Here is a 60,948-nt window from a genome sequence, read left to right as displayed (position 1 = left end):
AATGTGAATGTGCTGCCATCCCCAGATTTATTCATATAATCATTTCCCCAGCCATGCTTCCCTGTGGAGCTATAGTGAGCTCGAACCACGATTAAAGTGCTGGAGGCTGGGTTGCAATCATTTCCGCATAAATAACGGACTTGGTGCTGACCAAATTAACAAACACAAGTCAGGCATCATTTTGCATTGATGTTCATCTAGCGTTTACACCCATGGGCCCAATGGCCCATGTCCTTGCTAAATGTTCTTATTTTCTCATTCCGAATCTAATGATTAAACGAACCTGATTATATCCACAGTAGCAAATTTCAAATTTTAATATAAATGTATTTGTATATTTTTTTCACAATGCTTCAAAAGGATGACATGTGAGAGCATTTTTTTCAGGGCAGTAAATGTTGCGGTTAGACCACAGTGTACTTAGACTGAATTCAAACCAACATGTACGATTACAGCCCTCCAGTAATACCAAGCTGTTACACTGCGTCTCTGCTTGACCAGTTCTGCAATCAACGACAATGTACACAAATACCTGTGTCTTTTCTGAGTAGGTGACATGCATGCGCCATTGTCAAATTCAATAAGTTGGAGTAAAAAGTTAGCACCAAAGTACATTTATCATCTTTATTTTCAAACTACCACTGAACAAAAATATAAACGCAACATGTTTATATGTGTTGGTCCCATGTTTCATGAGCTGAAATTAAAGATCCCAGAAATGTTCCACATGCGCAAAAGGCTTATTTCTCTCAGATTTTGTGGTATATCAAGAAGCTGATTAAACAGCAGGATCATTACACAGGTGCTGGGGACATTAAAAGGCCACAAACAACTGCCACAAAGTGTGCAGTTTTGTCACACAACAGAATGCCACAGATGTCTCAAGTTCTAAGGGAGCGTGCAATTGGCATGCTGACTGCAGGAATGTCCACCAGAGCTGTTGCCAGAGAATGTTATGTTCATTTCTCTACCATAAGTTGCCTCCAACGTCGTTGTAGAGAATTTGTGGGTATCTTTAGCAGGAACCGGGAATCTGTTTGATCACCCCCTCATAACTCTGATAACTATTTACTAAATTACATTTCTATGATACAAGGGTGAACACAATCTTGCATACAGTAACTCCAGATAGAAGAGATCTATCAAAATGATGTTTTTATAGCTGTACAGTGTACATAGTAGGACATGCGTACTCGTGTGTCCATATTATGTAAACTGTATAGTTGTAACAACGTTGCAACCTGTGCAGAAAACAGTTTCTCCTACAGCAGACTTTAATGATAGCAATGCCACAGATGGTGTTGTGAGCCAATAGACACAACTAATTGAAAATACGAATATCCAGTTGGCATCCTTGCTATCTTATTAGATAAAACATGTTAGTTGTTATAATTGCAACCAGGGTAAAGATACTTTTTGTGGTTTGGACCTCTCTAAAACCTTCAGTGGTGTTTTGACCAGACAGCGTTAAGCTTTGTCCTGATATCCACTCGGAATGGTTGAATGCGCAGTACGTGCCCCATTATGTGCCACACTATGATCGCCCAGTGAACTACATCCAATGTACTCACTAAGTCAAGTCATAATGTGTTACCGATTTAACAGATGGAACCCAGCAGAGAAAGCAGTGTTTGAATCCCATCTGTGAAAATGATTTATTTCAATATTTTTCTGATATCATCATTATAATACAAACTGCTGCAACGTTCCAGTACAGAAGCTTCACACAGTACCAAATCAAATGAAAATTACAGGTCATAACATTTTTGACAGCTCAACAAACAGACTGCATTGAGATGAAGAGTAATAAGGAAACAATTCATCTATGTGGAGCTGAAACAATGGACATCGGCGTCATAAACTAAACATAACTGCTGTGTTGTTGTTTTTGAAACAATATCCATGGATTTGAGTTGCTCAAATGTCATAATATAGTATCTTGTTTGATGGACTGAGACTTCGTTGCTTGTTAGCCACCACAATTGTCAGACGTTGCAATTCCCTTATCAGACGACTGTTGTCGATCCTTTAAATGATATATCCACTTTGCTTGACCTTGTACTCTGTAGTGATTCCATTTCGTGTTGAAGTAGTAGGCCTTGCAACAGGTGTGCATTGCCATGGCAAGTGGTCCTCCTTAACAGACTGTCAATACAATTGTTTTTAAATTCCATTTCCTGTTGTTAGTGCTTCAAAACGAATATATGACAACATTGTTACAAATACAGAACATAACTTGTCTCTGCTTTTAAACATTTGGATAAAAAAGGTTACATGCTGATTACTTTACAAGTTTTACAGATTTTTTATTTTATTTTTAAAATTTTATACAGGGATTTGATAAACTGAAGGCATTCTTTTACTGTGCACACAGATATGCTATCCATTTTACCTGCTTGGAGAAGTATGTGATAAACATTCTACTAGCAGATGTCAACTTCTCAAAATCTTCTTCCTCAAAACTGAACAGTTAGGATTTGTGATAATAGTCATTAAATAACTTTTACTCAATGGACAATAGCCTAATATTGATTTGAGGTTAAGCAGCATGACACAGCTCTGCTAGATTAACTGTTCTCATCCCGGGAACCAGCGCAGATTAAATACTGTATATAGCCCACACATTTTGTACCCTGACCAGACTTGCTGATCAGGATATGTCTCTAGCTGGATTCCTCTGTATTATTTGCTCTGTCAGCTAACTCCAACTGCTGTATCAACAGGTTAAGATCCCTCACTGAGTTCAGCAGCGCTGTCTACAGAAGACTGGAGACTGTTTACGGTGGAAACCTTAAGCAAAATCCTGCTTCTTAGTGGCCCCAGGAATTTTGTTGCACTGCCAATACATATAATTATTCCTTCCAAAGTGCTGTTATTTTAAATACGATTTGAAGAAATGGACAGATGGTGCTTTGTGAATCTGGGCAGATTGTCCGCCTCGTTCTGAGATTGTAAAAAGATAGGGAATAAAGGGGCACAATATGTGAGAACACTAGGCTACAGTATAAGCAATGTGCAAAGAGATCGATGTTGGTGAACGTCAATATTGTATGGCCATAGCCACGGTCTTTGGTCACATGATACATTTTAAAATGGAGACTCTCTTCAGTCTATGGATACCCTCTTCAACTCAACTGAAAGGCAGATCTGAAGCACTGTTGCTGCCCGATTACCAATACCACCTACCACCTTTTCATACAGTAGCTATGGTGGCATAATATGTCCAGTGGTCATTGCACTTAACAATGACGCTACATAAAATAGGTGCACCCATATAGTGAATCGAAATGATTCCAAGTGGTGAATGTCTATGGAACATTGCAGATAGACATTTAGAAAGATTCTATATATATATGAACAGTTTAGTATAACAGTAGAATCCATGACTTCTGCTAACGGGTTCTGAAACAAGAGGTCAGATTGTCAAAGCGTTGTGTCGATGAACATTGAGAATGGACAAGAGCGAGAACAATTTAAAACCATTTTCTTAATCACAAGACCTTTAAACTGTTTCCTCGTATACTATAGATACCGTTGGGGCATCATTGCACCATCAAATGGCATAAGAACTCTTCTTGGCTAATGTGAGATTCTTTACACAAAGACAATGCCCCTGAGCATTAGGCTACAGCAGTACCTAGATTCTTCTTTTCAGTAATGGAGCATATTTGAATATTAGAGCTGTGCTCTAAGTGAAGCATTCCATTTCTTAATGGCTTTTTACAATATTAGTGCAGCCAAATTTTAAACGAATGGTCTGCTGGCACAGTCACATATAAACATTGACATTATTATGCTTCATAACATGTGAAGCTGTTGCACATCAGGAAATTACAAGAGATGGAAGTTTTGTTTTTGTATACCAAAGGAAATACCGTACAAAAGTAAAGAATGTGAGAATGAATAAGAACAGATCCATAATAACAAAGTTCAAGAATTGTAGTTGCAGATTATACATATGCAGATTTTAAAATAATACAATGTCGAGTTGCCCTAATTTAGCAATCCAACTAGGCCTATACATCATTTTGTTGTATTTTAGTAGTTATTTTGTTTTGGGTGGGGCATGAATACCCTTGTACAATGTAGTTACATGATCAACAAAGTGAATGTAAGCTATAAACAGTTCAAGGAGTTTGAAATAAAACAATTATATACTCATATATTACACAAATATAGATCCTTTTGTTTTCTACTTTGACACAATAAATGTATTGCAGGAAACCAAAATAAAAGTATTTGTGAAAGATATTCCAAGTAGACACTGTCGGTTTCCATTTTGTTTCAATTGTTGGGAGTGCTGAAGAAACATTGGCACAACAGGTAATCCCGCAGCTGGCCTTTGAGAAGGTGCCTCTTGTGTACAATGGGTAATAAGAATTCATTGGGTGCAGAGTAGTGGTGAGGGGAAAAAAGGGCCAACTGTGCTGTCTGCTTGGTGGTAATAATAGGCCATACATAGTGATACTGGGAGGAAAAGTCCGTTCTTGAAACTATAGCAAGGTATCCCTCATAAAGCCACAGCCAAGAATCAGTATGGCAAGTCCGTAGCTTGTAGCTATCCTAGTACCTGTGAATGAAGGCATACAGTCAGGACATACACAGTGCTCATCTTCACACAAGGTATGTGCACAGTTCTTATCTTTAACATGTACTGTTGCGGAGAAATATATGCAAAAGGTATCATGGCACTAGTCTGAAACATTTTATACATTGTGCACATATGGAATGATCTTATTCTTAAATGAAATATGAATATGGAATACAAAAAAACATTATATATGTTTGTGCATCACCATCTGACAACTGATACTGAAAAGCCTGGCAGTCTTATGCGCATTTGGTTCATTTGCTTCTCAGGGACATTGTCCTTGAATTGATAAGATCAAAACTACAGGAAAAAGGCATCGATACATTTCTGTCCAAAGGATAATGATACAGAACTTAAAGTACAGTAGGGAGAGATAGGGAGATATTCTGAATGGCAATGCTCTACTGTATATCGACGCAAGATTTTCTTCTGTTTAATCTCCCTGTAACACACAAGCTAAAATAGAATTCAAGGTCCAAAAGAATCAAAAGAAACCAGATTCCCTAATTAACTTTTTCTGGTACCTGCCCGGGACTGAAAAAGAGGCACAAAAAAAAGTCATCCTACGAAACAATGGCAGCATTAAGGAAATGGAAAATGAAATATTCCCTAAATCATGGTGACATTTACTGGATTTTTCCGTCAGACCAAGCACAGCAATGTTCTAAGAGGAGAATTGTCTGGGGACACTATGGTTCGGCCAAGCTCAATATCGGGAGGAGGAAAAAGACGGAGGCCTGTAACCCGCTGTTCCTCCCTGCCAGATTTAATTTGGCCCGAGGTGATCAAGTGAACAGTATTGCCATAGAGGAGCAGCAATCACGCTAGGCCAAAACATCCTCTACATGGAGAATAATGAATCAGCTCGCAGCCTGATAAGCTGGACTAGGTTTACATGCCGATAGACACAGCTCTGATGCCTTGCAGTGAATCTCTCACACCATCCATGAGAGCCCCACCTTAAAACATACTCAAACCCCTGAATATAGCTTAAATGCAATTCTTAGATAAATACTGAAAAAGTAATGTCGCAGGAAACGCTTTTTAAAAAACCTATCATTTGCCACAACCAAACTAAATAATTAGGTTACAACATGAGTACTACACTACTAAATACCAAACCAAATACTGTTGCTGTACAAGTACTGACTCAAATCGCTTCACATTGCACAGAGTAAAGTCACCTGATCCACCACCAATAGTATACAGCCTGAGTCTCCAGTTTACTCCTTATTTTGTCTAATGGAATACAGATTTGAAATATAGGGTAGAGTGACCTCCCTGCTGAGGGTGGGTGCGTCACCCAGGCATATGCCGCTGCCATAGGGAAAGAGCTGGCCTGGCGCCATCTATCTGCCTACATGATGGAGCTAGTGGTGGGCTACTGAAAAAAATGTGATAACACAGTCTGACTTGTGTAGCAAATCCCAGCTGGGATTTAGTGATATCAGAATGTACAGAAGCTAGGTTCGATGTCATACACCCGTGTTTCACAAATTCTCCCTGTTCTCGGTGTCATTCACCACTCAGCCATGTCTGATAGGACAGGGGTATTCCTTCTTCTGTGTTTGAAGTTGTATGAGCACATTGGGAAGATGGTATGAAAGCAGTTATTTTCCAGAACCGGTTGGCGACTTGCCACATGGTTTAAACAAAGTTGAAGGCCTTTTGGTACAGTACATATCACTTCTGGGACATTTGTTGTATTTCATTTCAGTGACCCAAAGCGTTGAAAAACCAACAGTGACAAAACCAATATATGCAGACTGTGAGGTAACTAGACCTGACACATTGGTCTTCTCTGCACAGGCAAGTAACGCAGGCAAACCACCATGCACTTAATTCCGACTCGGCTAACAGTTGCCACCGTTTACAGGTAAGGCAACGTGGAAAATCGTTTTACTCTCACAGGTCTAATTTCATCCAATTGTTTGACAATTGTTGTTCATCGACCAAAAAACCTGCATTTGCAGCAATGTAACTGTCCTCCAGTCATAACAGTGCCCAGTAAAGGTAAGACCGCAGGGGGAGCAATAGAGGAACATGTATCAGTGTCATACACTGCACAGAGCATTCAGCGCCACACAGTTGTCAGCATAATTTGGGGCGCCTCTGCCTCATAATCACAAACTGCAGTCTGGGCTTTTATTTCTGCTGTATTTCCACATTCAATTGTAATGTTCACTCACTACAGTGTCCTTCAGTGTCTTTTTGATTAACTACATGGGTGAATTGCTTTAAAGTGGAACAAACTGACAAGCGGACAGCAGACTGAAGGAAGACAGACAAGAAACATGCAGATGGACAAGCAGACTGACATTTTTTTTTTTTTTTTTACAAATAGTTAGACGATTTACCCTACTGAAGGGAAGAAAAATTATATGAAAAACCAAAGCAGAATCTCTGGCTCCGTTATCTCACCTGAACTGTGTTTGACTGTCTTGGCTGATGAAGTCGGAGAGCTGGAGGTAGAGCGGACCCTCTGGTCGGCGCTCATGCCGTCTTGTGCTGCTGTGGAGCCTGTCTTGCGGGGCTTCTTATCTGCTGTCAGGTGGGACAGGGGGGACGTCTTCTTGACCGGTCTGATGCGGGGCCTGGTGCTGTTCACATTCAGGTAGGCCTGGACCTTGTACTCCAGCAGCTCTCCGTAGTTGGCGTTGGTGACTCTGCACTCATACAGGCCCTCGTCACTCTTCCCCACCCGGGAGATCTGCAGTTTGTGGGATATGTCGTTTCCCTGTACCTTCACCGTCTGTAGAGATAAAGAGATGTTCAATGAACGATGCAGGAGCAACTACATCCCATCCACATGACTGGTTGATCAGTACAAAGAACCATGTAATGACACAACAGAAACATCAAACAAATGTTTTTGGTCACATACACCTGTTTAGCAGATGTTAATGCAGGTGTAGCAAAATAGTTGTAATGGTGATGGTTTTATGTGTCCATACTTATGGTGTCCATATTAGGAAATGTGATGTTGCCCTAATATGGACACTGTAAAAGCTCTGTACATACAATAACTTACACTTATTTTAGTCCCTTCGTCGTCTGGATCAGGCTCTGGTATCATTTCCATCTAAGAAAACAGAGAAAATAAAAATACACTTTAAAAAGCTGAAGATACGTTTGAAAGGGAGACATCAATGCATTACGAGACTCTAACATGCTGGCCACACTGCTCGGGTTGTGTGCGTGAGTGTGGCAAAATAAATACATACATGTTATTCAATCATTGCACCCACACTGCTTGCGCGCGCCAATGAGCGTCTTTGAAGCCTGGTTCTATTGGTGACGCTTGACGCACTGCAAGTCTTGGAGGATATACCCACGTGCCATCTCCTCATTGGTTTTTAGGAGCATATACCCATGTGGGTGATTGGAAGATGAACTGAGGTCCACACTCCAGTCGGTGGTGGTAATGCACCTTAAAGTTGGTTTCCAACCTCAATATAAAGTCCAAAGAAGATGACGCCTGAAGGAGGGGAGATTACTAGAAACAAACCCGGTTTACCATTTTATTTGTAGATTAATTGTCGGAGTAGATAACCTTGCGCATTTCAGGTAAAATAACAATCCAATGTTTATATCCCAGGACAAATTAGCTAGAAACAACAAGCTAGCTAGCTAAATTGCCATAAATGTTTATGTCCCCAAAATAATATAGTTGGTTCAAAGTTTGTTTTGATATTTCAACCTGCGTGTCCTGATCGTGTCGGATGTGGGTGGACAAAATCAACATGCACACGATGGCGGTCTGGTCAGCATGTAAGAGTGTGGCACTCTAAAAAAATTATAAAATAGATATATTTTTATACCAGTCTAGTCTTCACAGTCACTGAAGCAAAAATGGTCAAAAAGCCTCTGGCATTCCTCAAAAGTACATTTCAGGTGTAAATGCGGCATCATTCATCGATGGCTATAAATGTTTGATAGCTACATCAATAAACAGTTTATCCCAGATGGAAGAAGCAAAAACATACCAATTGAACGAAAGATCGACTAAAATGAAAGAAAATGAAATCCCATATTCTTCCCCATTCTGTACATTTAGAATGAATGAAAAGCTTTGTGAAGAGAATCAATAAAATAAAGGGATTTTGATAGTCAGTAAAAGGAGGCAATTCGAAAACAGAATGATTATACTCTTTGACAAATTGACAAATGTTTCCTCATAAATGAGACTGAACAAGCAATAATTATAAATCATAATCATCTTAAAAAAAATTCTCTCTATAGGCATATGAAACATAATTAACTACCAGGAGGCTTTACCCAAAACCAACATTCAAATAAGAGACTCTCAAAGAAGTTAAAACACAAAGCCATCAAAAAGTGACCCAGCTTTAGGTTGAGCAGCAGGTTAACAGAGGTAACCTAGAGGTTAACAATTTGTTGGTGTTCCCTTGAGCAAGGCACTTGATCCCAATTGCTCTGGATAAGAGTGTCTGCTAAAAATGTAAAACATGCCCACATTCTTGCTCTGGTGGCAGTACTCTGGCACTATAGCAAACACTCAGTCCAAAGCCTATATCATGGAATTGGCATTGCATTTCAAATGGACTTATTCCTGGGAAAGTCTGTTAAATGCAGAGCCTCTTTTAAACCAGTCCATGAAAGATACAGCAACAGAGGGGATAAACGCTGTCGGCTCCACGGGAGACTTAAAATAAGGCTGGAAAAGTACAGGAGCTACTTAAGAAAAACGGAACGAGAGTGTTTTGTGTCAAGTATATAATTACTTCAGAGATGCCAATACTTACAATATAATACATATTTCCAATTCTGATCAATGCTAATAACAGACAGATTGACTGTTTGTTATTTTTCTGCCGTCATCAATCTTAACAGATGTCAGCCACAAAAGTTAACATTTTACCCTCACCGTCTCAGACAGACCATTCTCTTTTGAATTGCCAAGACAAAGTTGATGGTGATGCAGTGGTCATTTTGCCACTCTTTTTAGATGTAATTCTAATCAGAGAGAGTGAGAGAGAGAGAGTGAGAGAGTGAGAGAGAGAGAGCGAGAGAGAGCGCGAGAAAGAGCGCGAGAAAGAGTGAAAGAGAGAGAACAATCAAATCAAATTGTATTTGTCACATACACATGGTTAGCAGATGTTAATGCGAGTGTAGCGAAATGCTTGTGCTTCTAGTTCTGACAATGCAGTAATAACCATGAGTAATCTAACCTAACAATTTCACAACTACTACCTTATACACACAAGTGTAAAGGGATAAAGAATATGTACATAAAGATATATGAATGAATGATGGTACAGAACGGCATAGGCAAGATGCAGTAGATGGTATCGAGTACAGTATATACATATGAGATGAGTAATGTAGGGTATGTAAACAAAGTGGCATAGTTTAAAGTGGCTAGTGACACATGTATTACATAAAGATGCATTAGATTATATAGAGTACAGTATATACATATGAGATGAGTAATGTAGGGTATGTAAACATTATATTAAGTGGCATTGTTTAAAGTGGCTAGAGATACATTTTTTTACATCAATTTCCATTATTAAAGTGGCTGGAGTTGAGTCAGTATGTTGGCAGCAGCCACTCAATGTTAGTGGTGGCTGTTTAACAGTCTGATGGCCTTGAGATAGAAGCTGCTTTTTAGTCTCTCTGTCCCTGCCTTGATGCACCTGTACTGACCTCGCCTTCTGGATGATAGCGGGGTGAACAGGCAGTGGCTCGGGTGGTTGTTGTCCTTAATGATTTTTATAGCCTTCCTGTGACATCGGGTGGTGTAGGTGTCCTGGAGGTCAGGTAGTTTGCCCCCGGTGATGAGTTGTGCAGACCTCACTACCCTCTGAAGTAGAGGTCGACTGATTATGATTTTTCAACACCGATACCGATTATTGGAGGACCAAAAAAGCCGATTAATCGGCTGATTTGTATTTTATTTATTTGTAATAATGACAATTACAACAATACTGAATTAACACTTATTTTAACTTAATATAATACATCAATAAAATTAATTTAGCCTCAAGTAAATAATGAAACATGTTCCATTTGGTTTAAATAATGCAAAAACAAATTGTTGGAGAAGAAAGTAAAAGCGCAATATGTGCTATGTAAGAAAGCTAACGTTTCAGTTCCTTGCTCAGAACATGAGAACATATGAAAGCTGGTGGTTCCTTTTAGCATGAGCCTTCAATATTCCCAGGTAAGAAGTTTTAGGTTGTAGTTATTATAGGAATTATAGGACTATTTTCCTCTATACCATTTGTATTTCATTAACCTTTAACTATTTGATGTTCTTATAGGCACTTCAGTATTGCCAGTGTAACAGTATAGCTTCCGTCCCTCTCCTCGCATCTCCCTGGGCTCGAACCAGCAACACAATGACAACAGCCACCATCGAAGCAGCATTACCGATGCAGAGCAAGGGGAACAACTACTAGAAGGCTCAGAGTGAGTGACGTTTGAAACGCTATTAGCGCGCGCTAACTAACTAGCCATTTCACTTCGGTTACACCAGCCTCATCTCGGTAGTTGATAGGTTTGAAGTCATAAACAGCGCAATGCTTGAAGCACAACGAAGAGCTGCTGGCAAAACACACAAAAGTGCTGTTTGAATGAATGTTTACTCGCCCGCTTCTGCCTTCTGCCTACCTGCTAAGTCAGATTATATGCAACGCAGGACACGCTAGATAATATCTAGAAATATCATCAACCATGTGTAGTTAACTTGTGATTATGATTGATTGTTTTAAGATAAATGTAATGCTGGCTAGCAACTTACCTTGGCTTACTGCATTCGCGTAACAGGCAGTCTCCTTGTGGAGTGCAACGAGAGAGAGGCAGGTCCTTATTGCGCTGGACTAGTTAACTGTAAGATGGCAAGATTGTATCCCCCCAGTTTCAATACCATATTTACAATGTGCAGGGATACTGGATTGATGGAGGGATGGTACTGTATGTATATGGGTAAGGTGACTAGGCAATAGGGTATAAGATAAACAGAGTAGGATAAAGACTTTAGAAAAGCAAGCAATTACTAAATGTATCGAATAAGACTCACATTCCTTTCAATAGTTCCTTTCAATAGAAGCATATTTAGTTTCTTTAAAAAATAAAAAACAACTGTCAGGATACAGGCAGTTCAAGATGTATGCTTAGATATGCGGGAAAAGTAACATATTTTTGACATAGAATTAAGCATTAAGGATTATATCTTTAGATTGCAGAAAAATCTGGTCCGCAAGTAGCATACTTTTAGAACAGCCCGCGATATGCTTAATGAATGTAATGCACGATAGAAAGAAAAAAAACGGAGAAAAAACTTATATTTTGAACGGTAATGGCTAGAATCAAGCTGTTTCCTCTGAGGAAAAGAGGGAGACTTGGCTAGTACGTTTGCTACAGAACCTGGCTATAAAATTCAGTAGGGATGAGCGAGACTACAAAATACAAAACGTTTCTATGCTCAAGGGAGCGACAAACATAGCTAGATCGTTGTATTACTGTTAAACTTAATTCTGCTATTGTTTTTAATTTCTTAAAACAGCTTGTGTTTCTTAACCAGGAAAAGGGTATCTAACTAGAAGGCTGGTGCTGACTGGTTAGCTACGGGGAAGCAAGAGAGTCCCCTGTGCAATGTGTATGATCAGAGGCGGAGCCAGTGTGGAGCCTGTCTGCACACACTCATCGCTTGCTCCCCCGCCGCTCATGACCTGATGTAGCATAGGCTGTGTGTGCCGAGTGTGGCACATCCTTCCCACTCCTACACAGAACATCTGCGCTGCTAATATTAATTGTGCTCATAAATGAAAAGCTCTCAATCTCTCCAAAAACTCTTGTCCAGTCCACTTAGTAGCCTGATTTTAGTCACAGAGACAATTTAGTCTCGACTTGTTTTAGGGAACTGAAAAATATTTTTTGTTTAGTTATAGTTTTTTTTCTGGGTCTATTTAGTCAGTTATAGTCTCGTCAATTGTCACTGAAAAATAAGTGCTTGGTGAATATTTTTGCCAATATTTTTTGTGATGAAATTAACACTGTGGTGATGTGAAGGTAATTGGTGGGGCTTCTGCATGGATTTCACCAAAGTCCTCTATCTCAATCTTTTTCTTGACAAACTGCCCCCTGATTTAAACAATATATGTCACCTGGGGTAGATCATCTTCTTAAAAGAAAGACATCCATTCACATCTGCCTACCTGGTTTCCCTCTGTGTTCAAACATCATGTATTTCTTAAAGTGGACATAGAATTTTTAATACTCTGACATTCATCTACCCTTCAATGACCAGAGAATAGGTCCAGCAGAAAGAGATTGGAGTATGCCTAGCCTGTCTCTCCAGTTCAGTTCTGGATCACAGCTTTATGGGGTGCTTTATCCCAATTGGGTCTGGTGAATTTCCATTGACTTTGCGAACCATAAAAATACTGGGCATTTAACTGTCGAACTCCATTAGTCATTTAGCCTTGTACAAACAAATGCAATTTACTTAATTGTGAAATAATGAATTTCAGATATTATTTCAGAATCCAGACATTTATCTGGAAGTGTAATAGACATTTATAGGCCACTTGCAGACTGCCGTTGTGTGTCAGACACTTAACTGTCACGGAAATGTGCTGATTTCATAATGAGAGAAATCTATACAAATGTACACAAGTGTAAGCCTATCTGTAGCTTCAGCGGAACTGAATAGCTTGGTTTTTCAAATGGGAAATAGACTTGTAGTCTTAGAATGCCCGTTTTCATCAATAAAGATGCCCCTTCGCCTCCGAATGTGTTCTGTATAATTTATAAGCATTCTTTAGATTGACTGAATGTCTTTTGACATTGATGCAAAAGTTTAAAGCGACAATAAGAAACAAAAGAGCCATTGCTTTCTCATTTGTATTTCATTTTCGACGCCTGGCTGCCTTCTGAGCTCGACACACTCTCAGCCGTTTGGAGTATCTCAATTTCAATCTCTTGTCTCTTTATAACAAAAACCCTCCACTGTGACACACTGCTGTTTCTCATGCAAACTGAAATTGACTTCATGTCAAATGAGTCCCACAATTACTGTGTAAAAAGCAAGGGGCCGCCCATTTCCCTGCAACCAAATGGTAATATCTACATTGAAATACTGTATAGACCTAATGCACTTCCACTCATCATTACGATTGTCTGGCTTATTTCATTATTTCTGTTATGATCCTTTTGTTATTGTCAATAAGGCCTTTGTGTTACATTTAATCACTGGCAGCCTTGATTTCAAAACAAATCAGGTCATAAAATCAGCAGCAACAACGTGCTGAAACGTGTCTCCATGTACTTCATGCTTTGAAATGTCTGATGTACAGTATGTATGTTGTCCTTTCGTATATAATGTTTTCGTGTTTTTATGTTCACCTGCACGGGGACTACAGATGTAAACGAGCTGTTAGCTAAATCTGTTGCAAAGCACCACTTCTCACTTTTGATAAATGCTTGTTGCACATTGTACTACACATTAATAAACAACTAGACTCGCCCTCTCATCCTTTAAAAGCTCACCTAAGCCCCTTCAGCTCAACAAGCTATTCACAATAGCGTTACTAGAGCCTGCCCAAGCCAACAACCAAACGAAAGATGATCAACTTGGATGTAGATTCACTTTCGGTAACACTTGAGTCTTTAATTGGTGGAACTGCCACGTAAGTTTTGGATATTACAACAACAAACTAGTTACTACAAACAAGTAACACTTTTCTTTTCCCCTGGCACTCAAGATAGAATAGCAGAATGTGTACTGCGTTTTCTTTTACAACACTTAAGCCCCATTCACATTACATCTAAGCAGTCCGTTGCGTTACGCCTGATGTCATTCATTTCAATGGGGACTGTCCACAACGGAATAGTATCGCAGCGCCCCCTTGCGGTTGAAGGCTCAGTTGCGAAACAACTGAGCCAGAGTCCGTCAATAGAACAGGAAGTTACCAAACCACAGAGCAAGAAAATAATATGTGGTTTTCGGCAATGGCCTTATGGGACAATTACGCATTACTATAAGTGAGTACTATTTTAGTAGCCTAATGTTCAATAATACACATTCGCTGTTAAGCCAATTATACTTTGACTGTTGCCTCCTGTTATATTTCATTGTGATGGTAATGACACTTTTTTAATGATCATTATTGGGTGGAGGTCGCTAGCTACAGTATCTTCAACCTAGTTGCTCTGTAAACTAGCTTGACTTGAGGAAAGTTGAGGGAAAAGTAACTAAATGAAACATGTTTTATTATCACCTGAAACAATGTTTCTCCTGTCTTAAATAAAGGTCATGTTTTTCAATCTTCCAAAATAAATGTGATTTCTGACAGGATACTATGCTCCTCCATTTTGTATTGTGAAACCCTATGGTCTCCGTCCAGTAGCGGGACGAGATGAAGATGTCGTACGGCGTAATGAAATTCGTCACAATGTGTGGACTACTGTGCTCCTCTCCTCCATTTCTCCTCCATTACATCAACAAATCAGAGACGATAACAAATGCGCCGGGTGAAAATGGTGTTGTTTCCCCAAATGTGGAGTCGATCTTTAAAACCTTTTACTGCAGTGAGCTAAATCAGGGTCACACAGTGTTTATTGGTAGTCTTAAACAAATCTACTTTGAAACAAAAGCATACACATCACACACATGGTTATGGGCTAAAATAAAGTAAGACACCTGTACAATGTTAGATAAGGAGTTGAAATGTATTCAATTATTTTTAGTGTGCATCCCACTATTACTTTATATACATCACAGAAGACTGAAATATAACAAAACAGTTTGACATAGAAACACCGGATTTCGAAAAAAAAAGAGTTGATTAATTATGAAATTATGAAAATGTTTAATAATGTTCCACCCATAAGGCCACTAGAGGGTGATTTGGTCATTTGACCACAGCCAACAGGCAAAGGTTTATTAGCAGCTATTTTCAATCAGTTGAAAAATTGGCACTAAGGCATACCATGACGGAAGTAAGCTTGCAAGTAAGCATTTCACTGTTTCATGTGCACGTGACGAATAAACTTTGATTTGATTCAAAAAGTAGAAGCCCTGTGTACAGCAATGTGTTTTCTTTAAGTTGCTGGTTAGTAACAAATTAGAGTCCAAAACATATGTAAAAAATGTTAAAAACAGGCACACTTAGAAAGACAACGGTCAATCTTGATTCATTGTCTGAGGCTGTCCTGATATGGACACCATTTTCAAGTGTGCTGTTTTTAACATGTGTTTTAGGAACTACAAGTGAACTTCACTTACAAAATCTCTGAACCTTTAAACAAGTCCTCTGTGATAACATCAAGTGGCCGATAATAACGTTAGAGTGTGTTAAGTTGGAGTACATAAAACACCATGCAGCCTTGTAAGTGCTCGCTAATTACAAACCTCACTAACTCTTGAGTAGGCGCTCAAGACGTTATGGCCCAAGATCTGTTGTTAATGTTAATTATAGTCACTGAAATCATGTTCTTGAGTTCTTCTCACATGAAAAAGAGCAGCAAAGGCTCCAGTGCAATTGGTCAAGTGTCAGGTGCTGCAATGGCAATTACATGTAAAATAGTTACACAGCAGTATCTTCCGATATGAGAGAGAGTGTAGGACTCATATTCAGTCATCTAAACAGCCTTCCAAATGTGCAAAGGTGTTAAAAATAGCAAATATTAAATAGACGGGACAAAACAAGTTTGGAATACTCAGTGGTGCAAAGTACTTAAGTAAAAATACTTTAAAGTACTACTTAAGTCTTTTTGGGAGCTATCTGTACTTTACTTACCTATCTATTTTTTTGACAACTTTTACTCCACTCTTTCTCGTTACATTTTTTAATGCTTAGCAAGACAGGACAATTGTCTAATTCACACACTTATCAAGAGAACACCCCTGGTCATCCCTACTGCCTCTGATCTGGCTGACTCACTTAACACAATTGCTTCATTTGTAAATTATGTAAGTAAATAAATAAAAACAAGGAAATCGTGCTGTCTGGTTTGCCTCATATAAGGAATTAGAAATTATTTATACTTTTAATTTTGATACTTTAGTATATTTTAGCAATTATATTTACTTGATATACTTAAGTATAGTATGGGGCGGCAGGGTAGCCTAGTGGTTAGAGCGTTGGACTAGTAACCGAAAGTTTCTTTTAAGGTTTCTTTACTTTTACTCAAGTATGTCATTTGGGTACTTTTTTCCCCCAACACTGGGAATACTGTACATGTAGCTCATGATTGCATTGCATATATTGTTGTGCTGTTTGCATTAAATCTGCATAATTTATCATCTTCTCAGAGGAATTGTAAAAAAGGGTTTGAGATAAATCACTCTGCAAATAGTGTAAAGTAATAATGTCTGCATTTCAGTGCTGCATTCAATTAAATAAACATTCCGTAAAAGGAAAAAGCTGAGTCGTGTGGACGAAACAACACTCCTACTCAGCCCTTGAGATGCTCCCAGTCTAGAAACAGGACACAAGATTAAGTTTCAAGAAATATGTTAAAGTAAAGCATTGGCTTTTCAAAATTGGCAGAGGCGTGTGTGTTGTGACTCACAGTGGAGAAAAAGACAGGAGATGAAACTGAGCCTTTGGGATCTCAAACATACATAGTTCAAGGAAGAACAACATCTTACAAAAATAACTTCTAGACTACCTCCGGATTTCTATGGATAGATGTTGAAGGAAGACTGCTGCTACACTTTCTATATAGATATCTTCACTGGCATTGATGTTGTTAATACGTCTGGGCAAGAAGTGGCTACGTATGGAAAGACCCTTAGTATTTTTTTATAACAAAAAAAGTTTTCAAATACATTATTCACATTCATGTTGAATAATCACTGTAATTATGAAGCTAACTTTAATATGCACAGTCTAATAACACTATAAGCTATTATCCAATTTGATGGAAGTTAATTGGCACATCAATCAACCATTAAAAACATCTTGTGGTATTTAAGTCAAAATCACCGACGGATTACAGATCTTGAGATAGCATAATATCTACAGCTTTTTGTTTTCAGAACTACCGGTCTATTCTTAACTTGTACAGTTGTGTACATCATACACTGTGACGAGTTGTACAGTAGCATAACAATCCAAGTGCTGTACACACGACCTGTTCATTGACCAATCAAAGTATTTAGCAAAGTATTGACCCATGACCTTCAGAAATTACTTAAGTCTGTAGAAACTGAGCAAAAGTCATATTTATGTGGCATTGGCACATATGCAATTCCTCAACCGCAATAATACCTGAATACCTCAAATCAATATTATTTTACACTTGCTTAAGGGTTTAAAAGTAAAGCCATGTTTTCCTTGCAATTGGCATACCAAGGGAAGGTACTCTATGTACTGCATTATTGAAAAGCTGTGCTTCACTGGATTTTTTTATTCTAAATGCAAAAGACCCCTTTTAGGCAACAGAAAGTTGAGAGAGAGAGAATATGAGTGCCCGTCTAGAAGTTTTGGGGGGAATCCATATATGCTTTGAAGTTAAAACAGTAGGCCTCACATGATGCAACATATAAATGGGCATCACACACCACTAAAAACAAAACAAAAAAATACAATAACATTGAGACTAAAATGCAGGCTTAGGTTAAATGTTGCCTCAAAAATATCAGAGCCTTAACAATAATGAGAAACAAGAAATCGAATATAATAAATGTGCACTAATTACTAGTACAGTACCTGGACTGATTTCAGTCATTTTGATGAATTATTATCAAACTCCCTTTGAGGGGATTGATACAATCCTACGGAATAGAATCAAATTAAAGAGATTCCAGCTGGAAACAAATACACATATTTCCCTCAATGATGCCAATAACACATATTGTATCATACCACTTCCACTGCTTTGTTTTATGTAAAGCCAACCTAACAGTGGGGTATATCCACATATAGAATGTGTTAACATGCGTTACACAACAACATGATATAACCTGTCACCATAGGTCAACATGAGGGTGTTGAGGCACCAGGGAGCAGTAACGTTAACACTCCTGGTAGCTGGCACGCATGGGTGATTGATACCTCTCCCCCTCAAATAGATATCTGGTCTGCTCCATGATTGACACATTGATTGAAATGACTTATTTCACTCACTGAAAATGGTTTCTCTTTTCTCCCACCTGAGAGCATGGAATCCCAAGATTATTTATCCAAAGTAGACATTGACCTTGAATTTCAAACAGCTAAGGAAACCCAAACTGTGTACAGATACAGTATTGGTTTCTGTGTACACTGTAAAAATAAATGTTGGTTCAAAGTACAATTTAAAGGCAACCAGCTACAATATGTTTGTGAGATTGCAAAGAAAAAAGGTTGTTGGGCACACACAGTCAAAAGTTTCTGTGTGGAACATTTTGTTGCGCAAACTCACAATCCTATCACAGCTGCATGCTTTACAATTGTACAGTATGTTGAATCAACATACTGTACCAGTCAAACATTTGGACACACCTACTCATTCAAGACTTTTTCTTTATTTTCTACATTGTAGATTAATAGGGAACACAACAAAACTATGAAATAACACATATGGAATCACGTAGTAACCAAACAAGTGTTAAACAAATCAAAATATATTTGACAGCTTTGCACACACTTGGCATTTTCTCAACCAGCTTCACCTGGAAAGCTTTTCCAACAGTCTTGAAGGAGTTCCCACATATGCTGAGCACTTGTTAGCTGCTTTTCCTTCACTCTGCGGTCCAACTCATCCCAAACCATATGACGTAGCACTCCATCACTCCTTCTTGGTCAAATAGCCCTTAGACAACCTGGAAGTGTGTTTGGTCATAGTCCTGTTGAAAAACAAATGAGTCTCACAAAAAAAAAAAAACTGATACCGATAACCGATACTTAAAATTTAAGCAGCCTTTTAACCATTCTAGTACAGTTAAATAGTTAGCATACACATGGATGCAGCGGTCTAAGGCACTGCATCTCAGTGCAAGAGGCATCACTACAGTCCCTGGTTTGAATTTTGAATCCAGGCTGCGTCACATCCGGACGTGATTAGGAGTCAGATAGGGGGGCCCACAATTGGCCCAGCGTCGTCCAGGTGCCGGGGTAGGCCGTCATTGTAAATAAGAATTTGTTCTTAACTGACTTGCCTAGTTAAATAAAGGTTACACACACACACACACACACCACACTGACAACATTTATTTTGTTGGCATTTACGCATTCCCCATTAACAGTAAAACATAAATCAAAACGTATTTCTTTCACTTACTTGCTGTTTCGTTGTTAATTTATTCAGTCGTTTCATTCTCAACCAGGATTTATATGGAACGCCGTTTTGGTCTTTGCGTGTCAAAAAATATACTATTTAACACTATTTGACGTGTCAAATAACACTATTTGACGTGTCAATTAAGCTTGTTGACCAATCAGGACCTGAATGTGACTGCACATCACATAATAATTTAACGCATTCATACATGTTTACATAGTTATTACACATTCATTACACTATCACTCGTATTTCATGTCACAACGATTTATCAATATGTATGCTATGATGCTGGTAAAGTTGTCTCGCACACCTACAGTGCTGGTCATAAAAAAAAGCTAGCTAGCTCATGGATGCAAACAATGTTCTTCCCCAAAAACATAGCAAAGCGACATCTGTTTCAGTAGCTATAGTTAGCTAGGTGTCATCATCTAAAATAACCCTAATTTATCGGACCCATCTATGTGAAGCTAGCCACAACAGTGGACTTTGCGGTTAGCCTTCAAAATAAAAGTATGGCATAATTCTACTATTTGTATTCATTTGCATAACTGTCAATGACATACTTTAATATTTAAAGCAAACCGCAAATTCCACTATTCTCCCTAATCTTTATTGTGGCTAGATTCACAGCACATATCCGGTCCGGTCGAGCTTCACTAGCCAGATAAAGCTAGCTGACTGCTTATAACTTTAGCTTTGGGCAAAAGGGTTAGGTAGCTGGCCAGCTATTTATTTTCATGAACTGAAGTTCAATTTCAATAGGTGAACAACAAGTGGCAACCTAGCTACTACTCACAATGATTCCTAAATCATTGCTAAGAATAATGAAAATGACTGCAGTTTCTACTGATCATTGCTAGTTGTGTTGGCGCTAGCTAGGTACTAAGCTAAAGCTAGCTACCCCAGAAGTCGCGGTCGAACAAATGATGCCAACGCGGTGTTGAAAACACATTGTTCGTGGCTGATGTTTGCATACTTGCAGACTTTTTTGTACAGCTTTGACAGTGCACTGTATCTTTTTTGACACGCAAAGACCCAAACGGCGTTCTGTAATATGTATGTCATGAAGCTAATAGCAGTGACGCTATTACTGTGTAACTCCGGCCGGGCAACATCTGATAAGTAGCGCACTTGGTAGTGTGCATCGGTGCTCGGCCAGTTGGCGAAAGCCAACATCGCCCATGACAGAGAATGGTTGATTGTCAAAAGCAATGAATTCCATTATCTTGGCTTTAATGGATTTTCCCTTCGAATTGTCTCGCTGAAATGTTCTTACTCTTGCAAATGACTGCTCGATCCACATAGCAGACATTGCGGGATAAGTTAGGAATTCTGTGTTGCACGTGTAGTGCAATATTTTACGTGGCGTCATTGCGCCATGTACCAACGTTATATAGGTATGCACGTCAGCTTTGACATCGGTTTTGCACATCGGAGTTAAACTAGACATCCAATATGTTTACCGATATATTGTGTATCCCAACTTGAAATGCTTAATATCAAAAGTGGCGGGGTGTCTTGGTCGTAGAATTTGACATTTTTATAATCTGTCAGTATATAAACCTTCACTGGGAGTCCTAATTAGGGGCTTAATTCGAAACTCTTGTTGCTCACTTATCTCCAAATGCATCATGGAAAATTATTATGCAAGAATCTCAGCTCAGCTAACTGCTGTTTCGTCCAGGTGGTTTCTGACTCCATTTACCATCAGAGACTGGTTGTCAGCATGGTTACAGGTACAGTACAGTTCGGTGTGAGTCAGTCAAAGTGCAGGGACTTTGGCGTGTCAGAGGGGATGTGGGTTGAGCTATGACCTGTGTAACCTTCCAGTCCAAGCCCAGCTAAGTGCCTGTACTCTTGGACATTTCCCATTCATCACAAAGGACACAATGATCCAGTCGATAATGGCTGTTATTTTCAGCTTTTGCCTTGTGCCCTGTCCATTTAGAGTTATGGCTGTACAGGTGTGACTCATAAACAATAACAAGGCACAGACAATTCTCTTTTTCATTCAACAAAGTCTATCATGTCAGGAAATGGGCGTTTGCTCAGACAATCAAGGGCACAACTGATATGAGGATTATTGGCACATATGACTACATATCCCGGTGTGATCAGTGCCATAACTGTTCTGCACGACCATACATTACTGTGATATCCCCAAAACCACTATCCAGTGGAAGCCATAAGCAATTAAAGACGGAATCAATGCCCTGAATCAAAACAGTGTGACAGCTCCATTATCCCAGAATATAGGAGCCTCTCTCTCTCCCTTGCTCCCCTATCTCCCTCTGGGTTCATTTGAAGCTGATCGGGCGGGTCGAGACAGAGAGAGTAGAGAGAGAGGGATCTGGGAGTGTTGCAGAGGGAGGCTAGCACAGTGCCATGGTCAATGCCATCCTACACATCAAGGGGATTGGCCACGTTTAATCTAATCAGCCACTTTTATGTGCGGACACTCATCTATTTGACACTCGCACCAGACGTCCATGAGATTCATCCGCGAAAGCTCCACAATGGGCTCTTAATTTATCCTATTACAGTAGGGGAGCAGTCAGGTTGATAACACCGGAGCACAGTGGGTCACACCTTGAAGTGGAGATGCCACTACACTACAGTATCTTAATAGGGAGACATGCTGGGCCCATATTCATGAAGCATCTCAAAGTAGAAGTGCTGATCTAGAATCAGGTCCCCCCCGTCCATGTAATCAGACTCATTGTGATCTAAAAGGCCAAACTGATCCTAGATCAGCACTCTGAGGGGCCCTTACCCCTACTTAACTCTTCACTCCAGCCTCAGACCAAACCTTATTAACGTTATTTTAGATCTCCAAGACAGGATCATGATGAATACCTTCCCCAATAATGTAATTAGAATAATGGGCTAATCCATTATGATTTTCCACTCGGCATGAAGTAACAAATACATTTAGGTAATGTGCCAACAACACTTTCCTCAAGTGGATATGAGGAAACAGTTGTAATATAGTGCACAGTGTGTAATCTACATAATTCAATTCAATATCATTCTTAGAAGTGCTCCAAAAGACTTTAAATATATAACACCAGAAATATTTGTATGTCCTAACTTAGTTTGGGGTTGTGTTTAATGCACAAGTTATTAGGTATAATGTATGGTTAAAAATGTTAAGGTCTATGCACACATATCATGCCATCAGAACAATAATAAGAAAAAGTTTCATAGACCAGCAGTTGAAAATGTGACAAAACTATTTATCAAGCGTTTGCCCTTGGGGATAGAACATATCCAAATGTATTTGTCCTATTGAAGGAGACTTCTGATTGACATCTCACATCCATATCAAAGTATTAAATAACATACAGTACATAATATCAGAAGAATCTTCAAGTATGATACATGCCTTAACAATGATCTATGCAGTGGACACAAACACATCTCCTCGCTTCTCAACAATCAACAGCCCCTTCGAAAACATATGAGCTGATTCTCATTGTGATGCTGTCGCACTGCAGTTCTGGATCCTACGTAACGTTCACACCTCCATCTCTGCCTTCTCCCTGTAATCCTTCCCTGGAACTGAGCGTCCCGGGCCTCCAATCATCCAAGTCCATGTTTCATTTCTTGTCCCTCCGCGATACATATAAGCCCTTTCCTCCCTGTGCATTCTATCACTGCGGACAATGTGGATCTGGGTAGAAATGTCGCTTGAGTGTCGCTGCTGTTTCTAAACGGTCATAGGGGTCACAAGCAGAATGCCACATACTGCAGGGTTTCTGTCTTTTTTCAGAGAAAACACATCTGGAACTTTAAAGAAAGGAGTTTTTTTTGTGTTGTCCTTGAACTATGTTTGTTCTAGTGATGTTTGCCATGTTGGGACACTTGTCATGTCAGCTCCAACTATTCATACCTTGACTCAACAACATCAGTCGGTCACCTATGAGTGCGCACATACACACAAACGCACGCGCAAACACAGCATGCACACACATGAATAGACCTTCAGCCGAACTTTCAGCTTTCTTTCGTCTCCCGTTGACTTGGTGGACGAGATCAAATGCTAGTCATTCTCTAATTGTGAGTCCAGCCACTATGCCTGATGTCTTCAAAGAAGACTGGTTCTGTTCTGATCCAGTAAATTGAATTGGAGGAAACTGCTGGTAGTGCATGCAAGACAAAGCCTCTTCTCAAGCTTATGTTTAGTCAGATGTACCTCATGCATGGAGAATTGTCTTTCTCTTTTCTCACCAAATATGGTCATAAAGCCAAGAGACATCCCACTCTGTGCTGCTCTGCAAGCCTGTTAGTCATATTCCTTCCTACAATTCACTTCTGTTTAGTGTCTTTTGACAACAAAAATAAAAAATAAATAAAAATTGGACACTGGTCAGGGTCATGCAACCATTGCATATTGCACTCAATGACCCTATCCACTGATATCACGACTGAGTTCCTGCAGGGAATTCTCTGAAGGATGTTGAAGACAAGATTGCTGTTACATCCTCTAACTTGCCCAGTGGCTCCGATCCATCTCCTGTGTGAATTTCCCCTCCAGGTGGTCTAACTAATCTGGCCTAACACATGGCAGTTTTACACCGGAGACATCCTCACACTCTTTGACTGTATCACACTAGTTAGTTACTGTGGCCACCTCAGTGGCCCCCAAGGCCCTCCCGAGGGGCCCCTAGTGAAAGCTGTAAATGTGTGATGTTGACAAAAAGCACTGAGAGACAATTATTATAGTACAAGATTTGCAGCGGAGTATTTGAAACGGATGTCCCTTCGTTAGTGCTGGTCCTTGTCATAATGATTTATAACAAGTTTTTGTTCTTAAAGCTTGCAGAGAAAGGAGATTACTCCAGAGATTCTCCATGCCATATTTGTGTTTCAGGTAGTTAGTATCATCAAAGGATTAAAGTGAAGAATTACACACAACAAAAATGAGAAAACTTGTAAAGCAAAACGGGGACCTGTATTATTAAACATATTTAACAAAGGAATTAGTTAAAATTATTAAATTAAAATCATCAATTAACTAGCACAGAAAAACCTTGTGTTGGTTCAGCTGCTGTCAGTGACAATGGACTCGATACGGCAGATGGGCTGCATACAGATGGCTCTGTTCAAATTACTACTAACTTTCTAACACCCATTGGGACCACGCTAGCCATGAGGATAAGTATCTAATAGAACTCGGTGCTGATAGCCATTTTGTAATGTGTGCCTCTGTTTTTATTCATCTTCTAGAAGCCATTTTGCTATGACGACCTGCAATGGCCTCCCATCATAGTCTGATTGTTCCAATAATTATAATACTCAGCCAGGCCCTTCAAATTGCATGTGGCGTTTGTTATTTCCCAGGAGCCTTTGCATCCTTATTGTCTCACGTGTTCTGTATGTTTTTTCTCACCCATCTCTTCATCACACTTCCCTTCAAATGAATTGACTCCAACTAAAGTCACTAATGGTCCAATAATTGAGCCATTCCAAATGAGAAATCAGTAATGTTATTGACACACTGTAATAAGGGTGAAGTAGCAGGGAAAAAGACAAATAGATGGTAAGCAGGACCTAATCTACTGTACTACCTGTTCCCCACCACCCACATCTTGATCATGTGATGCCGGAAACCTTCCACCCATTAAAGTGGTATGTCGGTCTCTTAATGAGACCGGGGTCGATGGGAGCCTCTGCATTGTATTGACTCTGAATGTTATTATCTTGGCCAGACATGGCACAAGGCTCTCGGGGCAGTAGTTGCGAGGGCCGGTGAAGGAGATAGTAGCCTAAGGTCCAGAGGCTTGAGTACAGCTATGGATTTTATGCTTCCTTCTGAAACAGGAAATATGTGCTCTCATTAAACATTGCAATGGTCTAAACTCATTCTCTCAGTATCATGCCAATTCCAGAATTATTCATATTACAATTCTTGGAATACAAAGACCTGCTATACCTTCATCCAAGACAGACGTTCTGTACATCTGTGACCTTCACACTTCAACTTTCAGACTCATGTTTTATTGAGACAGGTTAGAAGTAGAGACACGGGGATTAAACCCTGGTCTCCAGTAGGGAGGCATATGTGGTTGCAGCGGGTGTGTTACCACAAGACCACAGGCTTTGGACCACACTTCCTCTTTAACAGAGAAGAAAAGAGAGACTTATCTTATCTCGTTGAGAGAGGCTGTGGCACACAATGTCAATCAATGGTTTTAGGCTTTTCAACAACCTAGGAAGACACAACTGTTACCTTGAAGGGAAATCCCATTTGCGTTTGCTTATAGCTACCCTTAATCCCACACCAAATAGAATTACCGGCGAACAGGATTGTAAAGATTCACTCCATAAATTGATTTGATAGCAAACAGTGGACCTGTGGATTAAGCAGATAGCGATAGATCCAGACTTGAGGAGATGAATCCCCTCTTCAACATCAGAGTAGCGGGACAGACCACCATCTTAGCCCAGTCAAACAAGGCAAAGCAGAGAGCACAGAGCACCATCAACCACTACACATGATAGTGTCATTGGGACTATAGCTCACAGAGCTAGAGAACGGACATTGTGATGCCACTTTGTTATAGTCAATGTGCCCACCCATGAAGTGTGTTTCAATTGTTATGTTTTTGTCCTAAACTGGACGCTGTAGTCTATATGTGCATGTCTTTTCGACTTCAAATCATATTCCACATTCATAAATTGTCTCAGCTCTACTGTTTTCTATGGCATCTTTTATAGTTCCCCTTTATGACTCCTTAGCGTGTTTTTGTTGAACCTCATTCCCTGCGAGAGAAAACCACTGCTTGTCATTTCAAACAGATGCCATGAAAAGAATTGGATAATATGAGCTACAAAGCCGTGGTGTGCGTCGATAGCTCCTTCAGCCAACATCTAAGAGTGATGAACCAAATGGATCAAAGCCTTGGCAATGCGGGGATGATGGGTGACAACAAAGGAGCAGTAATAACTGTTTTAAAGCCATGTGGATATCCAAGAACGGGCTCTCTCTATGCATTGTGGTTTCACTGCGAGGAAGATGAGCATTTATCAAAGGAAACTCCCCTAAAATGTACCAGCCATCTGAATAGAGGGAGCATAAGAAGATGCAGACACAAAGTAACTGATCCTTATCCACAAGGAGAAGCTGTCATAGGTAGCTGTCCAATGTAGCAATACATTACAAATGCCAGTCGTGTAGGGTCTCAGAAAGTACACTGTTCAGGCTTACTGTATATAATGAGTCAATTTGCAAGAACGTGTCAGTGAAGCTCTATGCTGACTCTGAGGGTCCTACAATCATAAATGACCATACATGCACTTAACTGTGGTCGTATGGCCTTATACATACTCCAGATTACATTTCCAAGTCACTTAAATTAGCCCTGGGTTCCTGGGAAATGTACATGTTGACTTAATGTTAAATACACTTGGTAAAGAAGGCTGAGATGATTACAGACCAGTATTATTTTCCCACTGCATTTTATGTAAATCTGTTGTCAAAGGTTATTACAGTAAGTCTTAATGTAATAATTTAAAAAGTGGATAAATTTAAAAAGTGGATAAAAACACCAAATCAGTTCCAAGTCAAATACAGGTAGACAGAATCACAGATAATACATTTCATGTAGGCTATGGGAACTATGCTATTCTTGATAATGATAAGCCAATCATGCTAGAATTCACGGCGTTGTCTGTGCCTAATGGGCTTCGGTGAAACTGCGCAACTATGCAGGGATGTGATTGCAATGTGAAGGGGCATGGCGTCATATTGTAAAGAAAGTCCTCAACATTTAAACAGGTATTTGAAGCAAGTGAAATCCATACGTACTTCTTCGTCATCATCCTCCTCCTCGCTGTTGCTCGGTTCTTCTGGCGCTCTAATGAACCACCACTGAATCTCCAAGTAAACTGATGCGGTTCCACTCTGGAAGGCGCACGCCATTTCAATGTTTTGACCTTCTTTAACTGTTAGATTGGAGGGGATATCCGTAAACTTTCCTGAAAGAGAGTGAAACAGTCAGTCAATTACTGTGCGTCCCTGGTCGTAGGGCTATTGAAATGGAGGCCTTTCCCTCCGCAACTATAGCCTATTTCTAACAAACTTATGATATGAAAACGTAAAAAATGGTGATAGTGTATGGCATGCGTGTGTCTTATTCTTTCAACAAATGGCAGTATAATTAAATTGTAGGTGATCGTAATAGTGAACGAAATCCTCAGAAATGGCGTGGCTCCACTATGCGTCTAAAATGTCACTGCGATAGGTATCACATCATTATAATAAAGGGATGCCTCCTAACATATAAATAGCATTCTCAAACATTGACATATGAAAAAATTAGTGACTAAACATGAACAGATATTTGCCAGATTCACTCTCCAATAACTATAATCCAAATTCATGCGCACAGTGTAATGAAAATAAGACCAGTAACGTTATATAATATAGCCTATAGTGCATATATGTTGAATATATATTTAAGTGTTGACAAATGTTACACTGGTTTAATCCATGAAAACACTCTGAACATCACAATAACTCTCACTGTAGCCTACAGTTTTCCCCTGGAAGACTCACTGCGCTTAAAAAGTATTTGCAAGGGATACAGACTATCTTTACCGAGACAGTGGCAGACGTGCAAATGTATCATATTTCGTTTGATGAGATTCAAAGGTAGACAGAAACCACTGAGGGACAGATCAAGAATCTCACTGGTATGTCAACAGATGAACTGTCAATGGTGCTCTCTGCTTTCCAACCCTGTTTCTGCATATCCGTTACTTTAAATGCATGTCGCGCTCTGTGACTCTACAAAGTTATACAAAGACATTAACTACAATAAATACTAAATCATACCTAGATGCCATTTTATAAGCAATCAACAGTTGCGTTTTGTTCATTTAGGCAACGTTAGGTGAATGCTAGGTAAGCTACCTTTTCTGCATTTATTTTATAGCCAAGCATAATGGATTTTGCATTCGTTACTTGTTTCAATCGTAATAACCATTCTTTCATGTCTGCACTCTGCAGCTTTAATGCTGAAGTTATACGCACTCAAATGTGACCTATAGGTTGTTTTTACCTAGAACAAGCCCGGATAGGTAAGCATTTATATACTTGTTTTATGACGATATGTTTCAATTTACCTTCAAAGGTGAATCCAAATTGGATACATAAACTGGACAGGAAAACAAATCCAATAGAGTCACGAGAGGTCCACATCATTCCAAAGGGATAATGTCACATCAGCCGAGGAAAAAACGATCTTCCAAAACTGCTCAGCAAATTAAACTGTTGCCATGCGGATATGCTTGGATACAAAATGCCGAATATGTAACATGCTGGAACTATAGCAAGGCTTCTGAAGTTCTTTATGTGCGCTGCCACGGGCTTTGCGGATAGAGACTGACGACTGCGCGCTCTGCACAAGGTGTTGTGAAGTATGTAAAAGAATAGCCTCTGTTCCCAGCTCTCGGTACGTGGCTGTTGATGCAACGTCAGTGTCCAGCTCCCCTATTGCGTGCTGATTGCGTGCCTGGTGCTCTAGCGACAAGTAGAGCTAGACTCAACGGATATGTTCGTAAGTCTACACACCTCTTTACACCTCTGTAAACCACGTTGTTCACATTCCTTTCAAATGTAAATAAACGTAAAGATATTAAACATTATAGATTGAAAATTATTATCAAGTACAGCAGCAGGAGAGGCGACTTTTAAACCCAGTAATAATTTTAGCATTTAAGCCCAGATTTGTGTGAGGAGAACAAAATAGCTCCACACTTTTCTCAGCAACCAAAAAATGCCAAATCATTGAAGAGACTGAGAGAGCTGTCACTCAAAGCAACATCATAACAGTATCTGATTCTGAAGTGGTATGCGGCATGAAGCATTTACGTATGGGGTGTGGGTGTGTCCATCTCACGTTTAATAGCTACTGTTTGCAGTCAGAGGAGACTCAAGCAGGCACAGATCAGACCCACTGGTACAGAGGCTATAAAACAATATTTTTGCCATTGAGGGGAGACAGCTCAGACAGGGCTTGGACCAGCAACTCTGCAAGTATCGGTCAAGCATACAAGACCCGGACCTCTTGCCAGAGGCTGTAGTTCTCTTACATCCCAGGATGTGTTTCTGGCCAGCGCGAAACCTCAGCGCAGACAAGTGTACACTTGCAATGCAGATTTGAGAGATAATCCCATTGCTGTCACCAGTGTAGTGAAAGAGGGGGAAAAGTTGGAGTGGAGCTTTCCTTGTCACCACCAGGTCACTGGTTGAAGTCCTGCTCAGCCCATTCTGGCTTTATTGCAATAATAAACTGCAGTATTTTATATGAAATCAGACTTAGGGCTCTATTCGAACCATATCGTGGAAGTTCTGCCTTACAGTGTGATTGAATTTAAAAGGCAACGTTCCCGCATTAGCAGAGACTGCATTCATGTTAGACACCGCATATGTCGGCTCAATTTCAAATGACCTTTACATTTCTATCACACAATCTATTATCCTTCAGCGATACAGATTTAATAGAAACCTAGATCCAGCTATATACTCTATGGTTGCTGTTGTTGATGATCAGCACTCTCTCTAGCAATAGTCAGTGGGGGGCAGGCAACGCTACACAAAGGGGCTCATCCAGCTCTGGCTCCTTGCCAGTATCCATTTTCTCAACCTGAGCATTCTTCACGAGCTCCTTTGAGAGTGCATCCAGAAATAATTAAACACTTTTCTAAGGTGATGATGTTAGCAATAATTAATTACATTCACATCCAACCACGTTCATTAGTGTGCATTCCACAATAATACCTTCTCTCTCTGTCGCTCTCTCTATCTAGCTCTCTCTTCCCAGAAGTCATCATGTTAATGACAGCTGGTCATGCAGAACATGCTGATAGCATGTAGAGGTCTACAAGGCCTTGAGCGCCATACACTGGTAATGCTGGTGGGAGTCAATGACAAAGGGTTGGCTAGGTCACCATCATTATCAAGGGAAACAGACAGTCTGCCCTGAGCACTGTGTCTGCACACAAAGGACACCTCTATCCACCATGAAATATTAATAGGCTCCTTAGACATGGTTTGTCATACTGAAATAGCATGTTCCTACCCAGCAAACCGGGAACATTTCCAGAACATTAGCTAAGATTCCCATGAAGTTCTAGTTAGGTTTTTAATCTAACATTAGGGTGATAACAACCCCAAAACATTAAAAAAATGTTTTTGATAAGAAAACACTAAAAACATTCACAATAATTTGGTGCACAGCATCTGCAACAACCACCACAGAACATTCCCCAAAAGTTCACAGCTAATGTAATAACACAATGTACCAGTAATGTTTTCCCAGCAAACCAAAATTGGTTCTGTGAAAGTTCCCATAACATTCCTTAGGTTGTGGCAAATGTTCTCATAATACAAAATTTTTAAAGAGAATACCTAGTCAGTTGCACAACTTAATGCATTCTACCAAAATAGGTTGGAGTCATTAAAACTTGTTTAACAACCACAAATTTCTTGTTAACAAACTATAGTTTTGGCAAGTTGGTTAGGACATCTACTGTGCATGACACAAGTAATTTTTTCAACAATTGTTTACAGACAGATTATTTCACTTATAATTCACTGCATCACAATTCCAGTGGGTCAGAAGTTTACATACACTAAGTTAACTGTGCCTTTAAACAGCTTGGAAAATTCCAGAAAATGATGTCATGGCTTTAGAAGCTTCTGATAGGCTAATTGACATAATTTGAGTCAATTGGAGGTGTACCTGTGGATGTATTTCAAGGCCTACCTTCAACCTCAGTGCCTCTTTGCTTGACATCATGGGAAAATCAAAAGAAATCTGCCAAGACCTCAGAAAAAAACATTGTAGATCTCCACAAGTCTGGTTCATCCTTGGGAGCAATTTCGAAACGCCTGAAGGTGCCACGTTCATCTGTACAAACAATAGTATGCAACAACAATAGTATGCAAGTATAAACACCATGGGAACACGCAGTCAACATACCACTCAGGAAAGAGACACGTTCTGTCTCCTAGAGATGAACGTACTTTGGTGCGAAAAGTGCAAATCAATCCCAGAATGACAGCAAAGGACCTTGTGAAGATGCTGGAGGAAGCAAGTACAAAAGTATTTATATCCACATTAAAACGAGTTCTATATCGACATAACCTGAAAGTCCGCTCAGCAAGGAAGAAGCCACTGCTCCAAAACCGCCATAAAAAAGCCAGACTACGGTTTGCAACTGCACATGGCGACAAAGATCGCACTTTTTGGAGAAATGTCCTCTGGTCTGATGAAAAAAAAATAGAACTGTTTGGCCATAATGACTATCGTTATGTTTGGAGGAAAAAGGGGGATGCTTGCAAGCCAAAGAACATCATCCCAACCATGAAGCACAGGGGTTGCAGCATCATGTTGAGTGGGTGCTTTGCTGCAGGAGGGACTGGTGCACTTCACAAAATAGATGGTTTCATGAGGGAGAAAAATTATGTGGATATATTGAAGCAACATCTCAAGACATCAGTCAGGAAGTTAAAGCTTGGTTGCAAATGGGTCTTCCAAATGGACAAAGTTGTGGCAAAATGTCTTAAGGACAACAAAGTCAAGGTATTGGAGTGGCCATCACAAGCCCTGACCTCAATCCTATAGACAATTTGTGGGCAAAACTGAAAAGTGTGTGCGAGCAAGAAGGCCTACAAACCTGACTCAATTCCACCAGCTCTGTCAGGAGGAATGGGCCAAAGTTCACCAAACTTATTGTGGGAAGCTTGTGGAAGGCTACCCGAAACGTTTGACCCAAGTTACACTATTTAAAGACAATGCTACCAAATGCTAATTGAGGGAATGTAAACTTCTGACCCACTGGGAATGTGATGAACGAAATAAAAGCTGAAATAAATCATTCCCTCCACTATTATTCTGACAATTCACGTTATTAAAATAAAGTGGTGATCCTAACTGATCTAAAACAGGGCATTTTTACTAGGATCAAATGTCAGGAATTGTGAAAAACTGAGTTTAAATGTATTTGGCTATGGTGTATGTAAACTTCCGACTTCAACTGTACCTGTCGCCAGTCGTACATGAGATTTCAAGTACATTCCCAGAATGCATTTTGTCTGTAATGTAAAGGTTCCCATAATGTTTCATTAGGTTGTGGGAACAGTCTGGTTGGAACATTACAAAAGATACCATATGTACTCAAAACAAAACAAAACTGTCCAGTTGTGTGAAGGATTCTACAATGTTTCTTTTAGGATGCAAAAAACATTCACCTGATGTTAGAGGAATGGTCCCAGGGCCTCCCGAGTGGCTCGGCGGTCTAAGGCACTGCAGGCACATTGCAGTGCTAGAGGCATCACTACAGATCCAAAGAGGAGGCGCACAATTGGCCCAGCGATGTCCTTGTCCTATTGCGATCTAGTGACTCCTTGTGGTGGGCCGGGCGCATGCATACTGACTTTGGTCGCAGCTGTACAGTGTTTTCTCCAACATATTGGTGTGGCTGTCTTCTGCGTTAAGTGAGCAGTGTGTAAAGAAGCAGTGTGGCTTGGTGGGGTCGTGTTTTGGAAGACGCATGGCTATCGACCTTTGCCTCTCCTGAGTCCGTACAGGAGTTGCAGTGATGGGGCAAGGCTGTAGCTACCATTTGGGGAGAGAAAAAAAAGAATGTTCCCAGAACACTTTTTGTCTGTTCTTTAAAGGATCCCAGAATGTTTCAGCCCAAAAACTCTGACGTCCAAAAGTGAACACTGGGACAATATTTCTAAACATCCGGATGTGGAGAATGATGTCAGATGGTCTATGGAACATGAATGTCTATTTTGTGATGTCATTAAAAATGGTATAAAAATGTTACAACGAAACTATTGTAACTTCAAGAGCTTTCACATTGTGTATGTCAGCTTTACATCCTTTATGTTGTGTAGGAAATACCAAGGACGAAGATACGTTTTGTTAATAAGATAGATTGTGGTTTTAGTTTTCTAACAAGATCATAGTTTTGATGATACTTTTTCCATTAAGTAGCCACGCCCCAAATGAGGTCAGAGAGCTTGTCAGCGTTTTGGAACTGCCCTTTTCGACCAGAGTGCTTAAAAGGATATGGGTAAGAATGAACATATCATACCAGAAGACGTGAGACTGTGGTCCACACGTTGAAATTGTTAGAAACTCAGAAACTCTCAACCTCAACACTAGATGAGAAGATAACCTCACCTACTAGACCAGGAAATGTGGAGCATTAGCTACATGTGGGAAATGGTTGAAACAACACAGGGTGAAGAAGATAAACTCACCAGACTATAATCAAACATGAACATGCTGCAGCTGTCTGTGTAAAAGTTCTTCAAACTCTCACTATCCAAGTTCTGAACAAATCTCATTGGAGACCGGACAACTAAGAAGAAGGACATTGTGACCTCTGGTGGACAATCAGACCATGTAAAAGTGGGCCGTGGAAATGCCAACAAAACCCTCTTTCAAGAAGGTTTGGTTTCAACAGAGATAGATGACGAATGAAGGCCTTCAACACATAAATACAGTCATTAATTCTTATTTCAAAACCTGGTGGTGGTTCGTATGCACGGTATATGATTAATGTGAAGACAGTCCTAGAATGTATTCACAATAAATGTAGCTTTTTCTCTCTCTCTCTATTTCCCCACAGCCTTCTCCATCTCTGTGTAATAAGCCATCATATCTTGTCAGTCCACTAGGGACTTTCGTCTCATGTAAGTGTGTATGTGTATTCTGTGTTATTATTTAGTTAGTTAGTAAATAAATAAATAAATACATTTGTGTAGTACTGAATAATCAGCAACGCTGGGGTTCTTGCGGATCCAGAAGGTTACGACTGTTCAGAATGAGACTGATATGAGGTCATGATTAACAAGTGACTGTTATCGATATATAACATATATATTCTAGAGTTTAATTCGGGAGATGATAACTCGTTAAAAAACTTCTACCGAGGTGCCCCAAATTCCTAATGAGTTAATTGTTACATGGTTAATTTAATCGGGTAACAATTAAACATAGTTAGTGGATTAAATAAATAAAAGTAATCAGATTAATGTAAGTCACGACAGAGGGCATGTAATTTCTTTAATGGTTTTCCCTGGCCTACTCCACTCCTTCTTCCGAGCTCCTACTCCCGATAGCTAAATGTGCCTTGCCAAGTTGATAATCACCCTGATAATTGCCTCGAAACTCAACCTAAACTATACTGAAACTAATTTCAAACATATAACAGATGAAATAAATGAAGTATAGTATGGTAGGGAGGAAAGGGGAAGAATGGGTGAATTGATGAGCGAGGGGAAACGAAAGATGCATAATTATGTGATCCCCAATTGTGAATGAAGAATAGCACGGGCCATTCTATTCTATTTATCTATTCTAATTATGATCTCAAAACGGTGTACCCTATATCAGTCCACCGAATCCAAGCAGCATTATTAGTCTACTCTAGGACTACTTGGAGTAGGCTACACAGTGAGAGTGTGCGTAATTTACAATGGCAAGACTCAGACAAATGGATCATGCTACAAGATTGGAATAAAAATGACTCAGATGGCAGGGAAGAAATGGATCATGACATCGCTGATGATTATTATTCTGATTCATGCTGAACAGCTTTCCATGTCTGGGAAAGGATCCATATCGGGCAGCAATTGAACGAGTGTCTGATGAGTGTCTGATAATGTTTTCAGATCAGATGGAATGGCTGTATTAGGTGGAACGAGGAGCTCGCAGATGGCCTGTTGCTGTGTTCTACAACATGCTTGACTTGGCTTCTATCAATGCACATGTGTTGTTGCACGAACAACATCATAAGCCGGAGAGACTTCACCATGAGTCTGGCACAGGCTACATGAGAGACATACTGTATGAGGGCCAAGGTTGCTGCAAAGATTCCACACAAGCGATTGTGCGAGCCAAATTGAGCATAGATCCCAGGGAGGAGAAACTGCAAGGTGAGCAGATGCATTCGGAACAGAATCCATGCCATCCGTTTCAGGTGCAAGAAACTTGTTTGTATGAAGTGTTGTAAACAAGTGAAAGGGACAGTGGTGACTGTTAGGACAAGGGATAACAGCTAAATGAGATCCAACTGTTGCGTATAGATGCACAACTTACTGTAAGCACAAGCGAGGTCACAAATAATGCGTCCAATAACTGACAGTAATATACTATTTTTGACTACTGTCATATCGACACTTATGTTCATTATAATGCCATTATTGCTTTTGTGCTGATTTTCACTATTAACAAGCACTTATGCTTATGCTGATGTTTAGGATTCTGATATTTACATCATTTCTCTGCTGCCTGTGACTGGAACGAATTGCAAAAATCGCTGAAGTTGGAGACTCCCTCACCAACTTCAAACATCTGCTATCTGAGCAGCTAACTGATCGCTGCAGCTGTACATAGTCTATCGGTAAATAGCCCACCCATTTTTACCTACCTCATCCCCATACTGTTTTTATTTATTTACTTTTCTGCTCTTTTGCACACCAATATCTCTACCTGTACATGACCATCTGGTCATTTATCACTCCAGTGTTAATCTGCAAAATTGTAATTATTCGCCTACCTCCTCATGCCTTTTGCACACAATGTATATAGACTCTCTTTTTTTTCTACTGTGTTATTGACTTGTTAATTGTTTACTCCATGTGTTGACTTCTGTGTTGTCTGTTCACACTGCTATGCTTTATCTTGGCCAGGTCGCAGTTGCAAATGAGAACTTGTTCTCAACTAGCCTACCTGGTTAAATAAAGGTGAAATAAATAAAAAAAATTGTGTCTTGCGGTTTGGGTATTTTGCTTTGTAATAGCTTTTTTTGTATTTTATGAAATACAGTATATCTGAAAGTACTGCTAGTGTAAAATAAGCATATTTAGGAAAAGTCAGGGCAGATGGGTTCAAGGTTCTTATTTAAATAAAGTTATTGAAATTACAAAATGGTCAGGTTGACCGTCTTGGCTGTTCTAGTGTTAAAGCTTCCCAGAGCATTTAATTCAGTTATGGAAGTTGTCTGGGGTGTTGTAAGAATATTATTGTGATATTCACATAGGTTGCACAAAACATGCCTACAATATTGCAAAATGTTCCAGTTTCCAAATAAGTCAGTTATGACGTTCATAGCACAGTTGTTTAAGGTTTAACATCATTTTCCATTGATGTTCATGCAATATAAATGATACCTTGTCTTGGAGGTCCTCAGAACATTAAGAACATTTAACTTCTACCTAATATTACCACAACATAGCTCCTTAAATCGTAAGAAAGCTTTTTGGAATACATCCCCATTATGTAATGGCAATTTGCATTTAAGGACTGTATTGTAGGCCCACTACAAGGTGATATAGACCGCTGCGCCACTGCGTCACCACGTGCTGGTGGCATCACTTCAGACATCTTAGTTCGAATCCAGGCTGTATCACAACCGGCTGTGATTGGGAGTCCCATAGGGCTGCGCACAATTGGCCCAGCGTTGTCCGGGTTTGGCTGGTGTAGGCCGTCATTGTAAATAAGAGTTTGATCTTAACTGACTTGCCTTGTTAAAAAATATATATTTCAATTTCTTTAATAGGAAGTTTGAACATGCAGCATTTGAGCATACAAAAACAAATAATATTTTTACACTTCATATGTTGACAACCTGCATATGTGGGGTTTGAACCAGCAATGTTTGGTTCCCAAGCCAGGTATTTTAACCTCAAATTTTAAAGAACGCACCCAATATAATTCCCTCTTTGAGATGCTTCATATGGTCCCGTCTGTCTTATTTTTCATGATCTGAAAAGCAAAAGTGATCCTAAATCAGCGCTCATAGTCTTGGATACCTTGTAAATATGGACACAGAAGTAAGCATCATATAAAGAGGATGGGTGAGGTGACGGTGAATAACTCAGTTACCAGTATTTCCCTGGGTTGGTTATGTCTAAGAAGGCTAAAAAGGAAGCATGGAATTCCTGATTGACCATATTACCATGGCTATATACACAACTGGCCTCCCTGGTGGCGCAGATGATAAAAGACCTGGCTTAAAAAACCTAATGAAGGATTCTGTAAACCTTTAAAGAACAGATGAAATGTGTTCTAGGAACGTTCATGCAACATCAGGTGAATGTTCTCTGCACCCTAAAAGAAACGTAGAATCATCCACACAACTGGACGTCTTTTGTCTTTTGGGAACATATCTTTTGTGATTGTCCCCACAATGTTCTCACCAGACTGTTCCCACAACCTAATGAAACATTCTGGTAACCTTTAAAGAATAGATTACATGTGTTCTAGGAATGTCCTTGCAACATCGAGCAATATGTTTTTTATACAAACATTCTATAACCATCACCACGACGGGACAGTTTTCGATTATGGGAACATGCACTGCGACCTAACAAATGTTCTGGGAACATACGAAGAACCAATTTGGGTTGCTAGGTAGTCTCAATTGAATACTTTTTAATTTTTTCCTAAGAGACGACATTAAGGAAAGATATAATCTGTTTTTCCCTATATATCATTACCTAGGAGGTTGTGTCAAGAGCAACGCCAAGAAGAAATCATTTTATTTGGAAAGAAATCCTCATTAGGGGGCCCTGTAAAATTAGTATGAGTAAATAGAGGAAGAGTTCACTGGCATCCTGTATACGGCATGGCCGTATAGGATGCATTTCCAAATGCTAAGAGACAACTGAATGGCTAATGCTACCTCTGGCAAATACATTAGGGTATGTCAATAGAATACAACTAAAGACGGTGTTCCACTCTGTAGTTCAACATTTCAGACGTGATTAGAGAGACCCTGATGATCTTTCTTTCTCTGCATTGTTTAATGTGCTTTTTCTGTGCTAACAGTTAGTGTTAGTACAGGAGAGTAGGCCTAACTACACTACCATCATCCCAATGGTAACAGAACCTGTAAAACACAATGCATGCACATCATTCACAACACAAGAGAGTGCAAGAGGATCATTGGTTGTTTTGTATTATCCCTGAAGAGGTCCAGTTGTAAATTATATGAAAGAGCAGCCCCTGATATCATTAAAACATGATGTGATGAGTAAATGGGCGCCATAAAGTTAAGGGATGCCTTTATGCGTTGTTTTACTCACTTGTGGCTTGAGTGATGCAGTAATTAATGTCAAAATGGAAATGATTGCATAAATGGCTAATTAATGGTAATTACCTGATTTACAATAGGGATTAGCCCACCATGTTGTGGCTAGAGGAGAAAAATAGATTTGCACACAGATAAATGCAGTGATGAAAACCCTAGGCGCGGGCCGTGTGATTAAAACTGAATTAAATAGACTTTTTGGAAAATAGAATGCCTGATAAGACATAATTAAATCAAATGTCTCCTCTTAAATCAACATAATTAGCTTAAATTAAGCTAACTTAGTATTGCTTGCTTTGTGACTGAGGGGGCGGCTATGTAGAGGCCATGACATTGTGACTCTTTATATGAACAAGAATTGCCATTTCACCTGTGTCATTAACCCAGCTTACCGCAAGGACAGAGCTGCTATTTTGAGGCCGAGTGACTTGTATTTTGAGGTCCAGTGTTTTGCAAACAGTGTTCTCTGTAGTGATGGGGAAACTGATTAGAGGGATCACAATGGGTAATATTGTCACACTATCCACCAGCTTACCAAACTGAATAGACCTCCATGATGCTGTATCGCCATACATACAGTGTCACGTTGTATAAGGATAGGAGACAGGCGCACGAATACAAAATAGTTTTAAAAAATTTGCCTACCCAAAATAGAGTACGTCATTGAACATGACAGGGACAAAGCCCAAAACAAACACATAATACAGTATATAACAACGGGATGCAACCCAAACAAAGAGCGAGGCATAAACCTCTAATAATTACACGGGACGGGACCTGTACTACATACACAGTAACATGAAAGCAAATAGACTAGAGCACAGGTACAAGACCACCTGACATGGAACAATAACCGACAAGGACAAAGGGGAACAGAGGGCACATATATACACATACACATAGTAATCAGGGGGAATAGGAACCAGGTGTGCTTAATGAGACAAGACAGTCCGGGGTTGGTGGTAATGAATCCAGGTCACTGACTCCTAGAAGGCCGGTGACATAGACTTCCGGAGCTGGTGAACCGAATGAGCAGCAGTACTGGGGGGATCCAGACTTCCAGAGCTGGTGAACCCAATGAGCAGCAGTACTGGGGGGATCCAGACTTCCAGAGCTGGTGAACCCAATGAGCAGCAGTACTGGGGGGATCCAGACTTCCAGAGCTGGTGAACCCAATGAGCAGCAGTACTGGGGGGATCCAGACTTCTGGAGCTGGTGAACCGAATGAGCAGCAGTACTGGGGGGATCCAGACTTCCAGAGCTGGTGAACCCAATGAGCAGCAGTACTGGGGGGATCCAGACTTCTGGAGCTGGTGAACCGAATGAGCAGCAGTACTGGGGGGATCCAGACTTCTGGAGCTGGTGAACCCAATGAGCAGCAGTACTGGTGGGATCCAGACTTCCAGAGCTGGTGAACCGAATGAGCAGCAGTACTGGTGGGATCCAGACTTCCGGAGCTGGTGAACCGAATGAGCAGCAGTACCGGGCGGATCCAGACTTCCAGAGCTGGTGAACCGAATGAGCAGCAGTACCGGGGGGATCCAGACTTCCGGAGCTGGTGAACCGAATGAGCAGCAGTACTGGGGGGATCCAGACTTCCGGAGCTGGTGAACCGAATGAGCAGCAGTACTGGGGGGATCCAGACTTCCGGAGCTGGTTAACCGAATGAGCAGCAGTACTGGGGGGATCCAGACTTCCGGAGCTGGTGACCCGAATGAGCAGCAGTACTGGGGGGATCCAGACTTCCGGAGCTGGTGAACCGAATGAGCAGCAGTACTGGGGGGATCCAGACTTCCAGAGCTGGTGAACCCAATGAGCAGCAGTACTGGGGGGATCCAGACTTCCAGAGCTGGTGAACCGAATGAGCAGCAGTACCGGGGGGATCCGTGACATACAGACCATAATGATGCTGTTGTACAGTAAGATCTTCTCTTTCAAAGTGACATGCATAGTAACTGAAGTGACTGTGCTCATATGGACACTGAATAAAAAATGTATTTGCACCTTAAGAGTCAGCGATCAGGTAGTCAGCAATCAGCGAGTATAACTGTTTATGACTTTGGTGATGTCATCATTATGACAGTGAAGGCTGTGATTGATAATATGAATTACAGGTTATTACAAATGATGTCTGTGAAAGCTCTACTTGTATTCCTCATATGTTTACAGATATCTAATTCCTGGCTCCAGATTCGCTCCCCGGCTCCTATCTGATTATTATGCTGTGGCTGATAATTACCCCTGGTGAGACACTCGTAAAGCCCAACCATTTGTCACAGCTTCAAACATGGCAGATTAAGGCTTTGCTTTACGTTTGAATTCCGGCACGTCTAAAAGCAAAATGCCTGGCAAGGTAACACAATAATATGCAGATGCGGGACTAAAGTGTGGATTTGAAAAACTTGTCTCTGGTCTGAAAGGAAATGTAGATAAGCATAGGAAACAGACTTGAAAGTCCACATCAGTGGGAAAAAAAATATATATATATTCATCTCAAATGGGAGAGTTCTGCACTTCGGGATCGTCGGTCTCCACCTCGCCACTTGCCTCCCTCCTTTGGCTGTCCTGAGGCAGAGCCTGAACCCATGGAGGTGGGGGCCACGCACCTCTTCGGGGGTCCACTAGAGCCAAGGGGCGGCCCGTCCTTCCGTCTCCCAGGGTAGGCGTGAGTATTCCATCACTTTCCACCAAAACCTTTCTGGTTTCAATTTCGCTGGCTGTCCATCCTCTGTTGTCTCTACAGCTCTAGTGGACTCCAGTGCCACTGGGAACTTCATCGACCAGGCCCTCGCCTCCTCCGTAAACATAACTTCATACCCGCTCTCCTCTCCTTTTCCTGTCCAATCTCTGGATGTGCGACTGTTGGGATCCGGCACAATTACTCACGTCACAGCACCACTTACCCTCACTGTGGTACCCAAGCACCAGGAAAGCCTTCCCTTCTTCATCACCGCATCCATACACAAAGTCAAATGGCTACCTAGACCCCTCTTTTACGCTGCTGCTACGCTCTGTTTTTAATCTATGGATTGTCACTTCAATTCCACCTACATGTACATATTAACTCAATTACCTCGACTAACCTGTGCCCCCGCACATTGACTCTGTGCCGGTACCCCTTGTATATAGCCTTGCTTGTTATTTTACTGCTGCCGTTGAATTATTTGTTACTTTTATTTTATTTATTTTTTATTTAACACTGATTTAATTTTTTTCTTAACTCCTTAAAGCATTGTTGGTTAAGGGCTTGTAAGTAAGCATTTTACTGTAAGGTCTACACCTGTTGTATTCTGCGCATGTGACAAATACAATTTGATTTGATGTCCTGCACCCTGTGGTTCCACGTTGGTGGAGGGTCTTGTGAGTGTCCACAAGCCCATCAATCGGGCCTCCCGTATCATTTGCCCCGTGATTTGGGACGTAGATGTGGACATCCGCCAGGCTATGGCGATAGAACCGCTCCTGCCATCTGCCCTCCGGAGCGCATCTATAGCCCCAAGGTGATCAGAGATAAATTGCTGACCTGGGGGCACACATCCCTCGTGGCTGGATACCCAGGTATCACCCGCACCACTCAATCCCTTTCTGAGAAATACTGGTGGTTCACTTTGGCGCAGGATGTAGCACACTATGTCAACTCATGTTCAGTATGTACTCAATTGAAATCAGGCACACACACACACACACGCACGCACAATCACACGCACACACACACGACACAAACACAAATTCAAACGGCTGACACCACCCGACAGAATGGAGTTACAGTTATGTAATTGGAAATCAGGGTTTCACTCTCGAATATAGCAATTGATATGTCACTGGTAATACATATCAATACAGGTGCAGGCCAAATCTTTCATCCTTGACCACAAAGCAGACTTGTTTAATAATCAATTTTGTAATATCCATTGGCCAGAACCTGATCTGTATATCAAAAGACTAGACCAGTACAAGCATTGCAGCATTAAATACACTGTGTGAATCCCACTAGGCCATGCAGCCTTAACAGCCTTAGCTGAGATATAGTATTTTTATTGCACTTCAGTTGCAACTGCCTGAGCCCCTCCACCATCTCTGATCTGCTCTTGTTGTCATGCATTATGCACTGTTCCAGAACATATATTTATTTATTATTTGTCTTTCAAGATCAAAATGAATGCCAAACAAAGTCCCCATATAAATATTGCATCAGGACCACTCCGGATTTCGATGTGAAGTGTTTCACAAGAGGTGTGTCTTAATAGAGAATATCATGTAAATGCTGCTTTTTTTTTCCCGTCAAGTGAAGCTCAAATGGAAGCAGAGTGTTGTTTTTAAATTCATAATGCAATAAGAGTCTCCATCTGTCTACATAGGCTACATATTCTGTATGATGATAGCTATTTCAGTTTTTTGACATATAGCATTAATTAGTGAAAGGAAATGTGTCATTATTATTCTCCCTAGGGTTTTTACCGTGTGGTTTACTAATGCATGCTCATAGAGAGGGAATTAAGTACAGAATCTACACCATGAAACATACAGTAATAAGCCATCTTCCTAGCAACATAAATGACCGAGGTTTAATACAAATAAAAATACAATTACATCTTTGTGAAAGTAAAGTGTATTTTCATCAGAAAATAAAAGATCCTTCTATCTTTTGTTGAAGTTCAAGTAAGTTATTAACATGGGAGAAAACAATCGAACTCTGAATACCATGTCCATGTTAAGTGAAATTATCTTGAGTAAACTTATCTACAAGTCAACTTCCATGTCCAAGTTAAATCAATTTATCGCTGAATATGTAGGGAATGGATGATCTTTAGTATCTTTCAGTTACTGCTCTGAAAGGCCTGAGGACCATCTTGTCGTTGGCTGAAATGAAATGTTTGTTTCCTAAAGTCCCCTATGCAAGTGTACCCACATGTTCTTCCCTTCATCAAAAATAAAACGGACAACACACTCAAAGATGATCAAGGAAATTGCGTTCCCTGTACAGCACTGACATGCAGTCAGAGTAGGTAGGGTAGGCAGTGCTTAACCTGTGATTAAAACTTCTTTTTTTTTAATTAAAAAACTGTTGTGAAAAGCTAAATAAAAAGTACAATTATATTTAAAAAATATTATTGTTTTTGTTATATTGTGTTTTTATCAATGATTCTAGTGGTTTTTAGGCAAAAAATCTCTACATTTGCAAAAACTGCAACAAAACCTCGGGAACGGTGCCAGGGTATGCATGCCTTACTACACATCCATCAATTCAAATCCACTCAAATCAATGACATGGACAGCTGTTCCTGACTCCAGTCACTGTTGATGAACAGGGTCAGCATAGGCCCACATCACTGTTGTACAGTCATTAGTCCTTCAAGTTGAGTGTTGTATTATTTCATGAAACCAAAGCTCTGGAAAAGAAATTGGATTCTATTTGATTTGAAACGCACATGGTGAACTCCACATGACAGTTAAGGGGATTGAACCTGTGTTTGAGTAGCGACAAATTGGATGAGTTGTATTCGTTTGCCTCATTGATAGATAACTGGAGTGATTATCTGATTCATTGAACTACAATACCATTCCTTCATGACTGAACGACGAGTCAATACAGATGGGGGGGAAAAAAGATGCAAATTATAATCCAAATCCATGTGTATCTACTTGAGAAGGTACTGGCATTGTGTAAAGCAAGGGGAGGCAGCCACCATATTCAGGTGAGTGACGATTTCTGTCAAAGTGGATGGTCGGGGGGGTGGATGGTCGGGGGGGTGGAACATAATTATAATTTGTACCCTACAAATTGACCACAAAAAGAGATCTTATTTGAAAAAGACAATCATTTCATACCTTGATTACATTGAGACACCATCACGTCTCTTTTTTTATTCATGGGAATATTTGGGAACAGATTTCCTTTTTTTTAGCAGAATTCCTGGTGATTTTACAGTCTTTTTAGACCAATAATAAATATCCGTTAAAAAAAAAGTTTAAAAAATGTTGCTGACCCCTACTGTACTGTATTACTGCACTCCTCCGATCACACCTCACCCGCCTAAAAATGAGTCTGCTTTGTTTCAATCAAATGTTATTTGTCAAACACATTGCAGACAACAGGTGCAGACTAACAGTGAAATGCTTACTTAGAAATAGTGACACAAGGAATACATACAGAGTGAATAATGAATAAGGATACCAAGTAAAAATAACATGGCTACATACACATTCAGACCCCTTTACTTTTTCCACATTTTGTTACGTTACAGATTTATTCTAAAATGTATTAAATTGTTGTTGTTTTTCTCATCCATCTATACACAATACCCCAAAATCACAAAGCAAAAACAGTTTTATTTGTTTTTTTGTTAATGTATATTAAAAAAACGGGAAATATCACATTTACATAAGTATTCGGACCCTTTGCTCAGTACTTTGTTGAAGCACCTTTAGCAGAGAACACAGCCTCAAGTCTTCTTGGGTATGACGCTACAAACGTGGCACACCTGTATTTGGGGAGATTCTCCCATTCTTCTCTGCAGATCCTCTCAAGCACTGTCAGGTTGGATGGAGAGTGTTGCTGCAAAGCTATTTTCAGGTCTCTCCAGAGATGTTCAAGTCCAGGCTCTGGCTGGGCCACTAAAGGACATTCAGAGACGTGTCCCAAAGCCACTCCTACATTGTCTTTGCTATGTGCTTAGGGTCATTGTCCTGTTGAAAGTGAACCTTCGTCCCAGTCTGAGGTCGTGAGTGCACTTGAGCAGGTTTTCATCAAGGATCTCTCTGTACTTTCCTTCATCCATCTTTCCCTCGATCCGGACTAGTCTCCCAGTCCCTGCTACTGATAAGCAACCTCACATCATGATGCTGCCACCACCATGCTTCACCGTAGGAATGGTATTGGCCAGGTGATGACCGGTGCCTTGTTTCCTCCAGACGTGACGCCTGACATTCAGGCCAGAGTTCAATCTTGGTTTCATCAGAACAGAGAATCTTGCTTCTCATAGTCTGAGAGTCCTTTAGGTGCCTTTTGGCAAACTGCAAAAGGCTGTCGTGCCTTTTACTGAGGAGTGGCTTCTGTCTGGCCACTCTACCATAAAGGCCTGACTGGTGGAGTGCTGCAAAGACGGTTGTCCTTCTGGAAGGTTCTCCCATCTCCACAGAGGAACTCTAAAGCTCTGTCAGAGTGACCATTGGGTTCTTGGTCACCTCCCTGACCAAGGCACTTCTTCCCCGATTGCTCAGTTTGGCCGGGCGGCCAGCTCTAGGAAGAGTCTTGGTGATTCCAAATTTCTTCCATTTAAGAATGATGGAGGCCACTGTGTTCTTGGGAACCTTCAATGCTGCAGACATTTTTTGGTACCCTTCCCCAGATCTGTGCTTCGACACAATCCTGTCTCGGGGGTCTACGAACAATTCCTTCAACCTCTTGGCTTGGTTTTTGCTCTGACAGGCATTGTCAACTGTGGGAACTTATCTAGACAGGTGTGTACCTTTCCAAATCATATCCAATCAATAAAATTTACCACAGGTGGAGTCCAATCAAGTGGTAGAAACATCTCAAGGATGATCAATGGAAACAGGATGCACCTGAGCTCAATGTCGAGTCTCATAGAAAAGGGTCTGAATATTTGCACCAATTTATTTTTACTGTTTTTTCTTTGTCTTTAGTGGGTATTGTGTGTAGATGGGCGAGAACAAAAATCTATTTCATATTTTTTTTAAATTTAGGCTGTAACACAATAACATGTGGAATAAGTAAAAACATAATGTAAACTTTCACTGCTATGCGGATGACACACAGCTGTACATTTCAATGAAACATGGTGAAGCCCCAAAATTGCCCTCGCTAGAAGCATGTGTTTCAGACATAAGGAAGTGGATGGCTGCAAACTTTCTACTATTAAACTCGGACAAAACAGAGATGCTTGTTCTAGGTCCCAAGAAACAAAGAGATCTTCTGTTGAATCTGACAATTAATCTTAATGGTTGTACAGTCGTCTCAAATAAAACTGTGAAGGACCTCGGCGTTACTCTGGACCCTGATCTCTCTTTTGAAGAACATATCATTTCGAGGACAGCTTTTTTCCATCTACGTAACATTGCAAAAATCAGAAACTTTCTGTCCAAAAATGATGCAGAAAAATTAATCCATGCTTTTGTCACTTCTAGGTTAGACTACTGCAATGCTCTATTTTCTGGCTACCCGGATAAAGCACTAAATAAACTTCAGTTAGTGCTAAATACTGGCTGCTAGAATCCTGACTAGAACCAAAAAATGTGATCTTATTACTCCAGTGCTAGCCTCTCTACACTGGCTTCCTGTCAAAGCAAGGGCTGATTTCAAGGTTTTACTGCTAACCTACAAAGCATTACATGGGCTTGCTCCTACCTATCTCTCTGATTTGGTCCTGCCGTACATACCTACACGTACGCTACGGTCACAAGACGCAGGCCTCCTAATTGTCCCTAGAATTTCTAAGCAAACAGCTGGAGGCAGTGCTTTCTCCTATAGAGCTCAATTTTTATGGAACGGTCTGCCTACCCATGTCAGAGACGCAAACTCGGTCTCAACCTTTAAGTCTTTACTGAAGACTCATCTCTTCAGTGGGTCATATGATTGAGTGTAGTCTGGCCCAGGAGTGGGAAGGTGAACGGAAAGGCTCTGGAGCAACGAACCGCCCTTGCTGTCTCTGCCTGGCCGGTTCCCCTCTTTCCACTGGGATTCTCTGCCTCTATCCCTATTACAGGGGCTGAGTCACTGGCTTGCTGGGGCTCTCTCATGCCGTCCCTGGAGGGGGTGCGTCACCTGAGTAGGTTGATTCACTGTTGTGGTCATCCTGTCTGGGTTGGCGCCCCCCCCTTGGGTTGTGCCGTGGCGGAGATCTTTGTGGGCTATACTCAGCCTTGTCTCAGGATGGTAAGTTGGTGGTTGAAGATATCCCTCTAGTGGTGTGGGGGCTGTGCTTTGGCAAAGTGGGTGGGGTTATATCCTTCCTGTTTGGCCCTGTCCGGGGGTGTCCTCGGATGGGTCCACAGTGTCTCCTGACCCCTCCTGTCTCAGCCTCCAGTATTTATGCTGCAGTAGTTTATGTGTCGGGGGGGCTGGGGTCAGTTTGTTATATCTGGAGTACTTCTCCTGTCCTATTCGGTGTCCTGTGTGAATCTAAGTGTGCGTTCTCTAATTCTCTCCTTCTCTCTTTCTTTCTCTCTCTCGGAGGACCTGAGCCCTAGGACCATGCCCCAGGACTACCTGACATGATGACTCCTTGCTGTCCCCAGTCCACCTGGCCATGCTGCTGTTCCAGTTTCAACTGACCTGAGCCCTAGGACCATGCCCCAGGACTACCTGACATGATGACTCCTTGCTGTCCCCAGTCCACCTGGCCATGCTACTGCTCCAGTTTCAACTTCCACCTGACTGTGCTGCTGCTCCAGTTTCAACTGTTCTGCCTTATTATTATTCGACCATGCTGGTCATTTATGAACATTTGAACATCTTGGCCATGTTCTGTTATAATCTCCACCCGGCACAGCCAGAAGAGGACTGGCCACCCCACATAGCCTGGTTCCTCTCTAGGTTTCTTCCTAGGTTTTGGCCTTTCTAGGGAGTTTTTCCTAGCCACCGTGCTTCTACACCTGCATTGCTTGCTGTTTGGGGTTTTAGGCTGGGTTTCTGTACAGCACTTTGAGATATCAGCTGATGTACGAAGGGCTATATAAATAAATTTGATTTGATTTGATTTGACTACTTTCAGAAGGCACTGTATGTATTATACCTATACAGTACCAGTCAAAAGTTTGAACACACCTACTCATTCAAGGGTTTTTCATAATTTTTAGCATTTCCTACATTGTAGAATAATGGTGAAGACATAAAAACTATGAAAGAACACATATGGAATCATGTAGTAACCAAAAAAGTGTTAAACAAATCTAAATATATTTTAGATTATTCAAAGTAGCCACCCTTTGCACACTCTTCTCTAAACCAGCTTCATGAGGAATGCCTCCCACACCATCAAACCTCCTCCTACATGCTTCATGGTGGGAACCACACATTCAGAGATCATCTGTTAACCTACTCTGAGTCTCACAAAGACACGGCGGTTGGAACCAAACACATCAAATTTGGACTCGTAAGACCAAAGGTAGGTTTTCCAGTTTTCCAGTTTTCCGGTTTAATGTCCATTGCTCGTGTTTCTTGACCCAAGCAAGTCTCCTCTTCTTATTGTTGTCTTTCAGTAGTGGTTTCTTTGCAGCAATTCTACCATGAAGGCTTGATTCACACAGTCTACTCTGAATAGTTGATGTTGAGATGTGTCTGTTACTTGAAATATGTGAAGCATTTATTTGGGTTGCAATTTCTGAGGCTGATAACTCTAATGAACTTATCCTCTGCAGCAGAGGTAACTCTGTGTCTTCCTTTCCTGTGGCGATCCTCATGAGGGGCAGTTTCATCATAGCACTTGATTATTTTTAAGACTGCACTTGAAATGTTCCATATTGACTGACCTTCATGTCTTAAAGCATAATTTCAAAATCTGAGACGACAGGGTGATTAACAAAAGGCTAAGCTGTGTTTCGCTATATTTCGCTTGTGATTTCATGAACATTAATATTTTCTAGTAAGATTATTTGACCGTTGCGCTATGCTAATTAGTGTAGTTGCTGACAATTCTCCCGGATCCGGGATGGGTAGTTCCCAGAAGTTAAAAAGTAAAGAAATTCCACAAATTGACTTTAAACAAGGCACACCTGTTAATTGAAATGCATTCCAGGTGACTACCTCATGAATCTGGTTGAGGGAATGCCAAGAGTGTGCAGAGGTAAAGACTGGCTACTTTGAAAAATCTCAAATATTTAAAAATATCGATTTGTTTAACACTTTTTTGGTTACTACATGTTTCATATGTTATTTTATAGTTTTGATGTCTTCACTATTATTCTACAATGTAGAAAAGAGTAAAATTGAAGAAAAACCCTTGAATGAGTGGATGTGTCCAAACTTTTGACTGGGCTTTGAGCCGGTTCGTGACAATCACCACTTTATTTTAAGAATGTGAAATGTCACAATAAGAGTAGAGATTGATTTATTTGAGCTTTTATTTCTTTCATCACATTCCTAGTGGGTCAGAAGTTTACATACACTCGATTAGTATTTGGTAGCATTGCCTTTAAATAGTACTTGGCACCACACGTCCCGCTAGGGCACCTCCCCCCACTGCTCAACTGACACAGTAGCACACAGAACGCCAAAAATATTCTTAGAAATATTTAACCTCCACACATTAACAAGTCCAATAGCTCAAATGAAAGATAAACACCTTGTTCATCTAGCCACCAAGTCAGATTTCTAAAATGTTTTACGGCGAAAACATAGCACATATTTATGTCAAACCACCACCAAAGATAGGCTAATTTACATAGCCATTTTGTAGAACAATAGATGCAATCACAAAAGCAGGATTAAAAGTAAAATAATTCACTAACCTTTTGAAAATCTTCATCAGATGACAGGAATAGGACATGTTATACAGTACATTTATGTTTTTTTCAATAATATGCTAATTATATCCATAAATCACGGTTTACAAGGTCATGGCTAAAAAATGCTACAACAATGCCTGGAAAAATTATGGTAACTCTGCCAGATAACAGAAATACACATCATAAACGTTGACTAAATATACATGTTCTACATATACTTAGAAAGATACACTTCTTCTTAATAAAACAGCTGTGTTACATTTATTTTTAACTTTACAGATTTCGTTCACTAGGCTATAATGTGAGTCGGCGCTCAGGAATTAGCATTTTGGCTCCTCCACAGAAACCCAAATTTAACACATAAATGTTCCCTTACCTTTGCTGTTCTTCCATCAGAAGACCTGGAAGGGTTTATACTTACCAAAAACAGCTTTAGTTTTGAAGTCTGTGTCTTTCGGTTATCAAACACGACATATTTCGGTTGAAATGCAGCCAAAAAGTAAAGTTAGTTCGCACCAAAACGTCGAAATTACATATTATATGTCGACTAAACTTGTCAAACTTGGTTCAGAACACAGTGTTAGCATGCTATATAGCTTCACCGCAATTCTCAGGACAAAGAGAAACACACGCATCGTTTAATCAATCTTGGAAGAAAGACAGAATGCGCGTCAGAGTAACCTGTTTTCTCGCGCGACCGAAAGGTTTCGGCCCGTCATTAATCTCGTGAGCGCGATTCACGGACACCGCGCTGAAGGCATAGGAACTGTTCCCAGGACTGTAGGTGCTTGGGAAGGGTGGGGGCGATGACGTCAAAGTTGGGCCAACTTTTTGGATGACAAGAGAGAGTTTGGGAGAATGAGTGCCCTGAGAGTTCTGCTTTACTTACAGACATAATTTAAACGGTTTTAGAAGCTTTAGAGTGTTTTCTATTCAATAATATTTATTATATGCATATATTAGCAATTTTTTACAGATTTTTTTTCTGTTTACTATGGGCACGCATTTCACCAACGGGGGCAGTATTCTGCCCTAGCCTTAACTTAACTTGGGTCAAACGTTTCGAGTAGCCTTCCACAAGGTTCCCACAATAAGTTTGGTGAATTTTGGCCCATTCCGCCTGTTCTGACAGAACTGGTGTAACTGAGTTAGGTTTGTAGGCCTCCTTGCATGCACATGCTTTTTCAGTTCTACCCACAAATTGTCTATATGTTTGAGGTCAGGGCTTTGTGATGGCCACCCCAGTACCTAGCCTTTGCTGTCCTTAAGCCATTTTGCCACAACTTTGGAAATATGATTGGGGTCATTTTCCATTTGGAAGACCCATTTGCGACCAAGCTTTAACTTCCTGACTGTTGTCTTGAGATGTTTCTTCAATATATCCACAAAATTCTTGCCTCACGATGCCATCTATTTTGTGAAGTGCACCAGTCCCTCCTGCAGCAAGCACCCCCACAACATGATGCTGCCACCTCCGTGCTTCACAGTTGGGATGGTGTTCTTCGGGCTTGCAAACCTCCCCCTTTTTCCTCCAAACATAACGATGGTCATTATGGCCAAACAGTTCTATTTTTGTTTCATCAGACCAGAGGACATTTCTCCAAAAAGTATGATCTTTGTCCCCATGTGCAGTTGCAAACCATAGTCGTGCTTTTTTACGGCGGTTTTGGAGCAGTGGCGTCTTCCTTGCTAAGCGGACTTTCAGGTTGTCAATATAGGACTTGTTTTACTGTAGATATAAATACTTTTGTATGTGTTTCCTCCAGCATCTTCACAATAACTTTACTGTTCTGGGATTGATTTGCACTTTTCGCACCAAAGTACGTTCATCTCTAGGAGACAGAAGGCGTCTCCTTCCTGAGTGGTATGACAGCTGTGTGGTCTCACAGTGTTTATACTTGCGTACTATTATTTGTACAGATGAACGTGGTACCTTCAGGCATTTGGAAATTACTCCCAAGGATAACCAGACTTGTGGAAGTCTACAATATTTTTTTCAATGGTCTTGGCGAGTTTATTTGGATTTTCCCACGATGTCAAGCAAAGAGGCACTGAGTTTGAAGGTTGGCCTTGAAATACATCCACAGATACACCTCCAATTGACTCTCATGATGTCAATTAGCCTATCAGAAGCTTCTAAAGCCATGACATAATTTTCTGGAATTTTCCAAGCTGTTTAAAGGCGCAGTCAACCTAGTTAACTTCTGACCCACTGGAATTGTGATACAGTGAATTATAAGTTAAATAATTTGTTGGAAAAATGACTTGTGTCATGCACAAAGTAGATGTCCTAACCGCCTTGCCAAAACAATAGTTTGTTAACAAGACATTTGTGGAGTGGTTGAAAAACAAGTTTTAATGACTCCAAACTTAGTGTGTGTAAACATCCGACTTCAACTGTATGTGTGTGTGTTGGAGTGTTAGTGTAAGTATGTGTGAGTGTGTGGAAGTGCAAGAGAGTTAGTGCAAAAAGGTGTCAATGCAGGATGTCAATGTAGCCATTTTGCAATCTTGTTTAAAAGTCTTATGGCTTGATGGTTGTCATGACTGTCCTGGTGTGATCCAAATGAGCAGATCAGGTTTGCAATGTATAAACATCCACCAGACCCCCTCCCACCCGCAGAGTGGAGGAGGGAACTGGTGTGGGGTTTTTTGACACCTCACGCCCTGTCGTAAATTTAAGGTAGAAGGAGATTCTCTCCCTCCCTCTTAAAATCCACCAAGGAATGTTCTTTGTTAACAGACTTTTTACCGCACAAAGTCTAACAGTTTCTAAAGTGAATCCTGCAACAATATTTCTGACATAGAACATGGGGAATGGTCAGAGATGATCTATAGAAAACTGATGTCATTTTGGTTTTTATTTTGTGATGCCATTAAAAAGGTTATGAAGGAAATACTGTAACTTGAAAAGTATTTACACTACAGGTATGAGATAGGAATGTGATTTTAGGAGCTATAAGAGAATCTATCTCATATAAACTGTACATAATAAGTAGCCAGGCACCGAGTGAGGTCAGAGAGTGTGTCAGACTGACTGAACTGACCCTTTGGCCAGAGTGTATAAAAGGATTGGTAATGGAGATTAACATTAACATGTTTGAAATGGTTGGAACTTTGAACCTCAACACAAGGTGAAAAGAATACCTCACCTCCCAGATGAGACCAGAAAGACGGTGAGCTGCAGCTCATGTCCAAAGTGGTCCGAATCCTGAATACCAACACGAGGGGGAAAACAAACTCTCCTCTCAAACAAATCCCTGGAACAGCTAATTAGCTGTCTTGAGTCAAATATCTAGAAAAGCTCATCTAATTGAGACTATCCTACTATGCTCATCACCAATGGGAACCATCGACACAGCTGGCTAGCTATCATCTAGATTGAACAACAGTAGAAGACTGGAAAGGGGAGACGCCTTTTGGACAATCAGAGCCATACAAGCTTGCCGCTGAAAGGCCAACAACCTTCCTAAGGAGGGCTGGTTCCGATAGAGATAAATGACAGACAAAGATATTCACACGTAAATACATTCATGATTTCTTACTCCAAACAGGCGGTGGTTTGTATGCAAACTATATGATTACTGTGAGAATAGTTCTGAAATGTATCACCGATAAGTGTATTTTTCTCTCTCTCTCTCTCTCTCTCCATGTCGTTGTGTAAAAAGCCAACATATTGTTAAAGTCCGCTAGGGACCTTTGTCTCATGTATTAAGTGTGTATGTTTATTATTTGTTATGATTTAGTTAGCTTGTAAATAAATAATTACACCAATATGTGTAGTACTGAATCATGAGTAAGGCTGGGGGTTTTGCAGATCCAAGAAGGTTTTGACTGTTCAGAATGATGATATGATACGAGGTAATGATTAATAAGATACAGTGCCTTGCGAAAGTATTCGGCCCCCTTGAACTTTGCGACCTTTTGCCACATTTCAGGCTTCAAACATAAAGATATAAAACTGTATTTTTTGTGAAGAATCAACAACAAGTGGGACACAATCATGAAGTGGAACGACATTTATTGGATATTTCAAACTTTTTTAACAAATCAAAAACTGAAAAATTGGGCGTGCAAAATTATTCCGCCCCCTTAAGTTAATACTTTGTAGCGCCACCTTTTGCTGCGATTACAGCTGTAAGTCGCTTGGGGTATGTCTCTATCAGTTTTGCACATCGAGAGACTGAAATTTTTTCCCATTCCTCCTTGCAAAACAGCTTGAGCTCAGTGAGGTTGGATGGAGAGCATTTGTGAACAGCAGTTTTCAGTTCTTTCCACAGATTCTCGGTTGGATTCAGGTCTGGACTTTGACTTGGCCATTCTAACACCTGGATATGTTTATTTTTGAACCAAATCTCTGTCCCAGTCTCAGGTCTTTTGCAGACTCCATCAGGTTTTCTTCCAGAATGGTCCTGTTTTTGGCTCCATCCATCTTCCTATCAATTTTAACCATCTTCCCTGTCCCTGCTGAAGAAAAGCAGGCCCAAACCATGATGCTGCCACCACCATGTTTGACAGTGGGGATGGTGTGTTCAGGGTGATGAGCTGTGTTGCTTTTACGCCAAACATAACGTTTTGCATTGTTGCCAAATGTTCAATTTTGGTTTAATCTGACCAGAGCACCTTCTTCCACATGTTTGGTATGTCTCCCAGGTGGCTTGTGGCAAACTTTAAACAACACTTTTTATGGATATCTTTAAGAAATGGCTTTCTTCTTGCCACTCTTCCATAAAGGACAAATTTGTGCAATATACGACTGATTGTTGTCCTATGGACAGAGTCTCCCACCTCAGCTGTAGATCTCTGCAGTTCATCCAGAGTGATCATGGGCCTCTTGGCTGCATCTCTGATCAGTCTTCTCCTTGTATGAGCTGAAAGTTTAGAGGGACGGCCAGGTCTTGGTAGATTTGCAGTGGTCTGATTCCATTTCAATATTAAAGTGCTCCTTGGGGTGTTTAAAGCTTGGGAAATCTTTTTGTATCCAAATCCGGCTTTAATCTTCTTCACAACAGTATCTCGGACCTGCCTGGTGTGTTCCTTGTTCTTCATGATCCAGTTGCAGAGGGAGGTGTGCAGTTCCAGGGATATTTGCTTAGTGATGAGCAACGAGGGCACTATGGTTTTGAATGCTAAGCAATGAATTGCATTCTCACGTAGGTGTTCCTTTTGTCCAAATGGGAAAGAGCTGTGTGGCATGCAGTAGAGATTGTGTCATCTGTGGATCTGTTGTTTCCTGTCCTCTCTACCCCCCCTCTCTCCCCGTCGTCTCCACCCTCCGCTGCGATCACCTGGACAAAAGGCGCCCGACACCCAGAGTTCCTCCTGCTCGGCTCCAAAGATAAACAGGGCCGAGCACCAGTCAAATTTCCCTGGCCTCTCTGCGTCACAAACAAGCTTCACAGACTTTCCCCCACCACCTCAACCACCAACCACCCACCACCTTCCTCACTGCTTCACCCGCTGCTTTTCACCCTCCTCCTGGCCTCTATCCACCTTTGTCAGCATATGTCTTTATCTTCCACATCAAGAAGCCTCTCACTCCGGCTTCCCTCTGACTCCTTTTGGAGGTCTGTTCATTAGTCCCATTCATTCTAGAGTGTGTCACAACAAGTGAAAACAATTAAAGGGAAATTCCACTCAAAAACTATATATGTACATTGTTTTGATACAGTCCCAAAATGTTGTCTGCAGTCAAGTTTTCAAGATATTGGACTTTCAAGAAGCAAAGTGTCACTCACCACATCCTCATGATGATGCAAAACACATCATATGGGCGGCATATGGGTAGCCTGGCCTAGTGAGTAGAGCATTTGGCCAGTAACTGAAAGGTTGCTGGTTCGAATTCATAAGCGGACATTGCTCTGCCGATGTGCCCTTGAGCAAGGTACTTAGCCCTCGAGATAAGAGTGTCTGCCAAATGACTAAAATGTAAATGATGCAAAACCTATCATCATGATGTTGAGGCAGGTGACACTTTGCTTCTTGAAAAGACTGTGGCTTGCCAAAAGCTGCTATTTGAGGATTTAGACATTGGGGACAGTGATTTCCAAGCTGGAATGAAATTGAACATGTGATAATCAATACACATCCCCATTAACGTTGTTATCGTACACAGCTTTGGTGTGAAACTTCAAAAGCCACATTATGGATAGGGATTTAGGGTATAAATAAACAGTGTTTAAACAAATGTAATGTATTACTGTTCTACATCATATAGAAGATGTAAAGCTGTGTTTTTCAAATGGCGGGGTCAGTGCCATGCTGGGTTCTGGCTAAAGACTGGGTTTCGGTGGCAGGAAACACTATCAGATACCAAGGATTTTAATTAAAGGGAGGGCACATCTACCATTTTCTTCGTCCTACTACACTATAGCTATTCGGTAGTTTCAATACATTGTGTCTATTATGCTGTACTGTACACCTCAGCTTTCCTTTAAGATGGTGACTTCTGAATGTTCCTGTCATCGCTGTCACTAGAATAGAGAGAACGAGGATAACTGATCTCAGCCGGGATTAGAGAGGGTCCATTTCTATTCAGGCTTTGGTTTTGGACATAAACTCCTTTGTCTGCAGCATCTGCCTCTTCTCCATCTCGGGGGGATTGATACATCAGTGCCATTCGTTCCCCATGCTCCTCAAAAGGCATACATCCTACCCAAATCACATCCTGGATATGAGATTATAAAGCTCTAAAACCCTACAGCGACTGAGGTGTGCAGCTCCCAACCAAATATTCGCTGAAAATCAGGGGTCAAAAGTGATTTTCTTTGGTCCCCAAAATGTTTGTAAAACATACAAATATATAATAATTATTATTTATTTTTTTAAAGTGTACAATCACCAGGATTTCTGCAAAAAGTGTGTTTAATTTAGGAAATCTGTTCCCTAGAGACATATGTGATCTTATCTCAATGTAATTCAAGGTATGAAATTATTGTTATTTTAAAATATAATCTCTTTTTAGGCTTAATTGTGGTAAATCAAGTTGCCTAACTCTGCTCTATAACTACAGTATGTACAGCAATAGAACGTTTGAATTGTTGTCTGTTGTGAGCAGTGCTGTCTGAGTATTGTGTTATTGACTGTACATTTGTTTATTCCATGTGTAACTCTGTGTTGTTTGTGTCTCACTGCTTTGCTCTATCTTGGCCAGGTCGCAGTTGTACTTGTTCTCAAATGGCCTACCTGGTTAAATAAAGTTGGAATAATTTTTATTTATTTTTTAAAGATGTATATTGACATATTCTGAACCATAAGATGAGGTATTCAGGGTTGTTGGAGCCACTCAGAGGACCATTCCACACTAGCTATTTTTATTCCATCAAACTATTTTTCTTGACAGGAGGCACACATTAAGCCTTAGTGCTATCGAGTGTTAGAGAAGGATGGATGTTAGCTAGATAACATGTCTGGCAATACTTGTTGGGGTCCCTCAAAATGGCAACTTGACTTTACAGATTTAAACATTTAAATATTACTAACAGAGTGAGTAGAACTAAATAAACAAAGAGAACACATAGCCCATTTAACTCTCCATATTAAATCATGTGCAAGGCTTTCTGATTTACAAAGGAATCAAATGTCCTGGCGCATTGTGGCGGTTAAAGCTTACCTTATTCCAGGAATGTCTCGGGTAAAGCTTATTAATATCATATTACTTAACCAGCTGTATTATGAGTGTGGGACGAATTAGTCTCTTGTTACCAAACCTCCAAAATCATGTCGTTGTCACGCCTGCCCTGGAGGTCTGGAGAATTTTGGATTGCAAAAAACGGTTTGAATGGTACCTTTTTCCTTGTCTCCGTTCGTCCTGTCCACATGGCTAATGGCTGCGCTTTGCTCACACTGAAAATATCTTGAAGATTGCCCATTGTTTTGTTTTTGTAAGGAAGAAAAAAAACGGAGGCAGCCGGAGAACCCATTCAAATAAGTAAATACATTTTCAAATGTAATTTTTTTAAATGATTAGTTAGCTAGCTAGCTGGCTACAGTAGGCCACTTTGTAGAATAACTCAACTGTGATGATAGCTAGCTAGCTAGCTAACTGTATACACTGTTTAGTTAAGTTAATTAAATGTCATCAGCTAGCTAACTTCCTATTAACTAGTTATATTGATGTAATCATTGTAAATTAAAAACACAATCTCCAAATGCATTTGTTCATAACAGCCATGGAAGAGGGTGAAATTGCAGCTTTAGCTGTCAGTAAAAGGAGAGTGTAGGCTACACACAATGCATAAACCTATTGCAATTGGAGCAGACCAACCCTGCTTGAGGTCTGCTGAGTGTGCAGGGTTCTGTTTCAGCCCAGCAAGAACACACCTGATTCAACTTATCAAATCTAAGAGTCGATAATCAAGTGTGCTGTTGCTGTGCTTCAGTGGAAGTCTGCTTACTCATTAGATCATTGATCAGTGGCGCAAGGTTGGACACCGCTGGTATGGAGTATTTTTTGTTCACCTGAAATTATGCTTTAGTAATATTTGCCGACCTGTTACTATTCAATTATCTATTGTTGTCTAATCTTTACATTCGAGTTAGCTTATTTGTACATTTTTAAGTGATGAATGGTTGATTCTTTGAAATTAAGTGTTTAAACTTGTTTTAACGGTTAAACTACATTATTCTAAATTAACTAGTGCCAATGTTGATGAATCACATATCACAATCTTGCAATAAAGATGGAAAGGGGTTCTGTCTCTAATGTGTCTGTTCTGTGTTGTATTCTCAAATGAACATTTCCTGTTTGTCTAGTTGTAAGATCTCCAATCTGCTTTATTTTATTGTCACTCTCTCTCAGCGTATCAGCTCTGTGAATCCATTTGGCAGCTTATCATATGGCATACATTGACAATGCAACCATAGGCATACAGTAGGATGGCAAAGAAAGAAAACATTTCATTCAGAAATTACTGGCCTTATGGGCATCTGTCGTCTGAAGCAGATAACAGCTAAACTCACACATTGCTTACATGTTAGCTATATGTTTTCAATTTAAAATGATACCAGTAGACAATTTATATGAGGCAAACCATATACCAGATTTTGCACATGCCTTTTAATTGCTGACATATAACATTTACACTACCGGTCAAAAGTTTTAGAACACCTGCTCATTCAAGAGTTTTTCTTTATTTTTACTTTTTTCTACATTGTAGAAAAAGAGTGAAGACATCAAAACTATGAAATAACATATGGAATCATGTAGTAACCAAAAGGTGTTAAACAAATCAAAATATATTTTATATTCTACAAATAGCCACCCGTTGCTTTGATGACAGCTTTGCACACTCTTGGCATTCTCTCAACCAGCTTCATGAGGAATGCTTTTCCAACAGTCTTGAAGGAGTTCCCACATATGTTGAGCACTCGTTGGCTGCTTTTCCTTCACTCTGCGGTATGACTCATCCCAAACCATCTCAATTGGGTTGAGGTTGGGTGATTGTGGAGGCCAGGTCATCTGATGCAGCACTCCATCACTAACCTACTTTGTAAAATAGCCCTTACACAGACTGGAGTTGTGTTGGGTTATTGTCCTGTTGAAAAACAAATGATAGTCCCACTAAGCCCAAACCAGATGGGATGGCGTATCGCTGCAGAATAATTTGGTAGCCATGCTGTCTAAGTGTGCCTATAATTCTAAATAAATCACAGATATTATCACCAGCAAAGCACCCCCACACTATAACACCTCCTCCTCCATGCTTTACGGTGGGAAATACACATGTAGAGAGCATCCGTTCACCTACACTGCGTCTCAAAAAGACATGGTGGTTTGAACCAAAAATCTCAAATTTGGACTCCAGACCAAAGGACAAATTTCCACCAGTCTCTTATTATTATTGGTGTCCTTTAGCAGTGGTTTCATTCCAGCAATTCGACCATAACGGCCTGATTCACACAATCTCCTCTGAACAGTTGATGTTGAGATGTATCTGTGACTTGAATTCTGTGAAGCATTTATTTGGGCTGAGAATGGTAACTCTAATGAACTTATCCTGTGCAGCAAAGGTAATTCTGGTTCTTCCTTTCCTGTGGCGGTCTTCATGAGAGACAGTTTCATCATAGCGCTTGTTTGTTTTTGCGACTGCACTTAAATAAAATGTAAAAGTTATTGAAATGTTCTGTATTGACTGACCCTTCATGTCTTAAAGTAATGATGGACTGTTGGTTCTCTTGCTTATTTGAGCTGTTCTTGCCATAATATGAGCTTGATCTTTTACCAAATAGAGCTTTCTTCTGTATACCACCCCTACCTTGTCACAACACAACTAATTGGCTCAAACGCTTTAAGAAGGAATTCAATTCCACAGATTTACTTTTAAAAAGCCACACCTGTTAATTTAAGTGAATTCCAGCTGGTTGAGAGAATGCCAAGTGTGCAAAGATGTCATCAAGGTAAAGGGTGGCTATTTAAAGAATCTCAAATCTCAAATATATTTTGATTTGTTTAACACTTTTTAGATTATTACATGATTCCATATGTGTTATTTCATAGTTTTGGTGTCTTCACCATTATGCTACAATGT

At 40.4% G+C, this 60,948-nt stretch overlaps 1 protein-coding gene across 1 annotated transcript; it reads right to left on the bottom strand.

Annotated features, from left to right (window-relative positions):
• Positions 1-610: 610 nt before the first annotated feature.
• LOC109899374 (V-set and transmembrane domain-containing protein 2A) lies at positions 611-29,680 on the bottom strand. Its single transcript, XM_020494556.2, has 5 exons — positions 28,961-29,680; positions 27,642-27,811; positions 7,623-7,673; positions 7,013-7,343; positions 611-4,570 (listed from the first exon to the last, which is right to left on the bottom strand). Exons 1-5 carry the CDS (start codon positions 29,037-29,039, stop codon positions 4,494-4,496), a joined length of 708 nt encoding a protein of 235 aa, XP_020350145.1. The 5' UTR covers positions 29,040-29,680; the 3' UTR covers positions 611-4,493.
• Between the last annotated feature and the right edge of the window lie 31,268 nt (positions 29,681-60,948).

Source organism: Oncorhynchus kisutch, linkage group LG11 (genome assembly GCF_002021735.2).
Source record: "Oncorhynchus kisutch isolate 150728-3 linkage group LG11, Okis_V2, whole genome shotgun sequence".
Lineage (NCBI taxonomy): Eukaryota > Metazoa > Chordata > Actinopteri > Salmoniformes > Salmonidae > Oncorhynchus > Oncorhynchus kisutch.
The sequence above is the reverse complement of the archived record's forward strand: the minus strand, read 5'-3'. Positions and strand labels throughout refer to the sequence as shown.

What these genes read in the sequence shown, in the direction of transcription:
- LOC109899374 (XM_020494556.2), bottom strand. Translation starts at nt 29,039, where the DNA reads ATGATGTGGACCTCTCGTGACTCTATTGGATTTGTTTTCCTGTCCAGT. An exon ending in ACGAAGGGACTAAAATAAGT is followed by an intron (nt 7,344 to 7,622) that starts GTAAGTTATTGT and finishes TTATCTCTACAG; the next exon opens with ACGGTGAAGGTACAGGGAAA. An exon ending in GACAGTCAAACACAGTTCAG is followed by an intron (nt 4,571 to 7,012) that starts GTGAGATAACGG and finishes CTTCATTCACAG; the next exon opens with GTACTAGGATAGCTACAAGC.